Source organism: Rissa tridactyla, chromosome 3, assembly GCF_028500815.1.
Source record: "Rissa tridactyla isolate bRisTri1 chromosome 3, bRisTri1.patW.cur.20221130, whole genome shotgun sequence".
Lineage (NCBI taxonomy): Eukaryota > Metazoa > Chordata > Aves > Charadriiformes > Laridae > Rissa > Rissa tridactyla.
The window spans coordinates 16,029,224-16,099,842 of NC_071468.1; the positions used below are offsets into that span (position 1 = coordinate 16,029,224).

At 48.0% G+C, this 70,619-nt stretch overlaps 2 protein-coding genes across 2 annotated transcripts; one reads left to right on the plus strand and one right to left on the minus strand.

Moving 5' to 3' along the window:
* Positions 1–1,100: 1,100 nt before the first annotated feature.
* Positions 1,101–2,595, minus strand: MIXL1 (Mix paired-like homeobox). Its single transcript, XM_054195596.1, has 2 exons — positions 2,256–2,595; positions 1,101–2,182 (listed from the first exon to the last, which is right to left on the minus strand). The coding sequence occupies exons 1-2, from the start codon at positions 2,556–2,558 to the stop codon at positions 1,754–1,756; spliced, it is 732 nt and encodes a 243-aa protein (XP_054051571.1). The 5' UTR covers positions 2,559–2,595; the 3' UTR covers positions 1,101–1,753.
* Positions 2,596–26,395: 23,800 nt separating this feature from the next.
* Positions 26,396–46,386, plus strand: ACBD3 (acyl-CoA binding domain containing 3). The gene is made up of 8 exons (XM_054195582.1): positions 26,396–26,677; positions 34,282–34,423; positions 35,453–35,593; positions 36,342–36,500; positions 38,456–38,630; positions 41,846–42,038; positions 43,093–43,377; positions 44,276–46,386. The coding sequence occupies exons 1-8, from the start codon at positions 26,425–26,427 to the stop codon at positions 44,485–44,487; spliced, it is 1,560 nt and encodes a 519-aa protein (XP_054051557.1). The 5' UTR covers positions 26,396–26,424; the 3' UTR covers positions 44,488–46,386.
* The last annotated feature ends 24,233 nt before the right edge of the window (positions 46,387–70,619 follow it).

The following is a 70,619-nucleotide window of genomic DNA, read 5'->3' on the forward strand; positions in this document are numbered from 1 at the left end:
TAATTTGTGATAAAAGTATCCATGTACTTTCACGTGTCATTTGGCCAACGCACATAGGTAATGGGAACATAGATGCTGCCCCTCTTTGGGAGGCTGCATTTCCCCTTGATTAGCGGTATGTTGGGTCAGAGTTAATGCAGAGCTCATACAACTACTGTAACTTGAGTCTGCAGGAGCAGAACAAGTTAGTTTGGTTTCTTAGAGGAGGTAAACTTGAATTCACACTGCACCACCAAGAAATTATTGTCTCATTTTCTGTTTCCTGCTAGAAGTACTTCTCTTCTGGAGTACTTCTCTTCTGGGGCCTTCCTGACCCCTAAGGTAACAGCTCCTTAGGCACCGAAGTCCACTTAGGTGCACGCATCTGATGTTGGTTGGTTTTTGCTTCATGCCTCTTTTTTGTTTGTTTGTTTTTGTTTTTTTGTTGTCTCCAAGAACAGCTCTATTTTTTAGAGGGATGATATCAATCAACAATCCTGCTATGCCACTTTGCCTTCCAAGCTTGCAGTTCAACCACAGTTCAGCTGTCCCAGACCTTGCAAGGACAGGTGCGTTATGGGGTGACACTGAGAGATTTTGTGCATTGGTAGCCTTATTCTGTTGGGCGTGATTCCCCATATAGGGTATTTCTGCCATCAGTACATGGGTCACCTTTTCTGTGCTGCCAAACCGTCAGAGCCTCACGGCATTCAGGTGCTCTTCCATAACTGGAGTCTTAGAACTTGCTCTGTAAGGCTCTGAAGTGCAGCTTTGTAGGCAGGAAGAACTGGCCTTATCCTCAACATACATATATAGTAATATATCCTTCCTTAAGAAATGGAATTACAGAAGAGGCTTCTGTTACTATTAATTTTGGTGTTCTCAGAAGGGTTCTCGGTGCAGAGCCATTCAGCCCACTACCAATCACATAAACAGCTTATGTATAGTCTACGGTATTCAAATTCAAAGCTTATGTGTCTTTACAGCGTTCACAAAATACTACTGCTTTTCTGTAGTTTAACATTAACCTTGGCTTAAGTGGCAAGGTTGAGGCTTTTGAGCAAGATGATGATTTGAGGGTTTGGGTTTTTATTACTTCGGCCATAAATTGGCATTTTCATTCAGGGATGGGGGTGGTTGTTTAGAGCAGATCTAAAGCAAATACTGACGGCGATAGTTTAAGGCAGTTTTTGTAACCCGTCCTTCAGGCCCCTTATGTCTCTTACTCACACCTGAGCCTTGGCCGTGGCTCTCCAGGCCCTGGGAAGAGGAACCTGCAGCTGGGATATCTACCACCGCTGTTCTCTACCCCACCTCTGCCAAGGTAAGAAACCCTGTCCCTGCCCCAGGCACACACACAAAGTACAGCAAGAATGTAAACTTTTATTTATTATTTTTTTCCCCTCTGTCAAAAAATCCTGACAGACCAGTCCCACTCTTCTACTTTTTTACGACCAGCCCCCGTTCCCAAGACACACAGTGGATTTGGTTAGCTTTTTGGCTAAAGAAGGTTAAATAGAAATACAAAACATGCTAACGGAAATCTTTAAATACAGTGTGAAAAGATGCCCTCAGCTGGTGGCGCTGACCCGTATCTTTCTTAAATAAATAGGTAAAATCAGTTACTACCGGATAAAGTGCAACAGCGGCGGAGCCGGGTGAGGTAGAGCGGTACGGGACGGCTCCCCTGAGCCGCGGAGCCCCGGGACGGGCGGGGGTTTGCCGGGGGAGCCCCTCGCAGCCGGGCCGGGGCCGGGGCGGGTCCTGCCGGCGCTCAGAGGGCTCGGAAGGCGCCCAGGGCGTTCTCCTCCCACTCCGAGCCCGACTCCGAGTAGCCGCTGGTGTCCTCGGCGTCCGAGACGGGCGAGTACTGCCCGCAGAAGGCGCGGGCCGGCGGGTAGGGGGGCGGCCCCGACAGGGAGGCAGCTTCGGTCCCGCCGGGCCGGCCGGCCGGGAAGCCCTCGAAGCCGGGGCCAGGGGGGAAGGCGGCGGCCGGCGGCCACTCGCCGGGGGCCGAGCCCTCCTCCTTGATGGGGACGATAGGGGCCAGGCCGGAGAGGGCGCAGCGCGGCCGCTCCGGAGGGCGCAGGGCGGCGAAGCGGGGCGGCGGCGGGTAGCCCGGGGGCGGCGGCGGGACGGCGGGGCCGGTGCGGAGCGGTCCCCGCTGGCGGCGGGACTTGGCGCGGCGGTTCTGGAACCAGACCTGGGGAGAGAGGGCGGCGGTGAGGGCGGGCGGGGGCGGCCCCGGGCGGCGCGGCGCGGCCGGCGCCCCTCACCTGGATGCGGGACTCGGGGATCTGTGTGGCGTCGGCCAGCTTCTCCCGCAGGTAGATGTCGGGGTACATGGTGTCCTGGAAGACCAGTTCCAGCGTCTCCAGCTGCGCCGCCGTGAAGCTGGTCCGCTTCCGACGCTGTGAGGCCGCCGCCGGCGCCCCCTCCGACGGCTCCGCCGCCCGTCCCGCCGGAGGAAGCGCCCTGAGGCCGGGGGAGGCCGCGCCGGGCCCGCCGCCCCCCGCCCACCGTCCTGCGGGGAAAGCGGACGGCTCCGCCGGAGGCTCCCCGAAGCGCAGCGCGGCCATGGCAGCGGGCCAGGAGGGGGCCCGGGCCGCCCCGCCGCCCTTTATAGCCGTGGAGGGGGCTCGGCGGGGGCGGGGGTTGGGAGGGGGGTGGCACGGCCCCGCGGGGAAGGTGGGCGCGGAGGTCCGGGCACCCCGCCGGGCCCCGCACCCCCGGCTTGCTGGTGGGGTGTCCGCCGGGGTTGTCCCCTGCCTGGCCCAGCCCAGAGGCCTCGGCGGCGGCCGGGACACCACAGCCCCGCCGTGCCCGGCCCGGGGGGCGATGGCTGGTGGCCCTCGAGCTCAAAACATGGGCAGCAAAGGGGAGAGCGGAGCGGGGTTTGCATCCCCCTTACGTGGGCAAAATGACTTGACTTTGGGAAGTTGTCGCCCTGCATGGGGCAGAGTCCCACATCTGGGTTATTTCTGATACAACATCTGGGCTGATGCGGTTATGGAGTTTGCTCCGTCCAGTTACTGGTGCGGAGGTGGGTGTTCTCCAGCAGCTGTCCGCTTTGGTGAATGGGGGATCTGGCATGGTGTGAGACTCAAAGTAAACAAAACTTATCTCTTCCCTTGGCCACCGCTGCTCTGGTGGCAGTGCTTTACTGCGAGCTCTGCGGCCGGCGCGCGGCCTCCTGCTGTGCCTGCTGCCCCTGCTGCGAAAACATCTTTCTTTTTCAGATGGCAGTTAAACATACCTGCAGAGCCGCTGCAGCTCAGCCAGGGCAGAGACGGACGCTGGTGTCACCACCTTCGGACGCTGGTGTCACCACCTTTCCCACCCACTTGCTAATGGCTCTGTGCTCCCGTGCAGAGCCAGAACAGTTTCCCAGCTGGAGAGGTCTCGCACCAAACCCATGCCCGGACGCTACAACAGGCCGTACCTGACTGTCACCAAGGAGCTTTAAAAGGGTTTTGTCCTCTTTTTGCTTTACAGGACTGTCTCCTATGAAAAGTGACTTTGTATGAAAGAATAGTGCTTTGATTGTCAGCAGCCATTTTTGAAAGTTTTAGTCCTAAAGCATTTGTACCTTTGTGCTTTTACACATGCAGCAATCAGGGTGCTTTCATTAATAAAGCTTCTAGGTCGTTTGTTCCCGAAATCATGGCCTGTACTCTGCAGACAGCTGTCAGAAAGATGAGCCTTGTACAGCATTCTCAATTAGCAGTGTAACGAGAGGGCATGGTGGTGGAGAAAGGGCACAGGTGAGTGGTGATCCAGAAAGCATAGACAGCATTATTTTAGGTTTTTAATAAAAGACTTGGGGAGGGTTGAATTACTCTGCAGATTCTGTGCAGATTTAGAAGACGCTACAGGTGGCATCAAAAGGGAATCACTCCATATTACATTTACATGATGAATATTTTAGTCTATTTTACATCAAATAACATTTGCTGACAAACACAGGCAGAGGTTTCTTTCCTGTGTAATGCAGAATAGAGATGTGACATCCTGTAGGTTTCTGAAGGATTTAATCCCGCTTTGAATTATGCCCTTATAGGGATATTGACTTTAGTTTCTATGATTTGACCAGGGTGGATTATGTACGCCAGACAGAGAGCAGCTTTTTCAGGGAAATGTGGTTTTTTTTTTTTTCCACACACGTACATGTGTTTTTCTTTCAGCAGCAGCAGCCCAGGCTCAAGTAGCTGCTGGCACCGCAGCCCCCCCACTGTTCACCCCCATCCCACTGCTTTCCCTTTAGCTGGGTGGGTTGCTAAGCTGTATGTGTGTCCACACAGCATGATCAGGGAACTAATCCAAGTTAAATTAACTGTACAGGAACAGCAGTTGTGGGGGTTTTTTAAATCCAGCTCTGGGATTCCCCACCCGTGGGTCACCAGCAGCCCTGGGGATGGCTGTACAAGTGAGGGCACTGCCAGGTGGGAAATGAGGGGATCCCATCTGTGGGTGCTTCCCGGGCTGCCAACACCTGCATCTGGTGCTGAGCTAGAAGAGGACAAAACTGAGACAGGCTGCCCGGGAGCGTGGTGGTTTTCAGTGGCAGACTTCCCATTAAGACGACTACTTTATCAATGTATATTGAATATATACTCAGGAAAGAGCGAGTACTGGGAGCTAATAGACCTATTCCCAACTGCTAAATCTGGAAATGGGCTGACTCTTTGATCTCTGGCTGCTGTGACATCCTTCGGGCCAAAAGTCTTCTCGGTTCCCTTGCAGTTTAAGGTACCAGAGGTGTTCCAATAGCTCTCCTGTAGCAGCTGCTGGCATGCTTCCCCTGGTGAGGAGATGAATGGAGGCATTGTCTAGGCCTGAAAACTTTCATTAAGAGACACAGATATAACGTTTATAGACCATAAAAAAAGAAAAGTCCACTTTGTTACAGCAGAAGAAAAAACCACAAACTTCTACATAAACTTTGTTGTAATAGATGTTGTATAGGAGTGCATTTTGACCGCCAGTTCTGCGGTACAGAATGGGAAGCCTGTGTTTTGCAGCTCTGTAGAACAGGCCAGGTGCACCTCTGCTGCTGCGACTGAATCACGTGGGCAAAATGGCCGGTGCCTTTCATGCAGCCCAGATTGCACCCACGGGCTCCAGGGAATGGGGTTCACGCTCGGTCACAGAATCACCCGTCTGCCGGCGATTTTCTAGCAGGCGTTCCGGCAGTTTACCCGCGCGTGGCTGAGGCAGCTGTAGGCAGCCTGCCCTCCCTGGCTGCGCGCCTTTGGTGCCGACCTCTGTGTGCTTCCACCCTCTCTGCCTCCGTTTCCTTTTCTGGGCTGGCTGGCTCACACCAGCATCTTGATACAGCTTAGTGATGAGTCCTCTTCTGCGTACCAGCATTATGTGCTGGACACAAAAGCGGAGCAATTCTGGGGCAAGACCAGAGCCCAAGAATAGTATTTTCCCTTTCCCGTTGCTCAAAGCATGACACACTAATTTCCTCTGTGGGATCCTCCTGGCCACCCTTCTGTATTGGCTTGGTTTGGAAGGGATCTAAGATTGAAGAAAGGCCAGGGGACAGTGCTCTAATTGTAAAGTTTGCTGGAGATCAGAGTGGGAGGCTTTTGCCTCCTCCCAGGCAAGCAGGAGGGCATGAAAGACAGCTCTTTGCTTTCTTCTGCCAGTTCTCTCCCCTCCCTACGTTGGCACACCTCTCTGCAGCTCCCACAGACTGTCATCCCACCCATGTGCTAAAAGCGATGCCTGTGAGGTACTGCAGCGTGCCTCCTGCAGCAAGAAGAAACCCACGGTGTCTGGATTCAGCAGAGTTTCCTTTCCCTGAAGAGGTTTTGCATCCTGCTGTGCCCCTTGTAAGTCTGACGAGGAGGTTTCCAATGCCTTGTGGGTGTCAGCAACTGCATGGTGCTATACCTAGGTAAGGGCTGGAGGCATTTAAGAAGACATTCAGACTTTTTTGTCCTTTCCCGTTCTGCGTACTTGCTTTTATTTGTGTCCTGTCCCCGCAAACGGGGGATTCTACCTCTTCCCTCGAGAGGCAGAAGCTATGACATAAGTCCAGAAGTGGCTCGCTTTTTGAAATTAAGATGGCTAAACTTGAGATAACTAAGGGAAGAGCGGCCTACCTTGTGTAGATAACAGAGATTACAGCCTGGTTCAGAGGCTGATTACATTGATCGTCACTCTGTTTGTCAAGAGAGAAACTCCTTATGCTTTTGTGTGTGCTGGGAGTGTCTCTGCACTGAGGTACCTGCGCTGAGGGGTCTCTCACAATACCAAATGCGCCTGTGCCTGCACTAAAAACACAATTTTAAGCTGCAGGTGGAGAACACGCTGTCATGTCACTGCTGCAAGCTCTGAGCATCCAGTGACAGGCTCTGAAACACTGAGATTTTGGAGGAGAAGGGGGAGATGGGCCCTGTGCAGGGTTTGCTGGCTGCTGGCTTTTCAGCCTTTTGCATGTCAGGCTGGGGAGGTTCTCTCAGGCTGTTAAAGGCCACAAAGTCATCTTTTAAACGTGCAGATTAAGATCCTGCCTTACGTGACTTGAGGAGCTGGGGCTTGGGAAGCATGCCAGAATGCATGGCAAGAGCAGGCAGCAGTGTGACATTCACCCGTGTCTTTTTGCTGCCAAAACAAACGCACCCCTTTAGATAACTAACGCACTTGAGCTGTTCTGCTGCTCGCTCCCGCCGGGGATGAGATGCGACGGGGTTTGCCATGCGGTGGTTTGTAACCACTAGTACAGCCTTTGCTGTCTTCAGTCTCCTCTGGCTTGTCACATCGCTTCCTTCCTTCTAGGACTCTGCAGGGAAGGCAGCTCTTGCACCGTATTTTTTCATCCCAGCAAAGCTTATTATTTTTCTCTTTTTGGTGGATATCTTTAACGTGAATTCTCTGGTGCCTAAACCTGAGACTGAAGCTTTTAGTAGTGCAAATTTAGCGGTCTCTTGTCTTCCCGACTAAACTTGCAAAGACTTGGTATCTTGGAGATCTCGATTTCTACATCGGTTTTTACTTGAAACTGGCCAACAGGTTCAAAAGCTTTGGAGACTGACCAAAAAAGGAACGGTGGTCACACAAACCTCATTTCATTAACTGAGAGAAAGTTTAAGAAAAAACAAAAATGCATTTTTCCTTTTTAAGCTTAGCTGAAGTTTAAGCTATACTGAAGAAGCAATGCCTGTGTAACTATCTCACAAATAAAATCAATTGTAGACCAGACACATTTTTATGGTTGCATACATAACTACATTTGCTCCAGAGCTTCTGCTGGCATGAAAATGCCGTATAATTTCCAGCTTCTCTAGCAGGGCCCTGATAGCAAAAAACATTAATGCATGCTAGGCTTAGGTTTTGAGGGTTTTTTTTCATTCTGCCTAAGAGGAAATCTTTAAATGAATGCTTAGTTTCCCACCAATTGCTTCTCGTCACTGTGACAAAGCTCTTTACAGCCTCCAAATGCTTTTAGAGGTTTATCAGGTCTTCCCAGTGTACATACACAGAGAGATATATATATATATTGAGGCACATCCAGGCTTTTAGGTAGAGATCTGAGATCTCACAGTGATGTCGTGTTTTTGATTTAAAGTTGTCATTTTGTAGTGTTTGCGGTTTTAGCCCTCATGGCTACAAGGAAGAGCTTGAGAAGGTGAGCTGCGTATAGTCCTCACTTCGGCATAATTTGTAGATGCGTTGAAAAATAGTCTTGAGAGAACTGAGCTGCCTGGCCATCTTGGATGTTCATCGGTGTCCCTGAGAGCTCCTTCTCACCAGAGCCCCGTCAGGGTGCTGAGAAGGTCCTCACTGCCTCACCCTGCACATCATCCTCTGCTCCTAGGGGAGTCCCAGAACGGATCCCAGCATCCCCAGAGACAGGGACCAGCACCCTGCAGAGAAGAGGGCTTTTGCCTTCCTGATCAGCCCAGGGCTCCTTCTGCCTCTCAGAAGGATGGACGATGGCACGCTCGTGCTTAGGGCTGTACCGTTCCCATCGCGTGTGTGTGGTGGGTGTGAGTGGTACGGTGACTTGTTTGAAAAGCGCCGCAGGCTGCGGATGCCACTCTTGCATCGCCAGCACCCTCTCTGGTCTCTCGTGTGGGCCCAGGCAAAATGCCGACTTCTGTGCCTCAGCTTCACCATCTGCACAACTGAAATAGCTGTACTTGTCTCTGACCCTCAGGCTCGCCTCCACCTCTGAGACAGTGAGGTAGGTCCAGTGTCTTAGTACAAGGTCAGAAGCGTGACTCGGACACCTCCCAGGCTGTCCCCAGGCTGTCCCGGTTGGCAGCAGGCTCCTGGGCACTGGGGCTGGGGAGTGAAAGGGAGCGCAGTGCTGGCCCCGTTGTGCGGCTGACAGTGGGACCCATGGCAGCGCGGCCGCAGTGTCCTGAGTAGTGTGATCTGTGACCAAGGGGCTGGGCTGAACCCCTTTTAGGGCTTTTGGTCCTACAGGTAAGAAATATGGGATGGAGCCCATTGCACTGGAGAACCAGGATGATGTTAGAGCCTGGTGACGTCGATCCCCAACGCAGGACACTGTCAGCAGCCCAGCCCAGCTGCAGTGCCACCAGTTATTCCAGATCACTGGAATAAGTAAAGGGCCAGTCTTGCCCAACAGCTCCACGCACAGATCTTCCACGGGGTTAAAATAAATGCACTGTGACAAGCGGTTGTGTTCTCGCTGAGATGAACTGTCTTGCGTGGCTGGGATCTGATTACGTCTATATACGCAGGATCTATTTTCCTCTGAAAATTAAACTGCTGTCTCTGTTTTCAGCAACAAGGAACTAATAGTATCTTGTGACTTTAGCCCTGTGCTTAGGAGGGGGATGTGACTTGGTGGGGTAAGCCATTTCCTGAGAGGTGTGAGACGTGACTTCAGGACCCGGTGGTGCCATTCGTGTATTCTGTTCCGAGGAGTTGATAAGAGCTTCAGACACAGAGAAAGCCTTGAAGAAAGCGGCCGGCCGTGGGGGAAGTGTAAGAACCTGGCAAATGCATATGAAAAGATCAAGGGGCTGCATTTGCTAAATCCCAACAGGAGCAGATTTGGGGCGAGATGCCCAGGTTCAGGGGGGACCTGGCTGTGGCAAAGGGGCAAGAGCAGAGTAGTCTGATGGCCGGCAGCTGGCTCCCTACCTTCGGAGGGAGAGGAAGATCAAGGATTTGGGAGCGGGAGGGAGATAAGAGCAAATGGTGGGGGTGGGAAGAGGGAAAGGAAAGGGCAATGGGGAGGAAGCTACCTGGAGATGGGAGAGGCTGGTTGAAAAGGCAGGGGATATTTAGGGTTGGATTTAGACGCTGTTAAACCTCAGCCTGCCTTTGAGTTTTGAGATACCCTGAGAAGGGCAGGATGTGTGCACCCGACTCTCCCTGTTGCTTCTGCAGAGAGTGGGCACCCCACAAAGATCCCTGTGGCAGCAAGCCCTAGGCTTGAACAATTCCTCCTTGCAATTCGTCTCTGTCCCCTCTCTGATTTTATAGCTTGTGGTACGGTGAGAGAACCTAAAGCCTCTATTTAATAGAGCTCACCGTGTTGCTTCGCTTACTGACATGCTCCGAACAAGGTCTGAACATTCTTGGAGATATTTTCCTTAATGAAGAATTTTATAATGACTGTTGATGCAGGTGGTTGTATATATAAAACTACAGGGTTATCTGAACTCCCAGCAATGTTTAATTAATTCACTGTACGAGCAAAGGAAAAAAACTCCATCTCTGCAGGTGAACCAAAGAAAAAAAGAAGAAGAAGATAAGAATGGAAAAGCTAAGGAAAAAGACAGGACCTTGTTTACCTCCTTTTCATACAGCACCTACTTAGGAGCGGCAGCCCTCCAGGGTGCAGCCAGAATACACAGACGCAGCAGGGCTGGCTGGGGAAGGCAGGGTGATATATAGCGGAGAGGCCACATCCTCTTTTAATAGCACTGAATAACAGAAGGAAAAGCTCGGAACAGTCCCCTCTCTTCCTTTTTCAGGCTCCTTGACCTCAGCAAGCGGTGTTAAGGCATTGTTTGTGCCTTTTCTTGGTGGACTCCTAAACCCTTATCATCATCCCTTGCATGTGGTGGTCTTCCTTCTACCCCGACTTCGCAAGTGACAGTCACAAGATTCTCTGTTTCTGTCTGGCAGTGTTTGGGATCTGTGTGATGTGTGAGCTGCTGAAATTAATAGATTTTTTCGGAGAATTTCACTTTTTTCCTTTTTGTTTTTTTTGGTTTTTTTTTTTTTTTTTTGTTAAAGATTGTGTCTCATGGTTATGGAGAAAAGATTCGAAATGCGAAGCAAATTTTGCTCCAGTGATTCAAAACCAAAAGGAAATACGTAGACCTGGGACTCTCCGGGTAAGGTTGGATGCTTGTTACGGTACAAACACGGATCCACCCTCTGCCTCTGGCCGCTCTGGTGCTATGAAACCCCACAAGTCTTCCCTCTCTGAGTGGTACTGACTGGAGCTGGCTTCCCTGCGCGTCCCCGCTGCTGCTCAGGCACATGCCATGGCCGGTGCTCTGGCTTCAGTCTTATCATTCACACTAAATGTTTCCCCGTCTTCTTTTCTGGTTAGTTTTGGAGACAAGGGACTGTTGGTCTCTTGTGTGTTGTGGCATTTGCAACAAAGCCATTTTGTTTTATTCTAGCATTTTTTTCCTGAGTTGTTTCATTTCAAAGATATTCAGGCCTCTGTACAGTTTGGAAGATTTTTTTCAGCTTTAACATGTAGATGGAAGGTGGGAAGTTCCACCTGAGTTGGGGATTTGCAGTTGATCGTTTAATCAGCAGTTTCTGGTGATGGTAGCTGGGGAGCACAGCAGTTACTATGCCATTTGATGAAGTAATTCTCTTCCATGCATGAATTGAGTCATATTTCTCTGCTATTTAAAATTGCACTGAAGAAAAGAAAAAGAAGGAAAATACCACGCGACGAACCCCGTAGGCATTATTCCCGTGGGTTATCCTGGTTTTTGTAAGCCCACGGCACAATTTTCTGGTGTCTGACTCACACAGAAACTCCAGGTGTTTGCACAGAAAGGTACCCGTCCTCCTGCCTCGACCGTCCCAGATAAGCCACCCGATACCATCCTGATACCGTCCCATGTGTTGCCTCACTCCTCTCTGCAAACCCGCTCTCCAGGCCGCGTCCCTGCCCTCCACCTGGCACCGCTGCCCCCCCCGCTGCCCTGCTCCAGACCTTCAAAATGGCTCTTCTTCTCTCACGCCCATTTTATAGGACAGCTGTTTTCCTTCCCCTCTTATTCAAGCTCAGCTCCCCTGCTTTTATTTCTGGCAGGGTTATTTTTTATTTGACCGTGGCCCTGTTTGCCAGGGGCACGCCCTTGTCACCTCCTTAGTCTAATCCTCTCCTTTGTCGTCTAAAGGTCTTCCTCTCCTTCCTTTTATTGGTACTTTTATCTCCTTCTCCATTATCTTTTAGTCCCCTTGATTCTTCACCCTCTCTTTTGCATTTGACCAAGCTTGTCTTACACATGTTACTTGGGGGATTTAAGACTTTTCTCCTTGACAGCTTTTCTTCCCCCGCCCCCTGGAAGTTTCTCCGTGCCGCTGGACACGTGCCAAAGAGCAAATACATTTATTACTCCAAATGAGACAACTGCAATCCCAGATCGAGAGTGACTCCAGGCGGCAGCGATCGCAGCAGCTCTCTACTGCCACCCTCGCCATCCCACCGTATCTTTACAAGACCACGTTTTTTTCGTCTTTTGCTGTCGCATCTTCACATCTGGGAGGCTGTCTGAAGGTCTTTGAGGTAAGAGAAGGTATAAAGGAGTGACAAGAGTTTGCTCCAAGGCTGAGTGATCAAAAAAGGGTACAGCAGCATTGTAGCTTAGGTTTCCATGTGCAGTTCCACCACTGCTACTCTCTCTTGTCACCACCCTCAGGCTCACTGTCAATGCCTGAAGCGTGACTGTAGACAAAGAAGTCTTTATGACAGTGGCTGGAAATTGCAAAACTGGACATGATATCACGTCAGTCACAGCATCACCTGGGTGTTTTACATCATGGTTGCCTTGGTCAGTGCCAGCGTAACAGCATTTGTGGTTCTCTAGCATTCCAGAAAGGATGTACTTCTCTCAAATCTTGCCAGGATTGAAAAAGGGGTCTTCAAAGGGCAGAAGTGAGAAGATAAGGAGTTTCCTGTGATTAATCTCTCTTGGTCGAACTGTTCTTCCCCCGTGTTTTGTATTTCTTATCGGATAAGGCGGCAGGAGTCCTGTCATGTACAGAACAGTCCAGCAGAAACAGGGAACGTGGTGACGCTGAAAATCCTGACAGATCGAAGCCTGATCCTCCCTGCCCAAAAAGCTTGATTTTGCGTCTCTTCAGACAAACGGTGATCTTTCCACTGGCTGCACAGAGCAGGCTCCTCCTTGTGGGACCAGGATAATTTCTAGCTGCAAGACATGAAGAGCCACACAGGTGCCCACACAAGCAAACCCCTGGATGTTGTGTTCTTTCCTCATCCAAAGTGTCCAGAACGTGTGTGACCACTGACCTCCTTCATCTCAAACAGGCCTTTGCATTTCAGCTTTCCGCAGCAGCAAGTTGCCATTAAGAGTGTAGAGCCAAGCCTGGGCCATCCAGACGGATACATCAAATGCCACTGTAACTTGCCTGTGGCCCCATTGCTGAAGGCAAGGTGCATGGCACGCTGGCAGTGACACACAGGGTTGTCCCTAGAAGATCCTAGAAGCAGGATCAGTACCTGCTTCCTGCTCTGCAGGCCTTTATCTCATCTTGCAAAGGAATCACCAGGTTCCTTTGGCAAACCAAAGTGGAAAAGCTGGTTTCAGATGGGAATTTTATTTAGGACCATGTAAAGAGCTGCAGAAGACCAGGTCATTGCAGGTCTGCCTGACCTTCTTCCTCTGTCCACATTTCCTGGGGTCAGTTCCCAAACTCTTGCTGGTGTTTTCAGCAGATGCAGAAACCGTGGACCACATCACGCAGTAGGAAAGACTTAATGCTTTCTTTACAACAAAAGGAGAGTGACTCCTGTGAAATCCTCTCTATTTCTGTGAGCCCAGGTTATTGGTTTTCTCCGTGTAGGCATGTAGAAATCATGAATAATGAACAAAATGAGTCATAAAGTTCTCTTTGGAGCACTTGCGGAACAGCCATAGTTTAGATATTTGCAATTTTTTTTTTTTCCCTGGGTGAAGTTTGGGCCATCTGTGAGTTGACCCTTGAGCATGGTATAAATTGGAAGGGGAAAGCTCAGTAGAAAATACCTTTGCCAGGTGTGCCTCCAGTAGACTCGGCAGAAATAAGCAAGAGATGTACCTGCTTTGTCTGGCACATTTTTTGGCGAGGAAATGTTTCTATCAGACCTATTTATGGGTGGACTACATTAGCAAAATACTCCTAGTGCGGCTTTTGTTACATAGCAAAGTGTTATTTTCCATGTCCTTCCTGAAGAAAATAACCAGTACTTGCTAAAACAGAGATTTTGCTGTTAGAACTGTGTTTTTATTACAGCGCAGAAGAGGAGCGGAGGGCAGCACTGGTAACGTCGTGGGGACACTGGAGGGCACCACTCTCGGTTGCCCTGCATGAAGTGACGCTCTCCACTGGTCCCCTCGTGTGGTGCCAGGTGGGCACACAGCATAAAGAGGGCAGCAACAACCTTGGGGTGAGGCTGGAGAGGACTTGTTGTGGTTGCCGGTGTCACGTGTTTAAGCAGAAATTCATTTGACATTTTGGCCAGGGGAAGGTAGTGCTGATCATTCCTGGCTGCTACGCTGGGTACGTGCCCATGCACTTGGCTAGGAGGATGATGCGTTTTCCAGCACAGAGGAGGCTTGTGTCCATGCAGTTTTAAGGTCAAATTGTGCCATCACACCCTTCAGACTGTAAACAGTGGCAGATTGTGAAAAGGGCTGTACCAGTAACTCTTTACCCATGATATTTTTGGCACACCATCTAAATGTGTGTTCAATTCAGCAATGTCCAAGGAAGGCTCTCAGACCGCGGTGATGCGTCTCCTCACATTTCGTAGCCTTTCCTGGTGAAGGTAGGCTAGACGTCCCTGGCTTGGCCTTTTAAGTGGACTTCTTGTCAGGATGGTGGGTCCCTGCAAGATGAAACAGAGCAGCTCAGGGAAAGAGTAAGACATGGACATTTTCCCGTGAGGTCTTTTAGGATCTCAGAAGAAACCATAGCTGAAAACCAAACGATCTTCAGTCACAGACTGAGAGGGCAGGTGCAGTGCATGTTAAGCTGGGAAGGGTACCTCAGGAATCCCAGGCCGTTCACATGGAGTATCTCCAGCAATATGGTAGTATAGATTTTCAGACACATGCAAATACAGGGTGGATTTAGACATTTTGGGGGCTAGAGCTCATACAGTCAGCACGGGGGAAACCACTGCACTAAACTTTAATTCAGCAGTGTTCCAGCCTCCACTATTTTATTGTATCCTAGTTTGCATGTCTTGTATCATATCACATGGACATTCCCCTGAGCAGCACCCTTGAAAGAAATTGGACCAAAAGCGTCTTCCAAATATCCCATGTGGAAGAGAACCAGTTACATACAGCAGTCACAGCAGCTGCTCCTGTTCTTGTATCATCATGTCTGTCGTCAGCCGACAGATGTCATGATGGAAAGAGAAGAAGGAACCCGGAAGGAACCCGGGCAACAATTTGGATACTTTGGGGAAAAATACTTGATTACTGTGTGTGATTTCAGCTCTGTGGGCTGGCATCATTGCTAAGCTGGACAGAAATGCTGGGCAGGCATAGGGAAGAAGCACATCACGTATCTCATCCCATCTCTCTCTAGCAGGCAGGGCAAGCGTGTGGCTTTTTACGTGCCCAGGTGAGTTCATGGAGCCCTGTGATGTGGAGGGCCATCCTGGCCCAAAGGCTTCCCTTAGTCGCTAATCCCCTTGTGTTAGCTGCAGAGATTGCAGAGCATGGGCAGGAGTTGCTCTGAGTCAGTGTGGTGAGTCCCCGTCTTCAGGTTTGAGGGATTTGTTCCCAAACTGTGCTCCCTCATGCCACAGCAGCAGGTCCTCAGGGCAGGGCTGGGCTGGGCTGCAGGGATTTAAAGCATTGCAGAGGTTTCGTTCAGGAGGTCTGTGCTGCAGCAGATGTCACCCTCAAGGGATCATTATTCCCAATAACAATCCCAAATTCTGGATAAGCTTCCCCCAAACACAGCTTTGTTATTTTCTTAATAGCAAGTGTGGTGGAAGGCACTCTCCTGAAAGCTCTGGAAGCTGCTGATCTGGTCCATAAAGGGGCTCGGGTGCGTGATGCTCCTCACCAGTGGTTTTTATTGCACAGATGCTTTTACTCAGCTTCTGGCAGCATCACGGTGGCACCAGTGGTTAAGAGTGTAAAAGCAGCAGCTGTGATTTTAGCCTCTTTTGGTCCGGACAGTCATCTGTGAGGCACTAAGAGAGCCACCTCCTCGCTACGTCACTACAGCTGCTGGTCACTGCAGACCTGGGCCGGATTTGAATGCTGGGTCCCAAGACGAGACTTTTCTTCCTGGAAAAGTTGCTCTTCCTGGAAAAGTCTTTCGTTTCTCCTAATGAATGTGGGGAAAAGAAGAAAATGCATCCCCAGGCTTTAACTTCCATGCTGGCATTGCACTGCTTCCTATGACCCTCTCTCCTCCCAGCAATGCATGGCTTTAAGGTTGCATAGGCTGGGTGGAATATATTTTAGAGCAAGACTCTATTTAGCCGTGATGTCAACTGCAGCCAACTATAAAAAGCTCGGTAATGCTCTTTGAAAGTGTAACAGCTGCTGCTCTGCACAGTCTCTGGTGTATTACCAGTCCGCCCTATTTCACGTGCACACAACCAAAATAAAATATTACAGCAATCATTATATAGTTCAAGGAATTTGGGACACAAACTCCCCAGAAACCAGGAGGAACTCAAGGTTAGCCAAGCTGGGTAATTTTACACCGTTTGTTAACAGAAAGGTAATTCTATCTGGCTTTGCAATGTAGCCTGACTTTTACCTAGCACTCGACTACGTGCTGTTAGCGATGCCTACACAGTGACGACCGAGCAGCCAACCTTGCCTTTGGGCAGTTTTGCTGGCTGTTGTTCACACACGGTTATAAATTGAGCTTGTCTGTACTGTGTGGGGCAAGTCCAGCAATATGAACAACACATGAAGCCCGGTTTTGTCCTTAACTGGATGGGGCCACACATATTTGAAAACACACCACCCGCGTTCAGAGTTCCCCTAAAAACAGGGCTGTTCAAGAAAACGTGATCTATTAATCTAGAGTGAACAGAGAGAAGCGAATGACTGTGGAATTGTGCTAGGACGACACACCACTGCAGTACTGGAGATGGGGCCTTGGCTGGGTCTCTAAGGGCAGCACTGAAACTGTGGATGCTGTAGTAAAGCCGATTCTTTCCTAAAATCTGAACACAGAACATTTAGGAGTAATCCCCGCATTTCACTCTGTGGAATTCCTTCTGTTGAGGACCTCGGTACATTATCCAGGCTGCTAAAACACGGGAAGGCTGAGCGACCTGCTTGCAGCTGTGAAAGCCAGCGAGCGGCAGAGCAAGCAGGGGAGCCTGGTTGCTCTGGTTCTGCTTTCCCCCTTCCTTTCCCTTCCCTTCCGTCACTGGGCCTGCTGTCTGCTGGGCTGACGTTACCAGTGAGCCATGCCAGTTCATTTTTCTGCAACCAAATGAGACAGCTCGAACAACTTCTCTGACACAGGTTTGGAGCGGCAGTGAGCTCAGCAGTCTGCGAGGAAACGGTTGGCTGCCAAGCACGGCTGTTACCAAAGGTGACGGGACAGTTAGGCAACGTGAGGAACGATTTGGCATCAGACAAAGCCGCCGGGATGGAAATGTACGCACGGCGGGACAGGCTTGGCCGTGTCTCTGAGCACTGGCTGCACCCAGCTCCCAAGCACGGATGTTTCATCCATGAGGAAACTGGAGGCACCCAGAAATGAAAGCAAGCGGCCTCCAGTTGCAGGGGAAGCTGGGGAGGGAGCCGGGGAGCAGCCTCGGTGCCCGGGCACGGTGCTGCGGGTGCTGGCCCATCCTTCCCTGCCGGCTCTCTGGAAACCCCTCGGGCTCCCCCACTTTGCCAGGGCACTCGGCTGTTCCCTGTGCTGCGGCACGAGCAGCCTTAGCAGGATGAGGAGCTGACAGGGGTGCTTGTTTCTTCTTCTTTCTAATACACAGCCAAACACACCGTACGGTGGTTTAAATAAAGTGATGCTGAAGAAGGGTGACTTGTGTCAACAGCCAGAGGTGAATTTGCGTGCTACAGCGTGTAGCAATATGCTTTCAGGTAAGAGCTGGCACATTTTTTGTGTCCAGCCATGTATGCATAATGGTATCACAGGGGGAGCCGAGCTGCTGTGGAATTTAAGGTTGTGGGCTTTTAATGGCACCTAGGAAACAGGATACTGGAAATCCTTGAACATTCAATAACTTCCTAGCCAGAGCCTTTATTTGTCCTCTAATGTCTGCAGATTATTTAAGACTTTACTATATCCCTTGATAACTAAGAGCTCAGTTCTTTAGCTATTGAGCAGCCTCCATTCTCAATAGGGACGGCTGAGACTTTTTGCAAAGCTTTTCTCCTGCCTTTGTCTGAGGCTTTGTGACAACTAAGTGGCTTCCACACTTTTAGAAGTGAGACCGGTAAATCATTGGCCATGAGCCAGTTTGTTCAAAGAAGAAAAAAAAATGGTACTGCAATCCTACACGGGTGACAAGATGAAGCTGTCTGTCTCGTACAATAGCCATAGAAACCTCAGGCTCCTGGCGCTCTGACTCCCTGGCTATGATTTTTCACAGTGACCGAGTAATTTATTTAATCCCTTCGCTACCTCTTTGTAGAGTCTGGGAGCTTTAGGGTGTCAGAAGGCATCATCAAACTAACTCCTGTGAGGCATTAGGAGGCAAGCTCTTGCAATGTGTCGCTGGGGTCAAAAAAAGAACTTTTCTTTCAAAACAGATGTTTTCCCTGTAATATATTCTACAAGTTGAGGAAAACAAGCTCTTTCAAAGAAGAAAATGAATTGAAAACTTGGATCCTTTTGCAATGAACGTGTTGCTAAAGCTGACATCTTGTTTCTTTCACTTGTGGTTAGAGACATTTTCTTGGGATCTTCAGGACTTCCCAGTCCTCCTGAAGTTTTTTTCTCCTGACTCCTAGGTGACTGTTAAAAAGATCGAAATTCTTAGTTTGCAGTGCATTCAATTATTTGCCTCTAAATAAGTATTATTTTCATTAAACCACTTGTCTTGGCTACTTTTATTTACTTCTGTGGGATTTGGGAGTCCTAATCATGACCAGACCCTTGCTGACATGACCACTAAAGCCTGGGGACTGGATAATTCTGTTAAAGTGATCAACAGTGAGACAATTACATTTTTGCACACAAAACATAGCGAGGGGGTCAGAATGAATACCCACTGACCTGAATGTGGCATTTCACACCACAGTGATAAGGTTCAACCAGCAAAGGTTGCTACTGCCCTCTTTTTGAATAGGGAGGATTAGCAAGAACCAGCTGTCTGTCGTGGCTAACAGGTTACCGGGAGGTGCTGGGCATGCTACTAGTGATGTTTGGGACTCCATCTGGCAAGGAGTTTCCTTCCCCAGGTTTTGATCAGGAAAGAAATGTCAGTTGCTGTTGTGAATATCAGAGCCTGTTCTCTAGCTGGAAAATATTGTTGTTTTGCTGTTATAGAAAGGCTCCTTAATGATGACAATGACGGGCACTCTGTGGAGGCCTGTAATAAAAGCAACACACAAAAGGAAATCATACATCCATGTAGTTCTGAGCCTAAGGGCTTGTCTATACTAGAGATTATTATTTTTTTTTTGCTGTGAATTTCTCAGTGAGGTTAAAGACGCGCTATTCCTGCGTACGTCTGTATAGCTACATCTAAACGAGGGCTTTTATCAGCATAACTATGTCAGCAAAAGACCCAGCTCTTAACTCACGTAATTGCACTGGTAAGGCTCCTTAAGTGGAGGCCAGCTTATACAGATTCTGCAGACGGAAGGAAGAGAATTGCTCCTTTCATCATGATAGCGTTTTATCTCGGGGGCCTAGTGCTGACATTTTGAGTGTTGTTAACCTTGGCTATTTTAGGACCGGTGTGTAGGAGCGGACCACCACTGAATCAGGCACTCGGATATTTCTCTCCTGGGAATACAGTTCAGAAATCTGGCTGGTGAGATGTAATCACCTCGGTTACACTTTTCCTTTGAGAACTTCTTTTCTACTTCTTGCCCTGTTTTTCCCTGATGAGACACTCACGTGCCAGCTGTCCTGGACCTTGTTTTACATGAGATACACGATGAGGGGCCCAGTGGATGACTCCATGATTACTTTAAATTATATGTTAATACATCATTCCCCTCCTCATTCAAAAATTCCATTATCTTGCAGCAAAGCATGTGAAAGGAAGAGGATAAGCGTCTCCCTATATTTAAGAGGAAAAACACATGACCTGTTCAGCAACAATTCCTCTCAAGATATGGATTCCTCTCAGCAAGGTATGGACCAGAGGTGTGTAAATAAGGTAGGCATTTTAAACCAAAGGGGCTGGGTCAGATTATGGATGTACTAAATGTGCCGGTCCTGAACTCTGGCTTGGTGAAAAATGAGGGTTTGGCAGGTTAGGGAGATCCTGCCTGCCACTCCCTTTGCCGTCTCCCTCATTCACACTCCGCTCCTTGCAGCCCTTCACCCTGACAATTGTACTGACTCAATTACGGGGCTGGGCTGTGAACCAGCTCTGGGAATAAAGCCAGTTTAAAAACAGAGAGAGAGAGGGTGGGGTAAAAAGAAGGAGGCTGCATGTCACCACGAGCCAGTATTGCCACCCAAACCCCATGGTACCAAAACACAGCCTTCTGCAGTGACAGGGAGAGCAGCCACAGTCTCTCTTAAAAGGAACATCTGCAAGCCAAGAAAAGGCACGGATACCACTGCAGCCCATACGCAAACTTGGGTTTGTGGCTCTGCCTTGCAACAAAGGATCTTGCCTTACTTTTGTAAGAAAGGATGTTACTGCTTATCTCCTTTGAGGACAGCTTGCTCACAGATACAGACAATGGGAAGTCCTGCCTCAGTAATTTGTCCTGTGCTGTCCATTCGGAAACCAGAGTGAGGAGGTTTTAGCTCAATGTTTCTGTCTTTGTTCATCAGCCCCGCGCACCATAATCTGCTCTGATTTTATTAGCCTTGATGAGAAAGAAAAAAAAAAAGGGAGAAGAAAAACGATGTCAAAACGCTATCACCGGTCTGATGGGGCCGGTGTGATTCTCAGCAGTTCTGCTGTGCAGCAGATTTCAGTCTACGGTTGTTGCCGCTGAGAACAACTTCCAAGGTCCACAAAAGCCACAAAGGAATGGAAGTCTATAGATTTAGTCCTGCTGTGCAGGATCTGCCTCTCCACTAGCAGTCCACGAATCAGAAGAGGTTGAAATTGCCTGCTGGAGTACAATGCTACTTGCACAGAATCAGGGAGATAAAAATACACTTCCTGCACCGAAAATACGTTCATTAGAGCAGAAGAGCATAGGCAGGGAAGCAAACTATCCAGCGATCTGACTCTTCCAGTAACAGCGGGGCGGCGGGATTGGTGTGGCTGCTTCTTAGGGTGCAGTTTGGTGTTACAGCTGAGCTGCTCTACAAGCTAGTTGCCGTCCGTATTTCCTGTTCACGTTGCTTTCCTTATATTGCATCTAGTGGCTGTGTGGCCACAGGGCGAATCTGTTCATCTGGCTGATAACAGCGGCAAACTAACCGTGCCATAAAAATGAGTAGTTTTCAGCCAGAGCAGCCAGCTGAATCAACTCACCCTGAAGCCACTCCATCGCTAGATGCAGCACAAGGGAAAGGGCAGGAGAACGCAGCTGGGAGCAGCAGTGGAGTGCGACCACTGCTATTTGGCATGTTCCTGCTGCCGCCAGTGCTTTCCTGACCCCTCGGTGAACCAGGCCTGCTCTCTAAGCCAGCAGAGAACTAACCCAGCACCTAGGAATCAAATAGTTTTCTGCCTGCTTGATAAGGTGAAGGGGATTGCTGAGAGGTCTGATGAGCTGGCAACAAGGATGCTGATGGGAGTGTGTGGTGTGTGGCTGGGAGCAGACGGGGGCAGATCCTTCTGACAGCAGCCATTTCATGAAACCTCATTCTCAATTTAACCCAAAGCGGGGAAAAAAAATTATCCAAACAACAACGTACAAAAGTGAGCCACAGCTGAGCAGATGGGAACCAGCTGCATGCTCTCCATTAAAGAGTGCATCTGATAATTAGATGAAGAGGGGAAAGGTTTAACACATGCTTTTGAAAGGTGTGTTATCCTTCTGTTTGCTGAATGGAAGGAGCGACGTGAATAGTGACACGTATCGCACACACAGCCTTGCTCTTCCCAAAGGACAGGCAGGAGGACCAGCAACCGGTTTTGCGACGATATCCCCTCTCTGCCTATCATTTCCTGTGCCACTGGGCAGCTTGGAGGCCCCAAGGCAGATATAGTTTATTTGAAAATAAAGCTGAAAGGAAAGGAAAGGGAATAAAGTGGTGGGAAGAAACTGGTGGTATATAGTACAGCACAAAGGAAGATGTGCCTGGAATATCAGAAGAGTTCAAGGGCAGGAAGAAGCTGGCCCTGCAGGGCCCTTTGGGGACACAGGCCAGTTGGGATCAGACCCTGACCCAGAGGAACGACTCCCTCCTGGAGGCGTTTTAAAAGAGCATCCATAGGTGCTCTGAATTTACATGGGAGGAAATCATTCATTCGGCTGTTGATTCACAGTTTTTGCCGGGCAGATAGCCAAAAACGCAATTGCTAATTGCATCAATTTCCATGTTCTCTCTTCTGTAAAATCACTTTATTAGAGGAGTTGTTTAAATTCAGGAAGTGCTCAAATTCCTGGCAGTATCTTGTTTAGCAAAGACTTCTTGATAACAGCGCGGTACTACCTCTCGCAGCTCATGTGCCTGTAAAAGGCGTGATCGTTTACAGAGTTACGCTGCTGCAGATGCAATCATATCAGCGTGAGATATATTAAACTGGTATCGCCTATTTTATTACCCTGAACTGTTCTTTTATGATCACCTGTAGCTGGTATGGCTGCGTCCATGCTACAGGATGTTTGCTGTCTGTCAAAATGGGAATATTTAGTGAAGATGGACTTTAGCACATGTATGTTTCCTCAGGAGTCGCTCTAGCACTCTGTCAATAAACCCATTTTCAGCAGTGTTTGCTGACACGGCTAAAAAGGTACTGTCAGATCCTACATCCGATTAACTGTTATTCTGCACCTTGTGTAATAATTTAGAGAAGTCCGCGTGAATGTCGCCATGAATGCAAGGCAGCAGCGCAGTCAACGGTGTTAGCTTCAAAGCAGAGACAACTCTCATCCCCCCCACTGTAGAGAGGTCCCAGAAGGGATGGCAGCTCGTTTGCAAAATTGCAACTGTGCTGCGGTCTGAATTTCAGAGTCGCCCAACAGGAACGTGAAGCACACAGCACTGTTTGCTCTGGGGTGTAAGGCAAGATTAGACCATGCTTTAAAGGAGGCCTCTTGAAGGAAAAAGAAAATGGGGTTGTGGTTATTTTCAGGCATTGACCCAAATTGCATACAGGCTTCTACTCAGAAATTGCATACAGGTTTCTACTCAGAAAATTACCTTTCTCTTTTTTTTTTTCTTCTCTCTCCCTCTGTTTTTCCAGTTTCCATTAGTTCTTAGAAAAACTAAAACTATTTAATCCAGAGGAGACCGTGGTGGAGGTCTTGCGGAAGTGGATTCAAAGTGCTCCCCTGCTTAACTGAAAAGTAGAACCATAAAATCTTGCGTTGGCTTACTTTCCTCCACAGATATACAACATTTGAATAAACAAGTAGTAATAAAAAAGGACAGATGTAAACGACTTAAGAGAATTTTCTCTCAATGTATCCTGTGGTGCCATTACACACTCAGTTGTCCTAGATCTGCCAGTCCCTGTAGGTCCAAGCCCAATTTACTGCGCATGCACAAAAGGCTGGAGTGTGATTCTTGAGTTTAATGTGTGCTGAACATCTAAAGAGCTACTGAGAAGATCCAATGTCTGTCACACATTCAGTAAGGTCACCCTGGGCTTCTAAACTTCAGGAAAACCAATAAACAGCCACAAAAAGCAGCTCGGTGGTAGATGAGGTTGAGAGGCCACCAAAACGGGCAACACTGGCAGATCCACTGTAGCTCCTGGGACAAAGATGTTTTCCAACAGGCTTCCAAAAAAAAAAAAATCAATTTCTTTAAAATGACTGGAATCAAGAGACCTATAAGGAGAAAACAAAAATATTTACACATACTCTTTAGTCTAGACTGTATCAGCAAGAGCGATGTAGAGACATAAGCACAAATCAAATTTATTTTCCTTTATGTTGCTAGCAGAGTTGGGAGTCCACTACACCATAACAGTGCCTCCATGGATGGTTTTACAGGGTAAGATCAGCCTTAACCAAACAGCTTGTATCCATCCTTTAAGGAAAGGCAGACAGCCAAAGAGAAAGCCTGTAATTTAAAGCAAAAGAACTTGAACACTTTCTTCCTTCTGGTCCTGATCTGTTTCAGCCAGTACAACTCTCACAAATGCAAAATGAAGACAGTAAAAAGAGGAACAGAACTGTCCTGTTCTGGAAAAAGGTAAATCCTGTTACTACTCGCAAATGCAATTCAATTGCCAAACCTTGGGGAATTTAATTCTTCCATTAATCTGGTCACCCTCCCAGAGATGCATGTAGCTTTTCATTCCATGCAGTCGTCTCTCCTTTGTCCCAGCCACAAGAGCTCTGGGCTGGTACGGTAACACTAGGGCTGGGAGTGCTGTTCACACCTGGTTTATTTAACGTAGCCATGCCTGAGAAGCTGATAACGATATTTTCATAGTGAATGATTTGCATTTCTGAGCCCATAGCGCAGTGCCAGACCCAGCGGAGGTGTTCATTTGAGATAATCAAATATTTAGCAGCCGTTGCTCTAGCAAACACCACATTAGGCCACATCTTACAAAGTGGGGCTCCTTCCTCTGTGAGCCAGCCCCGTGCAAGCAGGACTCCTCCAAAGGACAGCCCCCGCCGCGGGAAGCACACGGGTTTCACCCATGGGTGCCTGGGAGGAAGGGCTGGCGGTCTGGTACCTGCCAACACCAGGAAGAGTAGAAGAGCTGTTTAAGTGAGACTAGTGCTCTATGAACATTTTAATGGCTCGCTGTAAAATTGCAAAGAGCAGATTGGTATTTTAAACTGCCAAACATTCACCAGCTTGAATTAAATTATCGATGTATTCTATATAAAGTTTCTAGGTCTACATTTCTTAGTGGAGGGCACTGTTGCTGGACTAGACTACCTCTCTGGGACTGGAATTTCTTCTGTGCTTCTTTTCCCGTGCAGAACCAGCTGTTACAAGAAATAAATGAATAATTTACTGGCTGAACTTAGCATTTTCATCTTATCTGTGAAGTAAGCTAAGGGTTTTCCCAAATACATAAAGTATTGGGAACTCTGTCATCATCATTCAGGAAATACTTCTTCATTTACAGGATTCATGAGCAAGTCACTGAAGGTGTTGGAAGTCATATGGGCTGTGTGCCAGGGAAACTGCAGCACTGATGCCGTAAGAAAATATTTATGAAGCACAGACTTCACAAGCTAAGCAGGAAATCTGTCAGATCAAAACTTTGAAAACAGACGTTTTAATACAAGTGATTTCATAAATGGACTAACAAATCTTAAAGTGAAGATGGAGTGACAGACTTGTAAAGCAGGGTGCAGGCTTGTATTCAGGAGCTAAAATCATCTGTTCTGCTGTTAGTCCGGTCTGTGAGATAGCACCAAATAGTTGCTACGGAGAACTGTGTGCCCTGGAGAGCTCCAACCATCAAAAGAGGACGATACACCCTTGTTCTGCAGTCTTTGTCAGGAAAAAGCAAATAATACAGTGCTATGTTTGATCTTCAATGAAAAAAACAAAAACAAAAAGCTAGTGAAGAAGCTACAGAGGGCCTCCACTGGTTGTAAAATTTCTTTTTTAAGCTTAGATGAATCATCATCTGTATCAAATTCTGCCCAATTTGTAGTAAATAGTGTCCGGTGTGGCATTCACTCTCTCAAGAAATGCTAACTGGAAATTAAGTACTTTAAGCTTTAGTTTTCCCTCTCACCCAAAGGCTTCAAAACACTTTATAAGTGTGTAAATAAAATCTCTTCAGCATTCCTGAGAGATCAGCAGATGGATCTATAACTACCTCGAACGGTAGATAAACTCCTAGGCAGCGTGACTGACTCCAGGGGATAACCCCAGAAATGGAAGGCAGGCAGAAGTACTGGGGATGGGGGGAAATCCCGCATGGACCCCTGAGTTTCAGGAGGCTGCACAATTGTGCAGCTCTCTTCCTTTGCATCGGCATCATGAAACACCAGGCACGGATGCTCCGTGTCTCAGGTGTGCAGTCTGCATCTCGGTTTGGGTGAGAAATGTGACCAACAGCACTTAATGCTAATGCTGAAGTCCTGTGAGGAGGATCGCTCGCGTTGGGAACAAACCTCCATAGCCACGTGTGGGAGTGACTCTCTCCCCTCGCCTAGCGCATGATAATAGTATTATTGTAGAACGGTGTTTCATGGTCACAAGGCAGTGAGCTAAGCGCAGATACAGCTCCTGGAGAAATAATTCCCTTGTACTTTTTTCTTTCCCTGGCTCATTTCAGGCCTGTGTGGTGCCTGAAGCATGTCTAAGAGTTGTCAGTGGCAGTCCCCACGTTACGTTTCAGATGGACCAAAAGGCTTTCGATCTGTGCCACAAAGCTGCTGAAAAATCACTATTCCCTTCTATAAAGCCGCCAAAAAGCACACTGAGCCTTCAGCAGCAGCTCCCCAAGCCCTAAAGTAACCTCCTGCGCCCCGGGATGCGGGGCCGAGGCTGTCCTACGTCCCGCCCGGGGGAAAAAGGGGGCGAGTTTATTTTCAGCCCCATCCCTGGGGGGAGAAAGGCCGCCACAGGCCCCCGGAGGCCGGCCAGCCGGGAGGAAGGGGGCCGCCAGGCGCCTCACGGTGGTGACGCTGGAGCCCGTGAGGCGAGCGGGCCCCTGCGGGCGCAGCCTCCCGCTGCCAGCCGCCCGGCTGGGTCAGGGCGCCCCGTCCTCCTGCCGAGGCCGCCCTTGGCATGGGGATGGGGATGGGGCCGCCCTCGGGGTCCCCGCCGGCCTGAGGCGCCGCCCGCCAACGGCCGCTGGGGCGGGGCGGGGGCGGGGCGTGTGCAATGGAGGCGTGGCCGGAAGTTCCGGGTCGGAGGGAACCGGAAGTCGGGACGTGGCCGCCGCAGCGGAGCAGGAGGCGGAGGGCGGGCGGGAGGCGGCGGCGGTGGAGGAGGAGGAGGAGGAGGAGGAGGAGGAGGAGGAGGTGGTGGGGGGGGGAGAGGAGGAGGAGGATGGCGGCGGTGCTGAGCTCGGACCGGCTGGAGGTCTCCGTGGACGGGCTGACGCTGAGCCCCAACGCCGAGGTGCCGCACTGTGATCCGGGGCCGGGGGAGCCGGCGGCGGGGCGAAGCCGAACGGGCCCCGGCTCCCCGAGCCAGGGGGAGGCCGGCGGTGAGGCGGCGGAGGAGGCGGCGCTGAGCCCGGAGCGGCGCTGGGGCTTCGCGCTGGAGGAGCTGTACGGCCTGGCGCTGCGCTTCTTTAAAGGTGAGGCCGCACGACGACGTGGCCAGCAAACCCCCCGCCGGGACCGGGGCGGCGAGGCGGGAGCCGCCGCGTCCCGGGAGCCCCGGATTCCCCGGGGGTCGGTGTGGCGGGCGCGGCGGCGAGCCGGGGCGGTCGGACGGAGCTGGCTTGCGGGGATGGGGTTTCCTTGGGGTGGGGGGAGAGGCGGCCCCGTCCGCTTTGTGTGCCCGCAGCGAGGGGCCGGGGAGGCATTTCCTAGGGTTTGCACCGCCCGACCTAAAAACACAGAAAAAAATAAAAAAAATCCTTGCTTGCGGCGTGCGGAGAAAAGCTTTGCAGGCGTAGGTGAGGAGTGCTCTCCGGGAGTGTCGCCGAGGCTGCTGACTGCCCGGGTGCTGGCGTGAGATGTCGTGCCGTCTCCATGGGATGCCAACTCCATGTCTGGCTCCGCAGTCTCCTGTGGCCCGGGCTCCGGCTGGCAGCTGAGCGAGGGAGCCATGAGATGCCCACAAGGTTGTCGACCTGGAGCTGTTTGGCTTGGGCTCCCCTGCAGCCGGGTTTGGTTCCACAGGAAGGCGGAGGGACCATGCCGCTCTTGCGTTCCTTGAGAGGAGGAAATCGACGGTGTGTTTTTTGAGGAAGAGCTGCCTCCGCTGTAGCGTTGCATTGCTGTACAGCGTGTGAGCACCTCGCAGCGATGTGTATCGCTTTGCTGGCTCTCGGGTGGCTGCTGTTTAACGTGGGGCACAGATCAGATCCTCTTAACAACCTGCCTGTGCTAGGGAAGATACAGCTCTGTGCTTAGAAAGGTTGGGCTTGAGGCAGGCAGTTGTTAGATGACCCCCCCCAGGAAGGCTGCCACGTCTGAGGGCAAGCATACCGGCAGGTGGAAACTGTGCTAGAAGGACAAAATTGTCCATTTCCTTTACGTTGGCTAACCTGCATCCTGATAGTTGTTAGGAGCATGTGAGGCTCTAAGTGATTTTCTTGAGCTCTAGTTCTTTGACCCTGTTCTGATGCCCTTCCACAAAACATTTTTTTTTGTTAGCATGCTAACTTACAGAGAATATTTTTTTCTTAAGCTATAAGAACTATAAGGGATCATAAGAATCTAATTTTTTTCTTTTTTTTTCCTGTGTCGGAATCTGCTACAATCAACTGTCAGGTGGGAAGCATTGTGACTTCTGTCTGTTTACTGTTTCTGTAAAACAAGCTGCTTGAAAGGGTTCTGGTTTGGCTTAACGAGCGTTTGATCTTAAAACATGATGCAGAAGGAATTGTCTCTGCAGTAGCAAATTCCTTGTCTCAGTCAACCATGGCCTTATTTTGTATTGGGTTTAATATTCTACTGGAACCAGTATTGACGGTGTAAAAATTACACACTATGAATGAGCTTATCTGCATTATTTATAACCTATGTCTATTATGTCTCAGGTTTTAATGAAACGTATGCTCTGCATTTGTCCCCTCTTGGATGGGGAAAAGTCAGTAGAGTGTTACTTGCTTCTAGATTCCAGTTTGTTGTGTTGTCTTGACAGTGGATTTGTTTTTGCCTGCCTTTTATCAAAAGCTTAATTTCAACATGTTTCATCTTACTGCTGCTCTTCTTTTAATTTTCTGCAATTTCTTGTAACGCATGTGTTTGCTTATAAGAGGAGAACTTTCCACATTGTGTGGAGTTGTCAGACTTCCCAAATGAAGACCTTGTTCCTCTATCCTTATGGCTGGAATAAAAGTCACATGAAGTCATTGCCCATATTTTCATCTGTAGTTTTTTTGCTGAAAGTGACACAACATGAGGGGTTTTATTTATAAATGTGATGGTGAGTTACAGGAGCTCGTAATACTTGGATTACTGATTCCGCTAGCTTGCTCTGTATCTACATGTCTCCAAAAATAATTGGTCTCGTTTCCAAAGGATTTTCGTGCATCCACTGTCAAAACAACTGTGGGAGTGGGCATGCTTGTATAGCAGCCTTGTAGATGCCAAGGAACAAATATGGATTCCTCCTTTACTTCAAGGAGGAACATACGAGGGATCTGAAGGTTCACCCATGTTAATAGGTCAATGCTGAGAGCTTGTTTCTGACCATGCCTCTAAAAACTACACTGATTTGGAGGTGGGGGTGTCTTTGAAAAACTTTGTCTTTCTTACAGCTAGTTCATAACTATGCCACAGTGTATATTAGCTACTCACACAGCTACCATGGAACAAACAAGTGATTTGGGGCAGCACTTGTTTGGGAAAACGGTGATGTTGGGATTAACTGTGATTATTGGGATGGAAGGATCTCATGTCGGGATGTCCACCAGAGGAGTCGCTGGGTGAGGTCAAAGGGTAAGCAGCGATCGCTAGTTAAGCAGCTTCCTTTCTGCTCCAGTGTACAGACTGCGTTGTCTGGTTGTAACTAGTGGTATATCTTCCTTGAAAAGCGGAATCTGATCAAAATACTTTGAATTTGCTTATTACAATGACTGCTAACACTTGTCTGTGGTGGCATATTGCATGTAACAGAATTGTCTGAAGACAGGACGGGGTGGGAGTGTGTATAAACAATGTGAAAAACATAACTGAAACTAGGCTAGGATATTAAAGAGACTCAAAGCTACTTTATTCTGTCTCTGATAAAGACAGAAGCAGATCTAAAATGCTTGACCCTGGGTCACTTCAACTGTCAGGCCGTGGGCCGCACAGGAGATGCGTGCTAGCTTTTTTTAGCATCCATAATGGCTTGTGAAAAAACCTTTTCAGAATAACAGAGGCATAGAAAATAGGTGGTTAATAGTGCTCCCGTCCATTTTTCTGTGAGAATCAAGAGCCTGCCTTACAATACGCACTCTTTCCCTTGCTGCTCTGTCGAGCCAAGTTCAGGTCGACCGGCATTTTGGCTGCCATTAAGAAGCTGCTCCGCTGTGCTGGATCCAGTGTACAGTGGAGAACGCAGTCATGTTACTGAAATGACTACGTTTCTTCATCTCTTGGACTGTCTGTAATTGTGTGCCCCAGGGCAGCTGGCAGGGAAGTGTCTCTGAGGGTTATGCTGCCTGTGGAGCTGGTACGAGCTATGCCAGTGAAGGTACATTGTTTAAGGTGTGAGCTGTGTCCTGCAGTAGGAGGGGGTGGCTTGCATCGCTCTGCCAGCAAATCTCTTCCGGTATCAACCTGGCGTTATGGTTTTCCACATCCTGTCATTGAAATACCATCGCACCCAACCTTCAATATGTGACGGTCCCTGAAGTGTTCATGCACTGCCTAAAGTGATTTACAGTGTACAATAGACAGTATACAAACCATATCATTTTGGTATCTAAAAACTCTCCTGGTATGTTAAGTACTCCAATTTTGATTGCTCCAAGTTCTTTCCTCCCTTCCTAACAAGAATGCATCTTCAACCTCAGCAATACAGCATTCTAAATTAATTGTTTGACCTCTTTTTTTTTTTTTTTGAGGGCTAATTTGATGGCATGATTGTAATTCATAAGTTAAGTAGGCTCTTGTTTTCAAGAGCATGAAAACCCCTATAACGTATCTACGTTTGATGTGAAGCTGAGCTTTCATCACGCTTAATTGAAAGGGCCGGTTGGTAACTCTTCTGTTGATGCAGAACATCTTCAGGAGAGGAGAATTAAGACTGTAAGAGCGTACTGGGATCTGCAGGCAGCAATTCAGTTCTTGCGCTTCTCAGTTTTGGTCTCACTCATTAAAACTTTGCAAATGAACAGCATTAACATATGTGACTTCTGCTTTTAAAAGCTATGAGGTGAAAAATCGCACTTCACAAACTGTTTTCTGGCTGCTTCTAGGTGACTCAACTGAATGCTATCCCCTGGGAATTAGGCATTTAGTGTGAGTGCAGTAGGTGAAGTCAGAGCGGAAGCTGCAGCATGTTGTGCCATGTTTGTTACAGGGGAAGAAATCTGAAGTTACATAGCAGTAAATGTATCTTGCATGTGCAGTCTCTTAAGAATATTTCTTAAACTCCCTTGGGTCTAAATTTGTGGTTTTATACCAATTCATGTCAGCAGTGCAGTGCTATGTAGTGACATAAGCCTCTGTTATCTGCTTTGCATTGCTAGTTGTAGCTTCATCTTTCCGTTTTCTTCGCGTGCCAACAGAAATGGTGGTCTTCAAGCACGCAGTTAATTACCTGTAGTGCAAGGAGGGTGGTTAGTGTTGTAAGTACTGATTTTTCTGGAGTTTTTAACTGAGTTGCCCTCGATGGATCTCAATTTTGCGGGCGTCTGAACCAGGTAGCCACTGTCAAGGAGAGCAGTGGTACGAAGGGCTATTAGGCATGCAGGGATTTCCCTTCCAGGGGTGACAACACAGTAATAGCGTGGTGTGGTTTTGTGGCACACGTCAATGAGGCCTGAGCTTGCAGTAAGTGGGAGCCAGTCTTTCTCTGTGTTCTGCATGAACTGCTTCATGTCTTTAGTGAAGTGCATGTTTATATGTATGTGTGTGTATATATATATGGGCCCTTACTGCAGAATGCCTAAAGCATCGTAGGTCCGTAGTCTGCCTTGTTCATGTAACCGTACCCTTAATCACTGCTTGAGTTTGATCTGTTAGTGGCTGATGCTTAAGTGTAACTCGACTTGAGAAATTGCCGTTTCGGGTGAATGATGGTTTGAAGTATTGTCGGTAAAGAAGTCTCCTGATCTTCTGTAAGAAAGCTGAGCCTTTCTCTGGCCCTGTTGGGTCAGGCATACCAATGGCATAGGGAGGGCTGTATAGTTGCTGTACTACTGCTGTGTACATCCTTTGGGTTTCTTTGTGTGTTCCCTAAAGCTCTTTGAAATTCTTCAGCTTCCTGGCAGCTGTATTAGATGTGTGGGTAATACCTGCTTAAATGGTGTGTTCACGGATGCTTGAATAAATTTGTCACTTCTACTTGTCTGGACTCACTAATGTTCTTTTTGGCATATTTGACTCTGTAGATGGCTTCAGGTCCTCTGGTTCAGTTTAATGGCAACAATTCCAAATCTTTGGGATAACTATACAGTGTGTCTCACGCTGAAGAATTCAACTGAAAAGTAGGCTAGTATACAGCTTTGCTTTCTTGACTGGCTCCAAATACTTCAAGAGTTTGCTTCCAATCTGCATTATCTACAAGTCACTGAATGCCTGTCTCATTTTTCTCATCTGTCTGTTTTCCTCTCTTATTTAGCTGGTTTGTTCTTTTTCCCTTGGGTCACCATTCTTAGTAAATGCAGCTTGTGGCTTTCCTTGATAGTTAGGGCTTGAGGTCTGACTTCTCCATTCTGTGAAAATGCAGGCGTGCTATGCATAGCACAGGAAACAATGTTTTTTTCCCCACTTTAACCCTCTTCAGAAGTGAGTTAAAATACTGATGATGATAGCTGGCTTAAGTAGCAGTCTAGTACAACAAACAGCTATGGTTTTTGGCAGACAACTGTAGGTATACAGGTTGTGCAAGGTGAACTATGCCATAGGGACCCCCTTGAGAAGCGTACTTAGCTCAGAAGCCTGTCACAATTTCAATGTAGTACCCTTATCAATTGACTTGCTTTTGAGCATGCTACCCCAGGATATTAAGTATGATTTCAAAGTGTGGGCTGTTTATCGAGGCTATTGGAAGTGCTTGCTACCTAATAAGGAAATTCTGTGTTAAATGTGAAGTGTGAAGAATTGAGGATAAAGCCAAAGGTTGATTTGGGTGGCCTGAGCGAAGGAGACCTGAGACCCAGGGAGAGGGCTGACCAGGAGGTGGTGATTTGCATCTCTTAAGGATCACAGACTTGTTGGGGTGGGAAGGGACCTCTGGGGATCTTCAAGTTTATCCCTCCTGTTCAGAGCAGGCTTCTTGGGACTGTGTCCCTTTGGGTTTTGAATATCTCCAGTGATGGAGATTTCAAAACCTCTCTGGGCAACCTGTTACAGTGCTGGTTTATGCTTAAGTGGAACTTCTTTATTTCAGTTTGTGTCATCTGCCTCCTGTTCTTTCACTAGATACCACTGAATAGACTCTGATTCAGTCTTTACATCCCCCCCTTCTCCACCCCACCAGGTATTTTTGGAAGTAGATATTTTTGTGGAGACAGGCTTCCGGCTTTTGAAGCTGAAAGCTATATTTGCTGTAAGGTGGTGTGACACTGGGGGAAGAGCGAATGCTTGAGATTCTGGAAGAGTGAAGTGGACCTCTAGGAATGAATAACAAGCAATTAAATGTTTACCTTCTTAATTCTTTGATTCTTGCTTCAAAACAAATGGCATACACATAGTGGTTCCTTGTGATGTTTTAATTGACTCAGTACAGTAACACACTGAACTTACCCTGTCAGAAATACAGCTTCTTGCTGTGACTTGCAAATGCTTTCCCTCTGGGGGTTGTTTCCAATTTTCAGAAGTATTTGTGCTGAGTTTCTCAATAAGCCATAGTAGAGGTATTTCCCCTCCCCTTTTGTTCTGAGACTCTGCTTCTTTTCCTGTTAATAACTCTTATTCACAAGCATCAGCTGAGCAATTTTGCAATATGTAAATGTCAGCCCTAAAGTTTGACTGTGAATTGGACTGTTCAGTTTGGGGCTGTAAACAACTTGCTCCAAAGGAGAGCTGGAAACTAGTGGCAGCTCTGCCTGCAGTTCCTGACTAAACAGAGAGCAGTTAGTAGTACAGTCGTATGAAATGGCTGTGTTTGCCTCTGGTAATACCTTCCTCATTTCAGCCCTTCCAAAAGGAGATCATGCTTATTTATTTGTTTTCCTGTTCAAGTAAAAGGTCTTTTTTTAATGAGCAGTGTAATTACATATAGTGGTGCCTGTTTCTTTGATGTGTTTTGACAGCTTAAATGTGCTGAGGTAAGTCCTAGCTGACTAATTCACATATAATCTTAAATCAATGCAAGTCTCTTCTTACCAGTAAATGCGTGGCAGGATCTAACCGGGACGGCTTCAGAAGTGTTGTTGGCATGGAGCCATTGGAATTCTGATTATGTTCAGGCTTATGTTACCCGTGTCTTATGGCCAGAGTGCTCTGTACGTGTTGGTGCTGATGGAGTCACCTCTAAGACTTTTCATTGTGAGGGGTTATTCCAGCTGCCTTGGCAAAGTGCCACAATCAAATTCCCTCAAGGAAAACTCTCCCTTAATTCTAATTTTTCCCTCTCTGCAGTTTTCCTTGCCTCGAACCTTGCTTGTCCCGCTTTCATCAATGCGAAGAGCATGAAAGGGGAGCAATCTATAAAGTTAACATCACACCTTTCTTTGTGGAAAATCCTTCCTATCCACACTACAATAGATGTGGCAGATACGTTTGAATTCAAGTTAAGGTTTTTAAATATTTCAGAGATATAGATCCATATGGTATGATGTTCAACTAATTAACATAAATATTTATATGATAACTTACTAGCTAAGATTAACTCTAGATGGTATGATGAAAAACACTTCACAATTAAGTTTCAGCAGCTGAAGTAGATGTGTTTCTTCAGGACAGGTCTATATTTTATTTGAATAGAACTGAATTAATTTGTCTAACCTTTTGTGACTTATCTTTCTTATTCCTTTTTTACGGAGGAAATCATGGTAGAGGTTATTCAAAATGCTCTTTGCTGTCCTGTGCTTGCTTAATCACAACAGTGAAATTTTCTTTTTTTCTGCAGAAAAAGATGGCAAAGCCTTTCATCCAACATATGAAGAAAAACTCAAACTTGTGGCACTGCACAAGCAGGTTCTGCTGGGACCTTATAACCCTGACACTTGCCCTGAAGTTGGATTCTTTGATGTGCTGGGGAATGATAGAAGGTAAAAGGGCTGGTGCTCTTCTTGGTCTTAATTCTGCTTTTCCTCTCTGAAGAAAACATCATCCAATTTCCACAATAAGAGAAATATGTGGGTTGCGTCAGTGTGTGTGTATGGTAGTGGAAAGTGAGTGGCCTCTTCAAAAACATCGTAGAAATCTGAGTCACGGTTCAGTAAAGCAGCTAACAGAAAATTGTTGGGTTTTTTAAACCACATTAGGAAAAGCTGCTGTGCCTACGGTCTGATTTCTCATAGTAGTTTAAGACTTGGCTAACTCTGCATTAATGTGCAGGCCCACGTTTTGTCTTAACTCCGTGCTAGGGTTACAACAAGCCAAGCCTTTTGCTGATGGTAACAGCATTCACCATAGCTTTTGTTAATACCAAGGGTAACTTCTGAAATCAGAAATCTGATGCATTCAAACTCTGAGTAAATTTTGATGAGATCTGAGCGGTCTCAGGCACGTCTCTTGTATTGCTTGCAGTTCAGGCAGCAGTTCTCTTGTTCATTGTTGCTTTTTCTAGTTGTGAAGGCGATGTGCGACACAGCACTGGCTTCTTGGAGCTCGACCCAGTGTACTGCTTTTGCCCAGAGGGACGTAGCTTTCCTTTAAGAAGAAACAGGCAGTTGCATTCAGCTGTCTGAAGCACTATAATTGATGGTTGTTACAGTGTTTGTTCATCCAGGAAAATGTATGCTTTTTTTCCACAAGCTAGAGTGGAAGCAGGGTAAAAAAATATTTCAGGTTCATTTGTAGCTGGGAAGTTTTGGGATGTAGTTCAGAATGCTAAGTAGGGTTGATGGTATGTATGAGATTTCATATAAGCACTCAGTTATGTCTGTCTGAAAGAGTTGTTCTGGTGCAGGCAGAAGAGAGCACCGTACTGTCTTTGGGGAAAAAAGTTGTTGGTTCTCTGAAACTGCATATGATGAAGTTTGGTCCCTGGTCTCCCACCTTTCTTCTTTGCTGGGTTCTTAAGAGTTCATTGCTGACTCGGAAGAGTTGAGTCTTCTGTTATTTCTCTCTCTCAGGAAGGAATGGGCTGCCCTTGGAAACATGTCAAAGCAAAAAGCTATGACAGAATTTGTTAAGCTCCTGAATAGGTGCTGCCACTTGTTTTCAACATATGTCACTTCCCACAAGATAGAGAAAGAAGAACAAGAAAAGAAAAGGTAATGTTTGAGTCCTTTGGTGTTGAAGTATATTGTGTGTGTTACTCTTGACCTGTGGATAGTGTCATAGCTAGCTTAGGTTAAAGTTGTCTTGGGAGGATAAATACTTGAAGCTTAGGTGGCTGTGGTACCATTTAATCTCTTTAAGCCTTTTTATTTTGCCAGTAATGAATAATTGTTTCTGAGGTGAAGACACCCGGAATACAAGGAGTTTTAAAAATTTTGCTAATACTGTCATCTGCTTAAGAAATCCATGCTTCACAAAATGTCTGCCCTGATATGTCTGTGGACTAAACTTAGGCAGAATGTGAAATTGTCAGGTGCTTTAAACTCCTATTCTAGTATGGGTTAGCAAGTTCACAAAGGCTATCTTCTACTATCATTTACGTATCGTGTGATTATTAAACTATAGTATCGATGTAATCATTGAACATAATGTTAAAGCTTGGAAGATGTGTTTAAGGTTTCTAGGCAATTTTTTTGTACTGTTGTCTGCTATATTGGAATGAAAATCAAATTATAATACAGAATTTACACTTGTCATACTGCAGAGTGCAGTAAAACTAAACAGTAATCTGTTTTGTTCTTGTGTCCAATAAGACAATATTCCAGGACAATTTAGGTGGGAGGAGATTATACCAAACAAAAAGCCTTACTGGGCAGGCAAAAGGCAGGTCACAGCATGTTGAAAGTAACTCCTCCTAGGATTGTAGGAAGGCTGAAATAGCTTATTGAGTGGATGTTGCAGAAGAGAAGAGGAAGAACGAAGGCGGCGTGAAGAGGAGGAGCGTGAGCGTTTACAAAAAGAAGAAGAAAAACGTAGGCAAGAAGAAGAGGAAAGACTGAGAAGGGAAGAAGAGGAGAGGAGGAGAATAGAGGAGGAACGACTTCGGATGGAACAACAGAAGTGAGTGGCTGAAATAAATAATACTTCAAAGACAATAACAGCCTTGCACTTGAGTCAATTGTATCTAACTTTCTAACTAGTTATGCTAGAATTGAATACCTGAAGTTCGGAGCACTCGAGTCTGGCAGTGACATTTGCATCCTTAGTTAAGAGGGATACAGTTAGCAGAGAATAATTATCCTAACATGTTATTGTATGCAGCCTTCTCAGATGAAAGTGCCAGAGAAGCTTTGTTTAAAGAGAAGCTCTGGGGGTTTTTGGGTTCAAGGGCTGCACCTCATGAAAACTTGTGGCTCTGGCTTCTGAAGCGTTTGAACTGTGACTTGAAAGTTTCTATCCTTTCGCAGAAGATGGAGCCTAGAAAAAGGGTAACTGCAGTTCAGTGGGGTGTTTTGAATGCGTGGCTGAAACTTTCTAACTTGATAGTCTAGCACTACCTCCTTAAAGGTGCTCTCCTTCTAGGAAGTGTAAAGCGTCTGCGGATCTCATTTGTACACTGGCAGTCACTGGATTTTAGAATATTTCGAAAAGAAGTACAAAATTCATGTTCAAATGCACTTAACCTCTGTTTGTAGCTTGAATTAAATTGTTTACTTAGAATGCTGTAGTTACATTTCATTGTTTCCGTGACATCCAAATGCTGAAAACATGGATCTAGCTTTGCACATACAATATTTAAGGGAATAATAAATTATCAAAGCTGTTCCACATCAGTCAGCAACCATTTTCCATAATAATAATGTCTTTGCACGGGGTGTCTCCGAAGTAGATCCTGCACTTGCTATGTAGTGGTTTTGAGAAGGGAGCAAATAATTAATCCCAAAGTTTTACTGTTTGTATTTTACACTATTCTGGCTCTCACAGTGTTAAACAGACATAAATGAGCAGAGAATACAACAGAAAAATGTTGCACAGCGCTAAGTAACAGGAAGTGTGATATACCTTGAAGTTAAGAGATTACTTTTTTTTATATGAATAGTGGTTGTAACAGGTTACAGAGTTAAAGAATTTAGACAGAAAAGGAATGCAGATACATAAATACAGGCCAAGTATATCTAAAGTCACCGTTTTGCTGAAATAGTAAATCTTGCCCTTTATGGTACAAACCAGTCTAATACTGGAGCTTTTAGAGGATGATTTTGGGGGAAGGAAGAAGGGTAGGAAACAAAGTACGACTCCTGCATTTGGGTGATACTTCATTCTTCCTCTGAAGCATCAATAGCTGGTCACCGATGGATGTAATGTGAGACAAACTGAGCTCTGGATCTAGTTACTTTTTCACTCTATAGCTCCTGTTAGCCCTCTGGAGAGAGGAGGAAAACTGAGTTTGTGCATACGTAACCCACGTATTCCTCCTGAAGTTTCAGCAGTTGAGTTTATTAAAGGCACAGATACCCTATCTGGCAGCATTTTTTTCATTCCTGAATTAGTCAGTCATGCTAGTCATATGTTTGCATACTGTCCTGGAAAATTAAGATAGTAATGTGGTGTGTTCTTCTTAGATTTACCCGAAAGCATTGCTGTGCTTACCACAGCAGGTCTGTTCTTATCAATATTTGTAGAAGGGCTGCTAGAAGGACGGTTTCTGCCTTTTCTGGAAGAACCAAATCTGGGATTTTTCCATTGATTGAGAAATTTAGTCATGCATTTTTCTAGCACTACCTCTTTATCAGACTACAGATTGAGAATTATGTAAGAGCTCTTTTTTTAACACTCGATGTTTTCAAATATTGGGTAGAAATGTTGCTCCCTTCTTTATATTCTCAGCATATTTTTAGGCGAAATTCACATTTACATTACTTCCAGGCTCTGCTTCATTATGTAGATTTGTTTTAATTGGTTTTCACAGGAATTGAATTAACTGTCTTTGAGGCCACTTAAATCACTTAAGTACAGGGATTTCCCCAATACCCTCAGCTGCTTGTAATCTTCGTACTCTCCTCCCACCAATCTAGGCAACAGATAATGGCAGCGCTGAACTCCCAGACTGCCATTCAGTTCCAGCAGTATGCAGCCCAACAGTATCCGGGCAACTACGAACAGCAGCAGATCCTAATTCGGCAGCTCCAGGAACAGCATTATCAACAATACATGCAGCAGTTGTATCAAGTCCAGCTTGCACAGCAACAGGTATGACTGACCAGCTGAGAAACTTAAATTTTGTCCCAGGCTGTCTTTGGGAGATGTTAACTTGTCTGCACTTAGCCCCTTGAAAAGCTAATTGCTACAAGTGGAGATAGTGTCCTAGTGGCTAATGCTGCTTCAGATTCAAACACCAAAGCCCTTTTATTTAATCTTTTGCAAGTAGTTTTCTGAAGCAGCCATTAAGAAAATTCTAAGCAGCCTTTACTAATTACTTGGATTGATATTATTCTTGGAGACCAAATGTGAAGTGCTCTGCTGCAGCATCTATTGTGTGTGTAATTTAATGGGGGTAAATGCCAGTGCATCTGAGCATGAACAAACCTATTTAAGTGATTCTCCATGTAGGTATCGCACCTGAGGATCTGTGCAGAGCAGCAGGCTTTGGTCAGCCATGTGTTTCCAGCTGAACATGCGTGCAGCACTGTCACATCACTACAGGGTTTGAGATTGTTCCTCCCTGTTGACTTGAGCACCACTGACTTCTCTCTCCTTTTGCACCTATTGTCTGACATCAGTATCTAATTAAGTTGTTTGCCTGCAACAGATTGCTCGTGGTTTGGGTGGGAGGACAGACTTTCATATTTCTGGTAGCAATGGGTAGCAGAGGTACATTACTACTTTGCAAGGGTTTTGTGTCTGGACTTGAAAGGCTGCTTTTCTGTTTAGGGGAATCTTGTATCTTTGGCAAACATGATGTATTCGCATCTCAAGCTACTTTAAAATTCAGGGATGTCCATCTGTAACAGTCTTAAACATATGTAAGCCAGACTTCAGATTCTAGTGTGTCTGACCTCTCTGGGCAGGACCTGAATCTTAAATGGCCTATGACTGCCAGCTTAACGTTTTTGAGGTTTAAAAAGGTTTAAAAGGTTTTGAGGTTTACCAGCTTAAGGTTTTTGTTTTTGAGCTAAAGACTTAACAGGAAATCAGTTACTGAATTTTAAGTCATTTGTATTTTGATGAAGCTGATGCCCTTAGCAAAGAACTGTCCAAGGAAGGAAGCTATGTGAACCTGTGTGGAGGAACCCATGTGAACCTCATGAAGTCCAACAAGGCCAAGTGCAAGGTCCTGCACCTGTGTTGGGGCAGTCCCCAACATCAGTGCTGTCTGGGGAATGAATGGATTGAGAGCAGTCCTGCAGAGGTGCACTTGGGGATGCTGGTGGCTGAAAAACTGGATATGAGCTGGCAATGGGGTCCTGCAGCCCAGAAAGCCAACCTTACCCTGGGCTGCATCACAAGGAGCTCGGCCAGAAGGTTGAGGGAGGTGATTCTCCCCCTCTACTCAGCTCTCATGAAAACCCCACCTGGAGGACTGTGTCCAGCTCTGGGGCCCTCAGCACAGGAAAGACATGGACCTGTTGGAGTGGGTACAGAGGAGGGCCACAAAGATGATCAGAGGGCTGGAGCACCTCTGCTGTGAAGACAGGCTGTGTGTCTTCACAGTTATTCATCCTGGAGAAGAGAAGGCTTGGGGGAGACCTTATTGTAGCCTTTCAATATATAAAGGGGGCTTATAAGAAAGATGAAGGCAGACCTTTTTACCAGGGCCCGTAGTGACAAGAATCAAAGGTTTTAATCTCAGAGTGTAGTTTTAGGTTGGACAGATGGAAGAGTTTTTTTTTGTTTTTTGGTTTTTTTTACAATGAGGGTGGTCAGACACTGGATCGAGTCAAGTTGCCTGGAGAAGCTGTGGATGCCCCATCACTGGAAGTATTGATGGTCAGGTTGGATGGGGCTTTGAGTGGCCTGATCTAGTGAAAGATGTCCCAGCCCATGGCAGGCAGGTTGGACTAGATGATCTTTCGATGTCCCTTCCAAGCCAAATCATGATTTGATGGAGTTGAGGTGATACAGGAAAGTCAGAGGCTTTGTGCCCTGTCTGCCAGGCAATGAAGTTTATCTTTCAAATCTCTACTTGTCCAAGTCTTGTAGAAGAAAGGATGAAAAAGAAGCACGTAGCAGAGCTAAAATTACCTAATTCTACTTCAGACTTTCCTGGAGACTCAGGTACCCTCTGTAACACTTGGGAGGAATACTTTCCTTTCAGATGCCTGTAACTCAGCTGCCTTGGAATCCCTTAGTGCAGTTAAAAAGTGCTATTCTGTCATGGTTGCTTACAGACCAGCTTGTGATACAATTAATTCTGGAAAGGCTGTATGCAATAGCTTTCTGGAAAAGTTCTCACCACTTTACATTGTCTCAGTGCATAGAACTGCTGTAATAGAAAGCGGGTCTACTGTACAACTGCTCAAATTTGAAAGGTAACTAATGTTTTACTATATTGTCTTCATACTCCTTCAGGATACCTATATTCCATTCATTCATCAAAATCATGTGCTTATTAGGTTATTCTTTAAAGAATAGTACTGTCAATTATACCTTTTCCCTGTCCAACAAAAAAGCCTATGTAATCTCTCTGTACTGATAACTAGGAGCAGGGGAATAAGCCTTGAAGCTAAATGGGTAATGCATCCTACTTAAAAACCAAAAGGATGGTTGTTACCTTGTATAATCTTGGTTTTGGTGTATTTAATCCTTTGCACAGGGACAGCATCATAAATTCTGTCTGAAGAGTTTCAATGTACATAAGTTATATTCTAAAAGCAGCACCTCTGAGCTTTAATAACTCTTCTCCCAGACCACTCGCTGTCCCTGTGGCTCTTACGCTTCCTGCTTTCATATTAAATAACTGCCTTTGTCAGGCATTGTGGATTTGATAGAGAACCCTGTTGAGTAAGGTAACTCACAAATTGGCAAGTACTTAATAGACCTTAAATACTTCCAGCTCTTTTTAGACCTGCATGAGCTCAGGCCCAAACCCTTTCAGCTCGCTGGTAAAAACCAGCAAACGAGTCATCACTTTCAGTTTTGAAAGAAGTGTTATAGGGGTTACTGACATGGAGAACTTCCTAGTTAAGTGCAAGAGTTTTTAACATGTGTGTGCCCTAATTAACTTGAAAGTTGACTCTTTTTGTCCAAATTGTATCCATCAGTGTGGAACAAACTGACTTCACTTTCCCTGATACTAAGTACATGTAATTCTCACTGGTTAACATGTGCTGCCTCTGGTCTTTTGTGTCAAGCCTCCTCGGAGGATGGAGGGTGACACTGTTTGTTTTTTTAATGTGTCTTTATGTGTTTATATAGAGACTCTTGGAAGGTTTTAGTTTTATTCAACTTAATTTCTGTTGTTTTAGGCAGCCTTACAAAAACAGCAGGAGGTAGTTGTGGCAGCGACAGGAACGCCTCTGACTACTGCCTCAAAGGTGAATGCACCTGCCCCAGGGGACACCCCATCAATTAATGGGCAGGCCAGTGCACATGCAGACAGCCCTGAAAAAGAGCTGGATCCTGAGGCTCTGGAAGAAGCACTGGAGAATGGACCAAAAGGTAGGACTAGCTAGATTCCTTAATTAAAAATAAATGGCGAAAGCCTTTCTTAGGATTCAAATGCCTTAAGTATGGTTACTATGGCTCTTTGCTTGGCTTCATTGGGCTATGCAAGAGCTAGGTTTGATTCCTGGGTCCAGTTTCTCTCAAGGTAAAACAATATTGCAAAGGCAAAAATCAGCTTTGAGGAGGAGGGAAGTAGGATGCAGCAAAAGTAGGCAAAGTGGATGGGATCCAGAACCTCCTTTCACCCTTGATTTGAAGGAAAGAAACATAAATAGTCCTAGGAGAAAGCTGTTCTGTGTAGAAATGCATTCACTCTTATTTGAACTCAGGTCAAAATTGAGTGATTTAGCCTTGAGATTAAAATAAAGCCAAATCCTTCTTACTCTCTCTGAATCCTGCCATGCCTATGGCTTAGCCCTGTCTTATGTGCAGCCTGGACTACTCTCTCCTCACATTTCCCATCTTTCTCAGACAGCTTCTAGGAAGCTGTGGAAGTGGAGCAGGAAAAGTAGCCTCCCAGCATCTCTCTTGTCACTGGTATTTTTGGGTGTTACCTCTATACTTTCATCCACAATCAGTAGTCCTCAAAAGACTTGCTTGGATCCCAGTATGGAACCAACACTAATACAGTCCCTGTCGGCGTAATGAGGTATTTAGTTATTTTAGTCAATATTCGATAATTTCTAGACAAATCCACAACCTCTGGTTCTGTCACATTAAAGCTCCTTTCAGTGAAGGGTTCTGTGCAGTGTAACCCCGTCACCTGTAGCACTATATCTGAGTCTTTTCTGTGCAGCGCTGTTGGTTTAAATGTGGCAGTTGGGTAAACTGTTAGGATTTAAGTGTGCAGTGTTATATCTAAACTTGCACTGCATTTCATGCAAGTTTCAACTGTGAGAAGATGTTTCTTCAGTAAAAATAATAAAAAAAATTACTGGGAAGCAACTATGATGCTTGTGGTCCTCAAGTGCCCCTAAGGCATGGTTAAGTATTCAGCATAAACAACTGAAAAAAAGCTTAACTGGGGTATTTCCTCCCCTCTCTCCAGATTCTGTTCCAGTGATAGCTGCCCCGTCGATGTGGACACGGCCCCAGATAAAAGACTTCAAGGAAAAAATCCGGCAGGATGCAGACTCTGTGATCACAGTGGGCCGAGGAGAAGTGGTTACAGTTAGAGTACCAACTCATGAAGAGGGGTCTTACCTCTTTTGGGAGTTTGCTACAGACAATTATGACATTGGTTTTGGGGTGTATTTTGAATGGACAGACTCCCCTAATACTGCAGTCAGTGTGCACGTCAGCGAATCCAGTGATGATGAGGATGAAGAAGAAGGTAAGCATGGTTATTTATATAAACCAGTCTTGTCAGCCCTGCAGAGCTTGCCATGGGGGAAGACCCAACTGATTGTCTTGTGTAATCTCCTAGTTCCCCCAGCTTCCATCTAGCTGTAATCTTGTCTTCAATTTTGAAGAGGAAGTGCAATTCTGAAAGTAACTTCAGTCACCTCATTTGATCACAGATAGGTTAAAGCAGTTGAGGGTGAGAAAATCCTTTTCCTAAGTTTTACTTACTCCTTAGTGTGCCCTCTTGTCCAGTTCAGCAAGCTAGATTGAAACCCGTGCCATAATAGAACATAGTGGATCTGCACACTGAAAACCTTAAGAAAAATCGTGCCCTGCTCTTCATGAACTTTTTCTAGGGGGAAAGTTTCCTTGAGACTTCAACAAAACAGCTTAAAAGAGCAATTCCTGATAGTGGCCAGGACACAGGTCACAGCCTTTACCTACAAGGGAGTATTAGCATACCATCAGAAAAAAATATTTTGAAATGAGGATGTGATTTTTCTTAGAAGGAACTGCTCTGACATAGGAAGCAGTGGCCTTCTGGATATTACTACTAAGTAATCGGTAAGTATGTCAGATCAGTAGCAGTCAGTTAATGTGGGGTAATATCTTGATGGAAACTAGAGCTTGGATCTCTGTGAATTGACCCAGCTGTGCTGGGCAGATAGGTGTGGTGGGTTTTAATATTGAACTGTAAAATTAACGATAAAGTGAGCATGCTTATTGTTCCTCCTGCTTTTGAATGCTTTAGCTACAGCCTTGGTGTGGACCCCTTCGACTCATCTGATTTCTAAACTGACAGAGAGTGCCTTGTCCTCTACGGATCAGTCTGACTTTCTCTTGTAAAGCATCCACCCATGTTAACTGATGCTTTTTTTTCCTTGCAGAAAATACTAGCAGTGAAGAAAAAGCCAAAAAGAATGCCAACAAGCCTCAGCTAGATGAAATAGTGCCTGTGTACAGACGAGACTGTCACGAAGAAGTGTATGCTGGCAGCCACCAGTACCCAGGGAGAGGAGTTTATCTCCTTAAATTTGACAACTCCTACTCTCTATGGAGGTCAAAAACAGTTTACTACAGAGTTTATTATACTAGATAAAGGCGTGGCTGTGTCTGAGGCTGGGCTGTGCAGAAGATGTCATTTTATTTGGAATTTTCTTCAAGCATAATGGATCCTTTTGAGTCTGTGTTTTATCCTGTCTGTATCTGTATGGTTTGTGTGAACTTTAACAAGTAGACACTGGGATCTTCCTGCTCCATGACACTAATGCATATTGCATTGGGCTTAACACAGGATCTCCCTAGCCCTTTTGGGTATTGGAGTTAACCAATGGAAATCACTGGCTCCAGTGCTAAGGTCACATCAGTTGCATTCGTTAAAGCCTCATGAAAAAGGGGGAGGGAGTTGCTGGTTCACTGGCCGGGTGATCTGATGTTTCCAGGTCTGGATGCTTTGAATAACTTGTTAACAGTTAATTTAAAGGTCCCATCAATAACTGATAGATTTGGATGCTGTTTGCTGTGTAGCAAGTTTCTCTTAACTGTAATTGAATGTCAGCCTTTTACACCATTAAAACTTGAAACTTTAAGTTGATGCAGTTTAGAAACAAGTTGTCTCGCTTCTGTCCTCATCAAAGAAGAAACATTCAGTTCCTTAAACCAAGGTAGTGACTAAGAAAAGGATGAACAGCATGCTAAAAGTACAGCAAATGACCTCTTCTGAAGATGTAAACTGAATGACAATTAAAAGTATATGTAACAAGAAGAACCTTAATCTCTATGCCCCGCTGTTAACCCTAGAATAAAAAAGGTCATTTTTTGAGGTTTTGAACGAAGGCACAAACTATTTCTAAGTTTGGTGGGTTTCTAAAGGGGTAGACTTGAAAAAAAAATATATATGTACAAACCTGAAACCAGTTTTCTGCACAATGTTCTGGTTTGTCTGTTTTTGTAAAACCTGAATAAGCACATTGTGCATTTAAAGAACAGTAAGTCACTTTGATAAAGTATAGGAGTTTAATGTTGCACTAATTATGGAAATCGCTGCCAGTCCATTTTAGTCTGAACTGGTGATACTTGGGTGCAGACTTTCTGCTTTAATCTGTAACTGTCCGCAGAAAGGCAGAGTGCACATACAGATACTTAATAATGCAGCTTTAATCTCAATTCCATATGGTTTGGTTGGGGCATTTTCATATTTTGTGTAGTGGAAGAAGTGCAGGTGGCTACTTGACTTGAGGTCACAGTAAGAATCCGCTCCCCTTGGAGCCCTGCGCCCCAGGGTGAGGTGTTGCAGCGGCGACTTGCGTAAGTGCTCTCTGCATGGGTAATGCACTTTGTTACTGAGAGAAAACGGTTCCTTTGGGTCTGTCAGATCAGTCCTTGCAGTAAGATTTCCATTGATTAGCTGCAGCATGTACAGTTCCCTGGCAAATGATGTTGGGTTTGCAGGATTTGTTTGAATAATCAGTTTGTACATACATGATACTTTTATTTTTCTCATACCAACCGTGGAGATACTTCTCCTAGCGTGCTTAACTTGTCATCTTGCGTTTTGGTTCAGCAACACCATACCAGCTTATAGCTAGCTAGTGCTGCTTTATCCAAAAACACTGTACAATGTTCTGCTCTTGTGTACATACAGTATATAAACCATGACTTTAGAAAGTACCTTGCTTTTAAAGAAAACTGTATTTAATGTAAAAAAAAAAAAAAAAACTTTTAAAAAGGCAGGCACTAATATATTTCTTCTGGTCTTCAGTTTAATTTTTTTTGTCCATACAAAAATGTTATGACTTTTTCCTCTAAGAATATCTGTTCTTGGGAGTGGTGTTTGTCGCTTTAAATGGCAGCACTTACTGTCATGTGCTGGATGTTAGAACTTTTACGTTTTCAAACTTTTTTTATTGCCTCTGGCTGTTGATTAGTACAGTACAAGTGCGATTTCAAGATACCTTGAGATAGTATTTAATCCTAATTAAAATACATTTATCTGTAATGCTGTTGCCTTTTTATTAATTTGGAAACCTTGGCATTGCTGTGTATGGCTATTCGGCTAAGATAAGCTGGTCATCTTTCCGCTGGTTTTTAAAAATCCGGTGCAATGTTAACACTGTGGGTTTAGCAGCCAAGTCACTTGGGCCAAAGGCTCTGTCTGAGAGGTGTTGCTGGCTCGCTGGATGAGGCCGCTATCAATACTGGAAGAGCTCAGCTTGAACAGCATAATTGCTTTGGGTTTTGATAGTGATCTTCTGTAGCAGGAAGGATTGGATGTGGGCAGCCAAAAGTTACGAGCCATTCTCCTGCCTAGAAGAAAGGTGCCTGCCTTTGCTCTGAGGCTTAGTGAACCCAGCCCCAAGGGGCAGTAGGGGTGGCTTGCCTTGTCCTGAAAAGCCCTTGGCCAAAACGTCGAGAGACAGGCAGGACTGTCCACGGTTCAGACTGAACAAGAAGAAAAGCATGAACCTCGATGCACAAAGGCTAGTTATGCGAAGGTTTCAGTTGGCCAAAATCACGCTTTGCTGCTTACCTGCTGTTAGCAAGTAGCTTATCCTGGAGCTGAGGCCAGAGGCGGGTTTTGCACTAGTTTGATCCATGGGCCGGGTCACCTTGGCTCCATCTGCCCTCATAGACAGTGGCCTCAAGCTGGTGCTTCCAGCCCTCACCTGGGGAGCTGAAGTCCCTTCAGTGAGAGCAGAACAAGTGCTGCGCTGTTAGAAGCAAGATGCCGAGAAGTTCGATGTACCATATAGTCTGGGCATGCTCCAAACTAGTTTCACATGAAATGTGCAGGTGCATTGAAAACCAAAGTAATTACAGCAGCAAGCCTACCCCAACTGGACCTAGTTTACCTGTCTTGTGCATGTCTAAATTCCCCTTTCTCCAATTAAAAGTGAAGCACTGTTCTCCTCACGGCTGACTTAAGGCAGCTCTCTTCCACAAGAGAGTTATTGTAAACACTATCTGCAATGAACTGAGTCACTGGCAATAAATCCAGGTGATGCAACATAAACAGGCTGGCAAAGCTCAGTTCCAAATATACCAGTCCTTTGAGAAAAGCTGAATAATCAGAGGGACAAACCCGTGTTAGAAATGACGACGTTTTGAGAACCACCGTCAACATGGGTGTTGCTTGTGCAGCCTCTTCTTTGAGGCGGTTGCGTGGGAGATGCCAAGGCGAGGTCTTCCCTGACTCTGCTCTTCCAGGAGGATAAGCAGTACAATTGAAACAACTTGCTAATTAAGGCACCGGGCTGTTGTATGATATTATCCTTGCGTATCCTCTTTGCTGTCCTTCCTTGCCCCTTGGCTTTTAGCACTTTCCGCCTTGTACTCTGCTTTGTAAGTCGTAGATTAGAACATTGTGTGATTTAGAGCAGCTGGATGCAACCTTTGAGGTAACTGTAATGGGCAGGGTCATAAAATCAGTGGTCTGCTGTCAGGGGAGGTCTAAGGGATGGTTTAGCTGTTTAACCTCCTCCTATTTATTCCGTTGCTCTAGAAATTGTGAAGGGGCTGCATGGACCTGTTGAAGTACAAAGAAGCAACGTAGCCATCCTTCACCCAAGGGGCAGCTATTTCCCCAGGTTGATTAACAGCTCAGGGCAGTAGTTAGCCTTATTAATCTAAAATAGCAATGTGAAGGCTGCTTTCTGACAGATCACTGTTAATGCTCTTTCTAGCACCAGGTCCTGCAATCCCTGTCCTCTTCTCTCCATCCCCTGGTGTATGTGCAGTGAAAAGACTGCAAGGGAAGAAGCCAGCTCGAGCCCTCTAAGCTGTCTCGGCCTGTTGGACTCCTCTTCCTGGCCTTTGGGTTCAACTCCTGTAGCTCCTGCTCTTCCTCTGCTGTGTTTGGCTGCCACTTCTCCACACTCTGGGGACTGGGCCAGCACCTTCCATCCCTGTGGTGCTGCTCAAAGGCACCAGCTAGAGCAAGAGCCCAGCTAAAATACATACGCACCCAGGATTTGTGGAAATAACAGTTTCCTATTTGAAGCTGTTACTTCCTAGCTTTTTCTGCTCTGATGTCCCCCCTCATTCCACCTCCCTGCAGAAACACAGGTCAAATTAATAAGCCCCCAGCTCCTGCTGTGAGTTCGTTTGCAGACCAAGCTCAGGTGCAAGTGCTTTCAGCTTCCAGTACCAGCCCGTCTGTGCAACATGGGGAAGCAGCGCACAAACGGGGACGCTTTTGGAGTTGGGTCTCTGCTTTGCCACGTGCTGGTGGTAAGAAAGAGATGTGTCGTAGAGATGCGCCGGTCCCTGCGGTGACATTGATCCCATGCTCAGCAACAGCAGCTTGCTTGCGTTGGGCCCAGGTTTGATAGGGCAGGTCACAAACGTGAGCTACGTGATTTTAGATCTGTGGCTTAAAAAATAAAACTCCTAACCTCACACCGCAGCTACATCCAGCACCAGGCGCTGGAAGATTAACCAAAGCATGGGAGGGTATCCCAAATCTTTCCCCAAATGCCGCTCGTCTGCCAGACCTGCCAGTTGCACATGAAAGGCCTTTCAAAGGTGTGGGTTGTGGTGGCACAGTGGCTTAAAGAAGCATATGAAAGCTTTTAGATTAGTATTAATACAGACGTTGCCGTGCAATAAAGCCGTCACATATGCAAAGTTGTTGTTTGGTATCCTAAAAATAAGAAAATCGTAAGGAATGAGGAAAAAGGAGGTGATGCGTGTTCTCTGTAAGAAGTTCTGCTCCTGGCCTTTACCATTTTCACCTTGTACCATCTTCATCATACAGAGTCACAATGAAGCTGGTGAGAGACCTGCTGCTTTTAATCAGGGGGCTCAACATTGGCAGGCCAGATTTGGGGAATTAATCCCTTATTTCAGCCTACACTTCTCTTGAGCTTAGTGTTTTCCTTGGTGTTGGACTTCAGGTGTTGTATCCCCGCTTCCGTTTTAAGGGAGCATCTGCTCAGCGATGGTCACTGTTCTCACCCAACCTGGCGCCTGGTCTCTGCCGGGGCCCAGGAGGAGGTTTGGTGTTACCCTCGCAGCGTGTTGGAGCAAAAATACCCCTTGGTTGTGCTCCCCTGGCGGAGTAGCTGGTCTGGATGAAAAAAAGCCCATTCCCTTGGCCTGGCCAGTTCACTCTTCCCCTTTCCCAGGTCCACATGAGCTCCAGTGCCACCCCGCCAGGCCAGCTTGTGGCTCCTGGTGGACAACAGGATCACCAGCAATGTGCCCCTGTGCCAACAAGGCCAATGGCATCCTGGGGTGCATCAAGAAGAGTGTGGCCAGCAGGTCGAGGGAGGTCATCCTCCCCCTCTGCTCTGCCCTGGTGAGGGTGCACCTGGAGTACTGTGTCCAGTTCTGGGCTCCCCGGTTCAAGAGGGACAGGGAACTGCTGGAGAGGGTGCAGCAAAGGGCTACCAAGATGATCAGGGGACTGGAGCACCTCTCTTAGGAAGAAAGGCTGAGGGATTTGGCTCTCTTCAGTCTGGAAAAAAGACGGCTGAGGGGGGACCTTATCAACACTTATAAACACTTAAAGGGTGGGTGTCAGGAGGATGGGGCCAGGCTCTTTTCAGTGGTGCCCAGTGACAGGACAAGAGGTAACGGGCACAAACTTGAGCATAGGAAGTTCCACCTAAACATAAGGAGGAACTTCTTTACCCCGAGGGTGGCAGAGCCCTGGCACAGGCTGCCCAGAGAGGTGGTGGAGTCTCCATCTCTGGAGACATTCAAAGCTCACCTAGACGCATTCCTGTGCAACCTGCTCTGGGTGGGACTAGGTGATCTCCAGAGATCCTTCCAACCCCTACCATTCTGTGATTCTGGGATTCCTCTCCTGCCACAGCTGCATGCCCAGCATGGCAGGGATGTGCTGGGGAAGCCTGACTGGGGTTGCTGGCATCTCGTCCGCCTGGGGAAGCTCAAATGTGGGCTCTTCCCCAGCACACTTGGTGAACTGTGGGCAGGAGGGCTGCGCTGCCCCCCGGTGAAACAAACGCTCAGCTTTCCGCCACCATTTCGTTAGTAAAACACCCGTACAGCCATTAAGCTCCAGCACAGGATGCAGGAGAGGGAGTTTAGGGCACGTGGAAACAGGCTCTGCAGCACAGACTGAGGGGCGGCTCTGCCCCACAGCCGTGGGGAGCCCAGTGAAGCCCTCCTCTGCCCCGGGGCTGGGCATGGGCCCTGTTTGGCTAATCTGGTTTAGCCGTGGCCTTCAAACCCTTCCTGCACCCCCATGAGCAGTCAGCCATGACCTAGGCTCACTTTCTAATGATAGATCTGGATAGACCTCATGCACTGCCTTGCTGGGGAAAAGTAACTCCCCAAATTACCACAAACTAAAATTAGCACAAACTCTGATATGGATCTGATGCATATTGCAGCATCGCGCTGAGAAAAGCCCCTGCTCACACCCCCGTCCCCTGAGCCCCTTGGATGCTCGGAGCCGAAGGGCGGCTCCACGCCGGGGAAGAAAAAGGGGTCTCCAAGCTGATATAAGCCACGCAAGGTCTTTCTGCCCTTTGCAGTGCAGCCAGAATTTGCGTCGGAGGGTTTCAGCAGTGACTGACTGACTCAAGTCCGATTTCTCAGGCTCTTACCTTCGACAAGGGCTGTAAAACACCAGAAAGATATTTGCAGCCTGCATCGGGACAGTCAAACGAGATTGCAGAGCGAGCGCAGAGCAATGTGCAGGGCTTTGCGGGATGCTTGTAAAATTTGGGTCTGGTTTGCGGAGAAGAGTGGTTTTTCCCATCTGGGGAAAAAAAAAAAAAAAAAAAAAAGTCCTTAAGCCTTGGCTTGCTTCATGGACTCAGGGAAGCGACTTCAGCGCAGACTCGGTGACGGGACAAACAAGGCGGGAAATGTTTTCCCGCAGGTTTCAGCTGTGCCCATTGCCAAGCCCATACTCAGGGCTGGGCTTCACCCCGGCACAGCAGAGCACCGGGAGCATCTCCAGCACCCCGGCACGGCCCCGGCACAGAAACCACCCCCTGCCCCAGCCAGCTACACCCCACAAATGCCCCCCCACTTTGGCCCAGTGCATCCCTCAGCGGGGGGGTGGGGACCCTCGAGCCTGCACCGAGGTAACACGGAGGAAAAGCACCGTCCTGCTGCCGGTCGGAGATAAAGCTGCGCCGAGTAAATCCACGCAGGTTGCTCAACCTGGCTGGGTTATTTTCCCCTCGATGAGTAACGCTGTTTTCCTAGAGCCTCGCAACAATATTTTTCCTTGGCAAAGGCTCTCTCCGGGATGCTCGTGCCAAAACTCATTTTTACAGGTAGTCTTTTGTAGCCAGCCCGCCAGTGCTGGGTAAACAGAGGGCTGGGGGGGGGGAGCGGCGGGGGGGTGGGGGTGGATGTGGCGGGGTGAGCGAGATCCCCCTCCCAGCAGATGGGACCCCACAAAGAGCCACTCTCTGCTCCCCTCCCCCACCTCCCCCCCCGAAACCAGCCAGCCCACCGGGAGGTGTGCTGGGTTTCCCTCCCCAGCTTCACTGGTCCTGCTTGCCACGAAGCAAACGAAAACTGTAGGAGAGCAGGGAGCCACTGGCACACCCAGCCTGGCCAGGGCTGGCTCAGTGGATGCCAGCCCAGCAAGCCACAGCCGCGCCAGAGCAGCCTGGTCCGGCCCTGGCTGTAGGAGGAACCCCTTCTCCAGAGCCAAGGGAAGAGCAAAGACCAAAAACAGCGGAAAAAAACCGAAATAGCGGAAGGCTCTGGCTGTTGGTTTACTGGATTTCTGTGTTTTTGCGGGATAGTGTGTAACTCAGAGCTGGGGTTGGGCTGCAGGAGAGATGGGGCTTGCTCTCACCATGGGGCACGGTCCCAAGGCAAAGGGATGACGCCCGATGATGCCACCTCCCTCCCAAAGCCCACGTGCCCCCAGGGCTCTCCGAGAGCCCCACCGCTGCCATCCTAGCTCAGATATCAACCAGCAACCATGGTCTTGGGGACCTTGTCACACAGTTGGGTGTCCCGCCTGGCACCGCAGGCTCGGGCAACCGCAGCCAGAGCCCAACACACCCCAGCAAAGTGGCCACGGGCACTCATGCTTTTTTATGCCAGTAAAAAGGGAAAGAGGGGGGGAAGAAAAAGCAGGGGGCAAAGCCATACTGAGGCTGCAAGGAGCAGGCTGGGGCACAGCCAGAGCCTCTGGCATGCCGACAATGGCAGCCCCCACCTCTGCTGTGTCATTTGGTGAGCTGGGTTTGGCCCAGCGGCACTGCTGGCACATCACGCCGGTGAGAAACCCCCAGCTCCAGGCGGAAATTCGCATCCACCCAAATACCAGCCTTGTACAGGGAACGGCTGGGATCGTACCATTAGATGGGGCTATAGTTAAAGAATTAGGGTTTGTAAATTATATTTCCAGCTCGGGATGGGAGTTGTCCAGGGGCAGCAGGTAAGTATCGGCCATCCCTGGCCCCATCTCCCTGTCTGCTGTGGGGTGGCGAAAGCCTGTGGGGTGCGGAGGCCTGGCAGGAGGGACAAGAGTCCCACAGAGCCCATGGGAAGCTGCAGGTGGGAGAAGTTACCAAACTGCCTTTCTCCACTCCTAAAGCTGCCAAAGTTCAGCCATCCTAATTCCCATTTAATCCCCCCTCTTCTTCCCTGGTGCAGTACAGAGAGCACAGAAATGGGACAGACCCCTGGCAAAGGCAAATGCCTGGTGCTCAGCCTCCCGCGGGCTGTTTTTGGCTTACAGAAAGACTCAACCTCACTGATTTCTGACCAAATCCGGATAACCGTCAAAGCTGCAGGTACTGGCTAAATGCTTAGAAAAAAAAAATAATAATCCAACTGAAGACTTAGAAGCTCTAAAATAATACCAAGCCTAGCGACCCCCCTGGAGGCATCAGCATCTCCATGGCACCGATGAAGGGGATGAGACGCAGAACAGAGTTTGCCCAGGGTTTGCCGAGCCACAGTGAGACCCCTTTGCCAAGAGACCACCCTGTTTCTGTTCCCATACAAGCTCGGGTGACTTCACGGTGCACGAAGCCACGCCAGGGGCCGAGGAGCTGGGCTGGCCCTTGCCCCAGCAGCAGCTCTGCTATAACAGTCTGGTAACTATTGGATTATAAAACACAAAACCAAAATGCTCCGTGCCATCAGGCTGCCAAACACATAGAATCATAGATATCATAGAGCGGTTCGGGTTGGAAGGGACCTTAAAGATCATCTCGTTCCCACCCCCCTGCCCTGGGCAGGGACACCTCCCACCAGACCAGGCTGCTCAAAGCCCCATCCAACCTGGCCTGGAACACCTCCAGGGATGGGGCAGCCACAACCTCCCTGGGCAACCTGGGCCAGTGTCTCATCACCCTACAGTAAAGAATTTCTAATATCCAGTCTAAATCTCCCCTCCTTCAGTTTGAAACCATTACCCCTCGTCCTATCGCTCCACTCCCTGATCAAGAGTCCCTCCCCATCTCTCCTGTAGGCCCCCTTCAGGTACTGGAAGGCCGCTATAAGGTCTCCTCGGAGCCTTCTCTTCTCCAGGCTGAACAGCCCCAACTCTCTCAGCCTGTCCTCACAGCAGAGGTGCTCCAGCCCTCTGATCATCTCTGTGGCCCTCCTCTGGACCTGCTCCAACAGGTCCATGTCCTTCTTGTGCTGAGGACTCCAGAGCTGGACACAGTACTCCAGGTGGGGTCTCATCCCTCTTGATACCCCTTACTGTCCATAGATGTTTTATTTTATTCCCAAGCAAGGAGGTTCCCGGTGAGTTATAATATTTTGCCCACAAGCAAGCGGTCAGGTCGCCCCAATGGACTGCACCGAGGCCACAGCTTGGTGCCACGCTCCCAGCTTCATGGGATGGGAGCAGTGTAGGTGCCCATCTTTTCCTGGCCAAAAGCTACATCCCCCTGATTGCTGTCAAGGCAAGCACAGCCACCGGCCTCCCCCCTGCACAGACACATGCTGTGTGGCACAAATCCATGTTCTACCACCCCAAATGGCTGCCTAACAAGCAGTTTAGCTCCAGCCCTTTCCCCCTTTGAGGATGCGGGTGCCCAGGAATTAGCTGCTGGCTTTCTGTTCCCGTGGTGTCTTCTTCTGGGCAAAAGAAAAATAAATTCCTTTCTTTCATTAAAATTGACAAGGGAAGCCCGTAGATTTCAGATATATTTGTCCCACCCACCTCATCCCACCCCATTTCACCTCATCCCACCCCATCCCTGAGCTGCTGTTAAGGCAATACAGGCACATGGCCAGCACCATGCCCAGGGCACAGGCAAGGAGTGGGGGGGGGGCATCTGCAGGAGGAAAATTAAATTCCTCCCTTTCCTTAAGCAATAAGAAAGACATTTTCTTTAAAGGCCGCCTAACCAGCAGGGGAACTTGCTCTTACTCTGCTTAAGTGACTATTAAACAATCTCGGGAAGCTGCTGCCCTCCCACCTTGTGGAAACAAACCTCACGTTTCCCAAGGAATTTTGCGCTTAAAAAAAAAGAAAAAAAAAAGAATCCCAGCCCTAAAACCATATTGTGGAGGCTGAACCTTAATTTCTTTTTACAGCAGGAGGAAGAAAACTGGGAGCACCCTCAGCTCCAGCTTGCGGGGGGGGAGAGGGGCCCTCCCAGGGCTGCGGGGTGAGCATCGTCCCTTGGGGGGCACAGGGGACAGGATGCACGAGTCAACAGCCCCAGAAGTGCACAGCAGTTTGCAAGGTTCATTTGAGACATCGAGGGATCCCAGTTTTCCAGGCTTTTTATTTTTTTGGCTCACAAAGGCATAGAGCTCGTCATGCAAATCAGGCCGAGCAGGGCAGGCCACTGCCAAAAACGGGTCACGGTGGGAAAACATTGGCCACGGCCTTTCCTTTGTGGCTCCAGGCTACCGCCACACGGACCCAGGCACCTGGGGGTGTTTCTAGAGCACCAGCTAGTCCAGAAAGTTTTTTTTGGGTTTTGTTTTTTTTTTTTATAATTGACCTTTTCATTCCAAACAAAGGAAACCAGAGGAAAAGACACAATGCTGTCAGAAGCGGACAGGATTCTGGCAGCATGCCGCCTCCCGTGATTTGTGGGAATAAAGCCATTTAGCCATGAAGAAGAAGGAATCAGGCCCTCAGCCTGCACCCAAACCCACCCTGCACCCCCCCACCACCACCCGAAGCGGGGGACATTTTGCAGAGCAAGGGCCACCCTGATCTCCGGGAAGGACGGAGCAGCCTGGCAAAAAGCCACCGTGCTTCACCAGGGACAGCCACAGCAGCGCCCGGGAATAACCGAGCGCACGGGGCTGACACCAGCTGTTAAAAAAACCAGCCCTTTCCACTTGTGTAAAGTATACATGAGCAGACACGGACCAAAACAAGGAGCACAGGGCTATCCCAGCCAGCAGCGCACGCGCGTTGCAGGGAAGGCGAGCAGGAAAAGAAATAGGAAGTGGAGACAAAGAATTTCCGCAACATCCCCCAAAAGCGCTTCCCGCACGTGGGGAGCCAGGAAACACTTATGGGAGAGAAGCCAGCCCAGGGAAATAGGTGGAAACTCACAGCCCACATCCACAGCAAAAATCCCACCTGATGTGTCAAGAGCCCTGGATATGGGGATGACAAACACATATGTGCTATACCTTAGACAACAGGTTGGACCAAGCTCTCCAGGACCCCTATATACATCCCGCCCCTCAGCAGCAAAACTCCTCCCAACGGCCTGGTGAGGAGTCAGCCACCAGCAATGCTCTATCACCACCACCACAATCCCCTCTGAGCCCACGGGGACCCTCGTTCCAACACCCCGCCTTTGCTCCAAGGGGAACACAGAGAGGCAGGTTGCTTATGGGTTGAGAAATGTCATCCATGGATAAGTAACTTGGTCCCACCCCGAGGGGCAAGAAAGGCTGGAGCCCCAGGAGATGCTTTTTAATTTCTCGCAGCAAGTCGGGAGGAGCTGGTGGCCACCCAGTGCGGTTCCCCACATCCAACAGCACCAGGTGACATTTCGCATGCCCCAGAAGCACTGGACAGGTTTTGGGCCAACCGTAGAGTAGCATTTTTCCTGCCTCCATAGGGATTTTTGGATTTACCCGCGCTGTTAGGAAGCAGCGCTGCCCGGCTAGCGAGCCCTGCTGCAGGGGAAGGGCCTGGCATTGCAAATATTTGACCTTTACGTATGGAAAAGCTGTGCTGTCAGAGCATCTTTTCAAAAAGCCTCTGTTTAGTTAATGCAACTGTTTGGTTTTTGTTTTTTTTCTTTTTCTTATATTAAATTTAATACTAAATTTAATACTGTGTCCAGTTCTGGGCTCCCCGGTTCAAGAGGGACAGGGAACTGCTGGAGAGGGTGCAGCAAAGGGCTACCAAGATGATCAGGGGACTGGAATGTCTGTCTTATGAAGAAAGGCTGAGGGATTTGGGTCTCTTCAGTCTAGAAAAAGATGGCTGAGGGGGGACCTTATCAACACTTATAAACACTTAAAGGGTGGGTGTCAGGAGGATGGGGCCAGGTTCTTTTCAGTGGTGCCCAGCAACAGGACAAGAGGTAGCGGGCACAAACTTGAGCATAGGAAGTTCCACCTAAACATGAGGAGGAACCTCTTTACCCTGAGGGTGGCAGAGCCCTGGCACAGGCTGCCCAGAGAGGTGGTGGAGTCTCCGTCTCTGGAGACATTCCAAACCCGCCTGGACACGTTCCTGTGCAACCTGCTCTGGGTGACCCTGCTCTGGCAGGGAGGTTGGACTAGATGATCTCCAGAGGTCCCTTCCAACCCCCGCCATTCTGTGATTCTGTGAAATTTCTTCTCATTTTATGGGCTATTCGTTTTGGGTTTCTTCTGTTTTGTGTGGCTGGTGACTCCCTGCTCAAGCCGCTAAATTAAAGAATTCATTAGGGTTTGTTAAACAAGCCTCTTGCTATCAGACTATAAAGGGGGTTTATTTTAGTTTATTCCTGTTATTCACCAGCTTCCCACCAACCAGGTTTGCTTCACTGGTGGCCGAATGCATTGAACAGTGATGTGATCTTGGGAACATCTGTCACGTGTGGGGTGGGACCAGTTGCCATTGTCAAAGATGGTGGGACACAGTACAAAACTTTGACATGGGGTTATGCCTTTTTTTTTTTTTCCCCACTCATCTGTTTGACAGTAGATAGTTAATGCCTGTAGACGAAAGCGCTTCATTAGACAGCTCATTTGTTAAACATGCTCGTACGCGTGATTTCGCCTGTCCCCATACATATGACAAGGGAAGCTGATGACTCTATGGGAATTATTTAAATCACCCACGTCCCACACCTAAGACTTAAATACCCTGACAGGCAAAGAAACGTTAATACCGACAACTTCCCAGCGTTTTCACAGTGTCGCTACTGTACACCAAAATATTAATAAGCCCTAGGGCAATAATGGTTAACATTTTAGCTGGTTAAAAAGGTTTTTTCCAGAAGCATTAATTCGTCAGGAAGATGACAAGATCATACGCATCGTCAGAAAACTAGCTCATTAAAGCCGTCGTCATGCAAATACTCGGCCATGCTTTACTGGAATAGCATAAAGTGAGGGGGCTGCTCTGGATGGTGACTTACTGCGGCGTTGTGGCGGGAGGGACATAGCTTAGATGAGAGGGCATGAACGTATGGCAAGGGGATGGGATCTCCTGTGGGAAAAAAAAAATAAAAATCTAGGCTCAAGCGAGAGACGCGAGATTTCAGCTGCTTGGTTTTTTTTGCTCAGCTTATTGGCCAGGACGTGCCAAAACTGTGAGCTGACAAGATTTGCTGCCTTTTAAATGTTCCCCTTCACGCCATGAACGGCAAAGAGGATCGACACGTTTGTCTCATTTCTAAGTGTAAAGATCCGATTGACCCCAGATGTATGAATGCTCTCTAGCATATAGGCCCCCCACCCCTATTACCCCTAAGGCACCCAGCCACATGTTACGAGTGAGACAAGAGGCGAACTACGACTGAAAGTCCCCCCCCAAGGCTTTACCCAGTGACCAAAGGATGCCACAAAGTCTCACCTGTAAGAATAACCTCTAACAGCTTATTTTAAGCCTTCATTATTGTAATACGTAATGCCCTGATGCTGGGTTTGTACAGTTTTTCGGCAACCGCACTGCACTCTGTTTACACACTGTGCACCCAAGGAATATATTTATTTTTGAAGGAGCACATGATGCATCTTCAGCATTCAGTGAAAGGGCTCTGAGGTCCTCAGGAGAAAAAAAAATACAGAAAAGTGAACTTTCAGACTTGATTTGCTCTGCTGCATTCCCCGTGCATGCGAGGAAGAGGAGCAGCCCCGAGCAGCGGCTACGTAAAGACCCAGCAGGTGCCACATCTTGGATGCCTGTCATGCAGAGATGACCTCATTTTGCTACTGGTCGCAGTGGTGCTGGGTGGAGCAGGGACCGGATGCACATGAGCACTTCCCAGCTTGGTCACTTGAGGCGGGGAGTCAGGCATTTATGGTTTTTAAATAAAACTGAAGGTCTCCCTTTCCACTCCCCTTCCAGGTTGCAAGGGCCATCAGCAGGATCTCCGATGTTCTCCACGGGCCCTGGCACTGAGCCAAGGCTGTGCTGGGACTGGGACGGGAAAGAGATGGGCTGCCCCAGCACCAGCTGGGCACCCTCGCTGCTCCATCACACCCTGAGTGTCACGTTGTGCCACATGGGGCAGCACCATCCGCCAGGCAGGCGCTTATTGCCTTTGACGATGCTCCTCACTCACAAGGAATGCGAGCCCCCAAGAACGAGCCTGTAGCTTCCATTGAAGCTCATGTCTTGGGGCTGGGGTCCCCAAAGGGCACTGTGACGTGGTGACAGAGAGGGATCATCCCAGGAAGGTGAGTCTGAAAAAGCAGTGGATTTACTCACAAGATGGCAGAGACAGGTCCCAAGAGATCCTCATGATGTGTGCCCAGGCTACCACCACCCATCTCCCAAATTCTGCCCCATCACCACCGCCCTCCCCTCTGTGCCCAGCATCCCACCTTCTCCCAAAGCATCCTTACCAGACCCCTCTGTTCACATCCACGTGCCCAGCCACTCCTGCCCTACCCAGCAACTGCCACCGGGGCTGGGATGCAGGGATGCAGGGATGCTGAACTACCTGATTTTACTGAGAGCCGTTCAGTCCCCAGGAGGAGAAAAGAAGGGGGGGACTGGAGTCCCGGTGAAAAATATGACATCGGCGAAGTGTTGTTATAGCCACAACAACGTGTTATTAAGGAGAGGCAGGGAGAGGTAACATCTTTTATAGGACCAATTTATAGTGTTGGGAAAACAGGCTTACGGGCACAGGCACCCTCTCGCAGTAGAATGTATCTGCTTCCTCTCAAGCGACATCCATTAAAGGGATGTATTTGGATGGGGTGGTGAGAAGCAGCACCACAAAATCCTAAAATAGACATGACAATGCTTCTTTCTGTCTGGCTCAGCTCGCACAGGAGTTTCTGCTGCTCCTCTAGCAACTTGCCCAAGGAGAGATGCTTTTCCCCAGCCTGTTTCCACCCCAAATCTGGCCCAGCATAGTTGGATCAGGCTGCAGAGCCATCCCTACTGTCCAGCTCAGCGCTCTGCTATCATTTCTGGAAGCTTTATACAAACAATGTCCCCCTCCCATGGCTGCCATGCTTCTCATCTTACCTCGTCAGCCTTTGCATCATGCATGTAAATTCAAGTGATGCCCGTAGGAGGAAATTTCACAGGCCAAGGGGTAGGAAAATGCCCAGGGAAAACCCAAATCACAAGGCAGGGAAATTAGGAGGGTGGGAGGGAGAGGTGACAGGTGCTAAATTCTGACTTAGGAAGTCAGTCAATCAACTGAGTGAGCAAACACAGAGGGAAGAAAACGAAGACCATTTTCATCTGTTCTCAAAAATCCTGCCTTTTTATATAGCCAACTTCTGCCACAGGAGGGAGGTGGGATGGGGAAGGGGCTGGGAAGGCAGGAGATAAGTGGAGGTCCCTAAAGGGGACCACAGACCCCTGGGGTGACATCTATCTTTCCTTTCCCAGCCCTGTCTCACCGAGCTCTCAGTCCCGACACCCAGGGACACCTCGGCCGTGCTCCCCCACAGAAGACTTGGCACGCTCCCTGCCACGCTCAGGCAAGCCAAATATTCTTCCCTTTGATTTGTTTCAGATTCGTACCAGCCATAAACTTCAGCCTCTGGCCTCTCATTTTCGTTTGATGAGGCCGGCTCAGAGGAAGGAAGGGATCCAGCTTTCATGGCACTGGGCAGCCTCAGCACATCTGCTGAGCAAACACCCTCAGTTTCTCCCCCTGCTACCCAAAAATCATCCCCCCCCGCCCCATCCCTTCACCTCCTCCTTTTCGGCCCTGGTTGCCATTTTCTCTGGGCGAACCATCGGTGCTGGGTGCTCTGGTAAAGCTGCAATGGCCTTGCCATAGCATTGGGCCACAGAGATGGCCGCTGCCCTCGGGAGCACTGCCAAAGTGGCGAGCTCCTGCAAAATCCGCCTCCCGGGCTCCAGTTATTCCGCCCTTTTGGAAATGGAGCCCTGCATTCTGTTAAATCACATTTTTTCCATGCGCACAGGCACCCTATTACCTGACTCAGCGCCCCGGGCAGCTTTGCTCCCAGGTGAGTCCTTTACCCCCTGTTATTTTTGTCTTATTCCTAAAAGAACAGAAAACCGCCCAAAACGCCCCCATGCACACCAAATAGCCAACCTTAACTCCTCACTAAATTCCCTGTTCCCAGAATAGATGCATAACAGGCAGGAGCAATTTCTGACTGCTTCAGCAAAGTAATTGATCAAAGAAGGTTTGGGGTTTTTTTTCTTTTCCTTCTTGCTCAATGTGTAAAGTGCTTATTCTTTTCTGAAATGCAGACATGGGGGAACAAATGGAAGCTGAGCAAGCCATTACGTCCTTCGATGGGGTCTGAGTTCAGTCCCTTGCACCCAGTGAAGCTGCACGGCCTCCTTGACTGGATCCAGTGGCACTCTTCTATGTGGACGTAGGACTAAGCAGAAACCTTAGTAGAGGAGAAGCCTTTTCATATGATGGGAAGTCGAAGCCTGTACCCAAACAGCTTCCACCATTGTCACCACAACTGATGCTCTTTGATTTTTTTCATCGGCCGAGCAGAAGAAACCAGCCCAGTGACTGCCAATCCCACAGCATCCTGTGAAATGCAGGCTCTTTGCCGGGCGCAGCCTTGAGATGGTTTTTACTAGAAGCATCCCATTGTGGCGACCATCGTGCTGCTGGTGACAGGGAATTTTTTCCTTCTGAAGCACGTGGATTCTGCTCAGTGGTGGATTTATTCTGGAACAGCTTGAAAAGGGCACCACTGCCCTTCCGTTTTCTTCCACAAAATACTCAGAAGTTACCAGACTGCTGCATGGATGCTCCACTCTCCAAATAGCCATCGGCTATAACTTTGACAGCTGTCGTTCTTTTACCTACATAGAAGTCATTTGTGCAGGTCAAGCAACTTAAATGGGAACATGAGGGGTTATTTTAACAACTGCTTGCATAGATGAAGGCGGGAAGGGGAAGATTAAGCCGGCAAGGCTGACCTCTCACAGGGACCACAGGGCTGAGAACTTCCTGCTCTGCTCCTCACCCCTCAGGTGAAATGGAACAAGCCACCTCATCAGCCTGGGCAGAGTGGTATTTATAGTCTCCCCAATTAACCAGAGCACACTTACACATTAATTAGTTCTTGCTTTGTACCTAGAAATCCCGATTACATTGGTAACACTTACTAAAACCCCTCTGTCACTGGGAGATTTCCCCGCTGCTGATGCCTGCGCGTGGGGGCAGAGGTGTCTGGATGGACGTGAAAGCGGGACCAAGCGCCACGATGGCTCAGCTCGTTCTTAGGGTTGCATTTCTACCACAGAGATGCTGTGTAACCTGGGAGAATAATAACGACAGATAATAACATGCCCTTCACATGAAGAAGTTATGAAAAATGGAGCTGCTTCTGTAATAAATAAATACAAAGGAGACTAGCTCTAAGGGGAGTTAAAGAGGTCAGGTTGGGTGTGAAACAGCCTGATAACCCCCAAGCTTCCAGCATATTCTTTCAGCATTCCTTCAGTGGCTCTAAAGCATCCTTTTAGCCCTTTCCATCTCTGCAGCTGGAGCCAGCTCCACACACGCTCACATACCCTGGGAGGCAGCATCCTTGTGATCCAGCCAGCAGCTCCAGAGCAGCTGTTAATGCCGAATTTGCAGGCTGGCGTGGCAAACGCGGGAGGTCTGCAAGGGCATCGTTGGCCGTTAGGGAGGAGAGAAAGTCATCCTCCCTCCTTTTCTTCCCCGCCTGCCTGAAATGAGGTCTAGATGCCAAACATCTGCTTAAGGTGCCAGTCAAGCAGGGGCATCCTCTCCTCCTTGTTTATTGCAGAGCCACGGTCGCAGAAAGCCTGGTTTTGATGTATAGCCTGGAGACACGCACGTGGCTCCGGCTTCCCAGACGGAGCTGCAGTGGGGCAGGAAAAGCAAAGCAGCAGTAAGAAATACAGGGACGCAGGGGTGCGGCACAGCATCCACGGAATAACTGGAAGCATCCGGCAGCGTTTGTCCTCCAGCGGCATCTGCAGCGCTGCCACTGGGTGGCTGCTGCCTGCCCCAGCTGGGGTTAGCCCCTGTCTTCCAAAAACAAAGCCCGGCATCGCCCAGGTGTACGAGGAGGTTCTCCATTCACAGTGGAGATACAGTAGCAGACAGCAGTGCTGAGTTCCTTCAGCAAAGTGTAGTGATAAATAGAGAGCAAACGGCCCATTGCATGCTAATTTCCCACGAGAATCAATTAACTGTAGTTAAAAAATATATTTTAATGTCATAATCTTCAACTGTCGCTGGCTGATTGCAGTCAGAAAGTGGAGCCAAAATCCTCAGCCAAAGATGTTGGCTCCTCATATAAAAAAAAGGCCAAACATTTCGGCTGCCAATGCCCGCACTGCGCAGCCCTTTACTCAACAGAGACACAGGAACCAACACGGGTGACACTGAGGACAGGTCTCGTGCCAAAAGAGCATTATGACACTTCATTAAATAAAATATGCTTATTTAGCTGCGTTTGAATAAGGTGGGTGCATTTCCCGCTGTTTGAATCTGTTTAGGAATGTAATAATTTCATTATTAACACATAGGCTAGCATTTAAAGCAGCGGGGAGTTCAGAGACATTGCAGAAAGCAGATTTCCATCAGCAAGGGAGCGCTCCTCTCTGAGGCACCCGGGAGAGACTTCCCCTACAGTCCCACCTGAATTCCAGCTCTCAAACGATCTGTAATAGGAAAAAGGATGTTTTCTGGGAGCTAAACCTCTCCTCTCCAGGGTAAGCGTCACACAGCGGTGTGTGGCTCTTTGGAGTGCATGGCAAACAGCAACAGTCCTCCCAGCACCGCTGCAAAGACATAAAAGCAGCAGCCTTGTCTTTAGGAGAGAAAAGGGGAGCCCAGAAGTGATGTAACTTGCCCAAAGCTGCTGAGAAAGTCTTTCTTAGCCCAAGGCCGGCAATGAAAAGCTTGTTCCTGGGCTCACAGGCCAAGTTCAGGTGTCTCTCCCCAGGGTTGACCACATCTCAGGGCAGCTCTTCCCCTGGGTCCTCATCTTCTGCTTGTTGTCACCACCATACTTCTGCTCCACCCTGTGGTTTTCTGTGCTTGATTCTGGGTTTATTTGATGCAGAAACACTTCCAACACAGCTCTTCCTCAACCCATGAAGCACTAGTCACAACTGTGGCATGGTATAAGTACTGACGGGTAGAGATTTATAGAATCACAGAATGGCTAGAGTTGGAAGGGACCTTAAAGATCATCTAGTTCCAACCCCCTGCCCTGGGCAGGGACACCTCCCACCACACCAGGCTGCTCAAAGCCCCATCCAACCTGGCCTGGAACACCTCCAGGGATGGGGCAGCCACAGGTTCCCTGGGCAACCTGGGCCAGTGTCTCACCACCCTCACAGTAAAGCATTTCTTTCTAATATCTAATCTAAATCTACCCTCCTTCAGTTTAAAACTGTTACCCCTCATCCTATCGCTCCCCATCTCTCCTGTAGGCCCCCTTTTGGTACTGGAAGGCCGCTATAAGGTCTCCCTGGAGCCTTCTCTTCTCCAGGCTGAACAACCCCAACTCTCTCAGCCTGTCTTCATAGGAGAGGTGCTCCAGCCCTCTGATCATCTTCGCGGCCCTCCTCTGGACCCATTCCAACAGGTCGATGTCCTTCTTACATTGGGGGCCCCAGACCTGGATGCAATACTCCAGATAGATAGGGTCTCATGAATATTTTGTCTGCCCCCACCCCAAAGCTATAGCTCAGCATCTCACTAAGTTTTACTCAGGAGCTGAGATTTAGCACCTTGGTCCAGCACCCATGGGATACAGCAACAGGTGCTGTGTGAATCTTCACGTTACTGGTGTAAAAGCAGCAGCATCTCAGGACCAACATATCATAATTAAACCAACTGAAGAAGTGACCAGTGCCAGGCTACATCCTGAGGATGACAGTAGCACCGTGGTGCTAAATAAAGGCATTTCTGCATGGTGCCAAACTGCTTTCTGTGGACCTTGTCTGCTCCCTGTTTACCTTGCTTAAAAGCAAGCTCCAGACGGTGTCCAACATTTCTCCCTGCTGGCAGAGCCTGCCTAAGCTGTTCTCAGGAAGAAGAGCAGTACGGATGTGGTGGTGGGGAAAGAGGTATAAAAAAAAAATGAGTGGAGAAACACAGATGTAAACCAGGATTTCGGAGCTCGGGAATCACAAACATGGCCCACACCATATTTCCCAGTACCCAGTAGGTGGTGTCTGATGCTGTGCAAGCCATGGGTGGGCTTGCCTTGGTGACCTGCTGTTGTTGCAGCACAAGACCTCCACGGACCATTTCCTCGACCAGACCAGAGGAGCGGCCATCACCCAGGTGCTTGGCAAGAGGGTGCTGGGGTGGGCGCTGGGGCGGGTTAGGGGGACAAAGCTGACCGCAGACATGCTCTCAGCAAGGCAGGAACAGGGGCAGGACCAGGTTCAGCTGGACCTCACAGCCGGCACATGCATCTTACATCGAGGGTGACCTCTGGGTTTTATTGCTACCGCCTTGGCCAGGCTGGCTGGGGAGAAGGCTCTTCTGCTTGTCAAGTATTGAGGAGGTCATTTTATCTTGGTGGCATACTTTTCTGGAAGCCCAGAACTAACACACTTTTCCTATCAATTTTTACCTTTTTTCATGTGATGAAGACCCTTTGTGAAGGTTTAAGAGTTTAAACTAACAGCACTGCCTTCCCCTCACGTGTATTGGCCAGGGACATGGAGTCAGAGGGAGAAATGTCATCTACTCACGTAAGCTCTGGCTTGGGGACAGATATGCATATACCTCAAGCTGGAAGAGGAAAGTGCAGGCAGTTCTCCTGGTCCCCAACCGGAGCCATCTTCAGCCATCTGGCAGTAAAAAATCACAACCCCCCAGCAAAACTTTTGCTGGCACAAGGAGAAACCACGTCTTCATGTGATGCCAGATGAACCGAGGAGCCTGCTGAAACTGGACGCTTGCTCTGTCACCGACTTTACCGTACCCCATTCCTCAACTCCCTTCCACACCGTCTCTGCAAGCTGGAACCCGAGGCACACTCCTTGGCTGTGAGCCGCTCTGCAGAGCACGCGCTGGAACCTCAATAGGATGGCAGGCCGTTAGAGAAACGAAACGAGCCTTCTAGGATCTAGTGAAAGGTATCCAAGGAAGAGGTCATTGTTAGGAGCTTGTTGCATCTGCCTCAAAACTGCAAAGGCAGCTGCCGGAGGAGGTGAGAAGACACCAGGAGAGAACAGGTATATGGAGGAGAGGGAGACAAATCACAGTTCTCTGCATCACATCATGTCACACCTGCTAAAGAAAGTGCCCGGGCTGGCCTCTGGTGGCTGTGGCCTGGATAATAGCAGTGAGCTCCATTGAGTTTGTACTATTTTAATAGCTGTACGTCTGTAACAGCGGTTCTTCTTTCTGAAGAACCCACTTAACTTTTGTTCCTCTAAAAAAAAAAAAACCAAAACCAAACAATACAGAAAAGGCAACATTAACAAGTAAACCTAAGAGCAACTTGCCTTTGCCAGCACCCCAGGGGAAAATAAATAAACAAACAAATAAATAAGAAGCCAGCAGCATCCTTCCATCAAGTACTTGATTCCCCCCCTCACCTTCTGAATTGGGTATGAGGTTGGGGAGATGCTTAAATAATATTTGGGTTTCTATATATTATTAAGCATGTGTTTTTAATAAATATATTATAATAATATATAATCACATACATTTGTATAGATATTATATATAAATAAAATACATTATTAAAGTATATGAGATTGGAAAAACGCCTTTTTAATATACTATTATTTAATATATTATTATAATACTATACTATTATATTTTATAATAACTATAATATAGTATATTATATAAATATGTTATAATTTAATTTTTATTATGAATTATTTGTATTTATTTCTATTTGTATAATTTATCACTCATCTAAATATATATATAATATTATTTAAGCATGAAAATAAGCATCTGCCCAACCTCATACCGAAATCAGGAGGTAAAGGGCATTGAGTACGATGAGGGAAGGATGCTGCCAGCTTGAGAGGACATGGCCTGAGCCAGGCAAGTTGCTGCAGCAGCCACGGTACCTGCAGAAACAGGGAATCTCTTCCCTGCCACCCGAAAGGCCAGGGTGGATGCGGCAGCAGGAGAGGGAGGCAAGGGAGTCCGTGCACGGGCAAAGATGTACCTGCTGCTCCTTTCCGACACGGCGTGCAGCAGTATTTCTGTTTTGCAGTGGGTAGGGAGCGGGAAGGCTGCGGCTGGGGCAGGGTGATGTAGCAGGGAAGGCAAGAAGCTTTATAGCAAGAATGTAACAATGCCTTTCTTATTTTCTTATTTGTAGAAAGAGCACATGAATCAGATCGACATAGGATTCGCGTGATCCAGGATTCCCCATATTGGGGGACACAAACTCGCTGCTTCCCACACCAGGAGCACATCCCCTGCCTGTGCAACAGCCGGGGACCCATTTATACCAGTACCAAGTGTTCAGGTCGTACACAGACGTGACACGCCCCACCCCCCCCCAGGCAGTTCTTCAATGTCCAGATGGACACCGAATATAGAAAGAAATGGGACTTGCTGGTCATCAAACTGGACGTAATCGAGAGAGACCTGACCACTGGATAGGAAGTGATTCACTGGGTCACTCATTTCCCGTACCCCATGTACTCGCGAGACTACGTGTACGTTTGGCGGTACAGCGTAGACAAAGAGAACCACCTGATGGTACTAGTCTCATGGGCAGTGGAGCATCTAAGTGTCCCTGAAGACCCCGAGTATGTTCCGGTCAGAACCTACGAATCCCAAATGGTCATCTGTCCCCACAAAACCTTCAATGAGAATTGTTTCAATAGAAGGAAGGTCAGAGCAGTGCCAGGAACAAGGTGCCAAGCACCCCCACACACACCCCGGTATTAGCATGGTACTTTATCTCCTGTAGTTCAGGTAACTGGGACCAGGGGGACAAATCCAGTGCCGGCAGCAGGAGCAGGCAGCAGAACCAGAGCAGCCCCTCACCAGCAGGGCAGGGAACAGATGCGTTTCTATGGAGCTGTGACGCCCCGGCTCCACGAGGCTCGTGGGTGCACTATACCCACTATCTGCACCCCTAGCCAGATTTTTTTACATTACAGCCAGCGGCTGCTGTGTGGTGTGCTCTGCTAGCAATAGCCACGACGGCTTAAAAATAGATTACTGTGCTGTTGTGAACTTGAACGTTACTCTGCTAGTGTTTATTTTATTAATTTATTGAATAAACACTAGCGAGGTTAGATACCGTCTGTGGCTTTGGCTTCTTTTTTCCACAGCATCCAAAGCAATTACTTTCATGAAAGCAAATGGTCCATTTAGTTGGAGAATCTATAAGGCAGAAATGAGCTTAGATTCCTGAACAGATGTGCCCTCCTCTAGAGGGATTCGGTGTCTGCAAGGCTTCAAACTGACACCAGACAGAAATGTCTCTTAACTTCACTCTGTCTGAGCTGCGCAGCAGAGCTGGCGGTTCTATCAAAGAGCCAGCTCCCTAACTTCGAAACGAGGGCAAATACACATCGATTTAAAGCATTTCATGTACCAGGGAATGGAAGGATGCACCTTTGTTGTGGGGACAGGGCTGGCATCACCAAAAAAAAAAAAAAAACAAACCAAAAACAAAACACCCAACCCCCAATTCACTAAAAGAAAATGTGTCCCTCTTCCTCAAGAGCTCAGGCAAAGACAAAATCCTTTTGCTCATTTTTGGCACACATAGGCCTGAAAAGGGGGTGGCTGGAGGGAGCCAACAACAACGATTGCAGGTCCACACATCATGTAATGCTTCCCCTTGGTTGGTGTCATGTGTCTCAGGGAACACCTGAACACCCCACCCAGCCCAGACCCAGGTCAAGGCAGCAGCAAGGCACGTCTCCTGGCACTCCCTATGCTCCGTACGCCTGCCCACACACCCCGGACCTGCTGGAGAGGATCCCCCCCTCCTCTGCGCATCTTCTCTGGCCCATGCCCTCAGCTTCAGCGGGGTGCAGATGGAAGGAGGCACAAAGAAAAAGCCATCGTCCTCTCACCCCGTGGAGACAGCCCCTCCGGGCAAACGCATCGGCAAGCCAGCACAGGGAAGCTTGCGTCGCTGCTGCCAATTCCCTACCCGCTCCACAGCTAAGCCAAAGCTTGAGGTCTCAGGGCGATGCGTGCCTCAGCCTGGCAAGTCTCCCGTGCCCCGAATTAGCAGGCACGGAGATCGTTTGAAGTCACTCCAGCCTTCAGATGTAAGGACACACAGCTCCTCAGCGGCAACCGGTCCTGGGGATGCGCCCAGCTGGGACGCCCATCCTGCCATCCACAATTCCTGCTCGCGCTCCTCGCAGCCGGCATCCGTGCCCATGTGTTCACCTGGCAGCCTTCCCACCCACGGACGGCTTGACAGGGTCTCAGCTGCCAGGCAATGATGCATTCAGACAGGAGGCCAGAGCAGGACTGTAAATATCCCTTCTTCAGCCTTCCTCCTCCCCCCCACAGTAGAGGGGGAAGAAGGGAGCATCTCTCACCTGAGGACTCCTACGTCGTCTCAGCCCATGCTCTCCTCAAAGCAGTCCACAAGGTAAAGGCAGAAGAGATAATTACACTCCTCACCAACTCCAACAGACTCCAAGAAAGCTCGAAAGCACTTGAGCTTGCAAAACCTCTTGCAAATGCAGGCTGGCAGGAGGGGATCAACAAGCCTAATTATCCATGAGAAAAACCAAGGGTTAACATTTGTCTCTAAGGCATATGGAATTCGCTCGCAGTCACCGCGGGATGTATATGCAAAAGATGTTTTCCAGTTGGGTTTTACTTGGGACACTTCCCTGAAATAGCATCTACATAAACACAAATGCGATGCAAAGAGGAGGCGAGGACAGGCTCTTATCAAGGCAGGGGGACAAGAATGCACAGTCCCAACACCGGCAGCAGACACAAGTGGTTTCCAGAGCCACAGGAATGCATTTTGGGGGAGCGGGGAAGGTGGGGTCTCTTTCTCCAGCTTTTTTTTTTTTTAAATTATTATTTTTTTCTTAAATCTTTCTGACTTCACAGGAGCTTCTAGTCACATAAAGCAGCCCTGCTGTTAAGAGACCCTGCTGTGTGTAACAGCGTGCCCACATGAGGAGAGGAGGAGGATGCTGTTGGCAGGGGACAATACAGCAACCTCATCTTTTGTGGGATTTTATCCAAGTGCCTGGATCTTCGGTGTTACGGCTGCAAAGGGACAGCAAGCATCGCCATCAAGGAAAAAGAAATGAAAAGCTTCTGTCCGGGCATGCTGCAACTGAGAGGGTTCCTAAGCCTCAGCATTTTGCAGCCATTTCCTCACAATTAGACAGTACCCTTCATTTTAAATTAATCATTTCTTGTGTATTTATTTAGTTGTGATCACATAACAGGTAATATTCCCAGGGATGACAGGCAGGAGGCAACCAAACCACCGCTCACACTTACGGCTGCAATTCATGCTGTCTTTCCCCATTTATTCAGAAGTATTCCATCACTGCCAGGCATACACAGAAAATTCTTGGATAAAGAAGAGGCAGCCCCCATCTCCGACAAGGATCAGATTTATTGTTTTGGAGTTCTGTTTTGTGATTTTTATTATTATTTTAAATTTTATCAAAATCCCCACATATGGGCCAGGAAGATGGGAAAGGGGCAGTATGCATCAGAAAAAGAACAGATATAACAGCTGCCT

Excerpts from the sequence above, each read along its gene's own strand:
- MIXL1 (XM_054195596.1), bottom strand. The coding sequence starts at position 2,558 with ATGGCCGCGCTGCGCTTCGGGGAGCCTCCGGCGGAGCCGTCCGCTTTC. Across the intron at positions 2,183-2,255 it reads TCCCCGAGTCCCGCATCCAG|GTCTGGTTCCAGAACCGCCG; the intron begins GTGAGGGGCGCC and ends CTCTCTCCCCAG.
- ACBD3 (XM_054195582.1), top strand. The coding sequence starts at position 26,425 with ATGGCGGCGGTGCTGAGCTCGGACCGGCTGGAGGTCTCCGTGGACGGG. Across the intron at positions 36,501-38,455 it reads CTTCGGATGGAACAACAGAA|GCAACAGATAATGGCAGCGC; the intron begins GTGAGTGGCTGA and ends CCACCAATCTAG. Across the intron at positions 43,378-44,275 it reads TGATGAGGATGAAGAAGAAG|AAAATACTAGCAGTGAAGAA; the intron begins GTAAGCATGGTT and ends TTTTCCTTGCAG.